Here is a 72,089-nt window from a genome sequence, read left to right on the forward strand (position 1 = left end):
ATGGTGAGAGCACTGGGCATGGAAGGAAGATGTCACAATGGCAAAAGGACTTTCTGGGCGGTGCTGAGTGACAGGGAAGCACACGAGGTTTCAGCGTGTTTCCAGGGGAAGCCTATGGTGCAAGAAGGACTCCGCTCCTCTTCATGAACTGAAGATTGAGTATTCTAAGGGGTGGTGCCGGACTGAGAGTTGGTGATTTGGGGGAATGTATTGCAGTGGGAAATTTGGTGGGGGGGAGGAGGAAAATGCTTTTGTAAGGTTTTCATTTTCCTTGTGGTTTCTTTTCCTTTTCTTGTAGTTTAGTTAATAAAGTTTTCTTTATTTCTAAGTAGGAACGTGCTTTGCTTATTTCTGGTCACATCTCACAGCAGACACCAGGGAGAGGGTATTCTCATGGGGACACTGGCATTGTGCCAGTGTCAAACCACGACACCATTAAAAGTAATAATTTATACTTAGAAGTAGATTCTGGTAAAACTCACTCTGCAACTTTACTCCTATGAGGAAATGTCTGTCCTTCACTGTGCAATTAATATCTAAGGTAAATGTAGTAGCTCTTTTCCATCTTGGCTGGTATTTCTTTGTTTTTCTTTTTGTTGGTGTTTTTTGATATGCCTAATTTTGCACAAGTTTAAAAGCACTGACTTTCTAGCTTCTTCAAGATTTTGTTGTTTGTGCTTTGGTATCCTTTTCTTTCTTCCTTTCTTTTTTTTTTTTTTTTTTTTTTTTTTTTTTGGCATTATCTTTGTTTGAGTTAAATTGTCAGGATCATTGAAAATACATATTGAAAACAACTCCTTTTTGCTTGACTCGCTTAATGACTAAAGGCATTACTGAGATTCCTGAAACCCAAGGAGATAAAATTGGTATGATTCAGTGTTTTCCACTTATATATGTCATTAAAAGTATCAATTTCATCCAGTTATAAAATGTTTGCATAATTCTTGGACCATGAACAAAACAGTTGCATGTAACTGAGGAGAAAATCTTTCTGGACATTTTATCACTCCTGACAGTGAGAGGAAGGGAGGACTTTCTTGAACCAGAAGAATAAAATTCTTCAAGTAATTTATCTGGATTTTCTTCACTAATTATTCCTTCTGGTAGATCTTGAGGAAAACAGGAGATAATTTTTTTAAGAAATTAAACAAAAGAAAACCATGCCATAGTTTCAGAGTGAGCAGTGCGAACACAGTACTGAATTAAGCTAAATTAGATCTAATTTGCTGTCTGACATAAATATAGTTTTACATTTATCATTAATGAGGACACCATCTGTTTAAACAGAAGATGGTGTGTTTAACACTGCTACATATATATTTGGGAGGCAGAAAATACCAGTGGGGAGAAAGGTTGCAGCTTACTGTTATCTGTCAGAATTTCTGTATGTGATATTTGAGGAAACCTTTAATATGGTTAACAAACCATATTAAAATTCAAATTCCGAACAGTTGTATAAATGAAGTAGATTATGGCAGACTGGTCTATGAGCATCTTTGCTCTTCATCTTCCTAATTGTACTCAGTAAGGCCTTTCATTTAGAACACATTAACAACAATTGTTTTGTTTTTATCTCTTTGTCTTGGTAAATGTCTGTGTTGCTCATAAATTATAAGAGTTGAATAGATCCTCAGTGTGTGTGGTGGGTTGACCTTAGCTGGCTGCTAGGTGCCCACTAAACTGCTTTCTCCCTCTTACACCCTTCAACAAGACACAGGGAGAAAATGTGATGGAAGAGCTCATGAGTTGAGATAAAGACAGGGAGACCATTTGCCTGTTACAGTAATGGGTAAAACAAACCAGACACAGGGAAAAAAGTTTAATTTACTGACAGCTCTTTGTAATAGGGTAAGACAGTGAGAAATGAAAACACCCTCCATCTCCCCTCCCATCTCTACTCCTGTTTTTTTCCAGATTCAGATTCACTCCTGACTATTCTACCTCCTGATCATGCAGCCAAGGTGGATAGAAAACATAGCTGCAGTCAGTTCATAATGCTTTCTCTCTGTCACTCCTTCCTTCTAACACCCTTCCCCTGCTCCAGCATAGGGTTTCTCCCACAGGATGCTGTCCTTCATGAACTGTTCAGATATGTGTCTTTTCCATGCAACACAGCTTCTGCCAGAAAATCTGCTTCTGCACAGGCTGCAATGGAGAAATAGTGATTTCAGTAAGCTGTCTTTGAAGAGGACGGTGTCAATGTTTTTGAGGGTTTTTCAATTCTTGAAGGGCAAGATGTTTGCCTTGTAATATTTGTTGCAGTAGATTGACTTATAGCTATTAATAAGGTTTAGAATTATCAGATTAACACAGTACATAGAGTATCAGGAAGCATTTCTGTTTTTAAAAATTGAAGGATTTAGATAATGTGTGTTCCCATGTCACTATTACTACAGATTCAAACCACTCAGATCTCTTGTGATTGTTCAATAGTGAATATAGAAAGCAAATAAAGAGCTACAAGACAAATGTAGTTTAGAATGCTGTACTGGTTTTGCTGGAATAGAGTTAATTTTCTTCATAGAAGTTGTTGCAGTGCTATTTTATATTTGTGACCAAAACAGTGCTGATAACACAAGGATATTTTAACAGCTATTGCACAGGATCAAGGTCTTTTCTGTTCCTCACATGATCCCAAAAGCAAGCAATTGGGGCTACACAAGAATTTGGGAGACAACGCATCTCGACAGGTGAGCCAAACTGACCAAAGGGGTATTCCATGTCATATAATGTCATACTTGGCAATAAAGGCTGGTCAAAAGAAGGAGGAAGTGTCGGAAGGAAGTGTCGGAAGGAAGTGTCGGAAGGAAGGAAGGAAGTGTCGGAAGGAAGGAAGTGTCGGAAGGAAGGAAGTGTCGGAAGTGTCGGAAGTGTCGGAAGTGTTGGAAAGAAGGAAGGAAGGAAGGAAGGAAGGAAGGAAGGAAGGAAGGAAGGAAGGAAGGAAGGAAGGAAGGAAGGAAGGAAGGAAGGAAGGAAGGAAGGAAGGAAGGAAGGAAGGAAGGAAGGAAGGAAGGAAGGAAGGAAGGAAGGAAGGAAGGAAGGAAGGAAGGAAGGAAGGAAGGAAGTGTCGGAAGGAAGTGTCGGAAGGAAGTGTCGGAAGGAAGTGTCGGAAGGAAGGAAGGAAGGAAGGAAGGAAGGAAGGAAGGAAGGAAGGAAGGAAGGAAGGAAGGAAGGAAGGAAGGAAGGAAGGAAGGAAGGAAGGAAGGAAGGAAGGAAGGAAGGAAGGAAGGAAGGAAGGAAGGAAGGAAGGAAGGAAGGAAGTGTCGGAAGGAAGGAAGGAAGGAAGTGTCGGAAGGAAGGAAGTGTCGGAAGGAAGTGTCGGAAGGAAGTGTCGGAAGGAAGTGTCGGAAGGAAGTGTCGGAAGGAAGGAAGTGTCGGAAGGAAGGAAGTGTCGGAAGGAAGGAAGTGTCGGAAGGAAGGAAGGAAGGAAGGAAGGAAGGAAGGAAGGAAGGAAGGAAGGAAGGAAGGAAGGAAGGAAGGAAGGAAGGAAGGAAGGAAGGAAGGAAGGAAGGAAGGAAGGAAGGAAGGAAGGAAGGAAGGAAGGAAGGAAGGAAGGAAGGAAGGAAGGAAGGAAGGAAGGAAGGAAGGAAGGAAGTGTCGGAAGGAAGGAAGGAAGGAAGGAAGGAAGGAAGGAAGGAAGGAAGGAAGGAAGGAAGGAAGGAAGGAAGGAAGGAAGGAAGTGTCGGAAGGAAGTGTCGGAAGGAAGTGTCGGAAGGAAGTGTCGGAAGGAAGTGTCGGAAGGAAGTGTCGGAAGGAAGTGTCGGAAGGAAGGAAGTGTCGGAAGGAAGGAAGTGTCGGAAGGAAGGAAGGAAGGAAGGAAGTGTCGGAAGGAAGGAAGTGTCGGAAGGAAGGAAGTGTCGGAAGGAAGGAAGTGTCGGAAGGAAGTGTCGGAAGGAAGTGTCGGAAGGAAGGAAGGAAGTGTCGGAAGGAAGGAAGGAAGTGTCGGAAGGAAGGAAGGAAGTGTCGGAAGGAAGTGTCGGAAGGAAGTGTCGGAAGGAAGGAAGGAAGGAAGTGTCGGAAGGAAGGAAGGAAGGAAGGAAGGAAGGAAGGAAGGAAGGAAGGAAGGAAGGAAGGAAGGAAGGAAGGAAGGAAGGAAGGAAGGAAGGAAGGAAGGAAGGAAGGAAGGAAGGAAGGAAGGAAGGAAGGAAGGAAGGAAGGAAGGAAGGAAGGAAGGAAGGAAGGAAGGAAGGAAGGAAGGAAGGAAGGAAGGAAGGAAGGAAGGAAGGAAGGAAGGAAGGAAGGAAGGAAGGACATTTGGAATGATGGTGCTTTTCTTCCCAAGTCACTGTTACACATGATGCAGCCCTGCTTTCCTGGGGATGGCTGAACACCTGATGGCCCATGGGAAGGAATGGATTAATTCCTTATTTGCCCTTGCTTACATGCATGACCTTTGCTTTCCTGATTAAACTGTATTTATATAAACTCAAAGGTTTTTGCACTCTTACCCTTCTGATTCTCTTCCCCATTTCCCCTGGGGATGGACATGAGAGAGTGGCTGAGCGGCACTTAGGTGCCTATGGGGCTATTCCACAACAGATGCCAACCCAAATATACACATGCACAGCCTATTCATATATAAATAGATATCTGTAAAAAACGGCCAGTTTCTGATTAACATTCTATAAGACTAAATATTTAAGTCATCAGAAGTTAAGCAGATTGTGTCTAGAATTCTCTTTCCTTAATGCTTGCTTTTCACTAAAATTCCAATCTTAGCTTTCAATGAAAACTTAATTATTTAGCAAGACATCATGTTTCAATGCATCCCTGCTCAAAAATTGTGGAAGTTATTATTTTATAAAAACTGCTGAAAGTATAATCCCATGCAAACAAGGATTGGTAAAGGACAAGTAATATTGAATCCCAAAATCTGTGCATTCCATGATAGATGGTTATGAAAAATTCAGGTGAACCAAACATTTACTTTAAAATTAATTATTTAATTCAAAGGATACTGGTACCACAACAATAAAAAAAGAAACCATAACAACCCCCAAAAACCCCCAAAACATTCATACTGAATGAATAGCTTTACTGACAGATGGTGTCTGAGAAAAGAACATGTCTCAAAGATTTAATTTTTTAGACTTCTGGTGCACTGAAATAGAGTATAACTTTCAGAATGTAAAGAAGATCTATAACAAATCTAATTTGGTAATAATATGAAATATCAGGTGTAAATATTTCCCCAGATATATACATTATAAGTGCTCTAAATCTAATTTGCTGTTTTAAAAAGAACACATCATAGAATATTTTTGTTTTGACTGAGATATTAGAAAACGTTATCTTATAGGTTGTAAAATAAGCTCAGATGAGTGATTATCACTGCCTAGTGAGTACCAGAGCTTATCAGTCACTTCTAATTTATGTAAATGTGACATAACTCAGCTTTATCCAACATTTTTAGCATTGCTTTTAAAAGTTTTGTCAAAGAAGCAATTTAGCAATTTAACTTGGTTCAAGCATATCCTGTTGGTTTTTCTTTTTTTCCTTTTCAGTGTGAAAAATGTTTTTGTGATTCGTGTCCGTTGGAAATGGAATCAGCAAATGCTTGTATCTGCTGTGTCGAAAGTTTGAAACTTTCTGACCGAATAGTCAAATAAAGCATCGAAATAAAAGAAGTATAATAGAGTAAAACAGATGAGGTTGCAAGATGACTGATGCTTAGAATACAATAGAGGAAGTTGTGGTAAAGCTAAGAGATATTGCAACAAAGCAACTAAATGCTTATATATAATAAATAGTTTGATGCACTTGACAAAATCATGTAGCAGACACCAGTGTAAGGCCTCCCTCCACATGACCATGAGAAGGACAGGAAGCCAATGACCACCCGGAAAGATTATGAAATTGCTGATCCCAGCTTATTGATATTTGCTGATTTGAACTAATCAAGAACATTGGAAAATGCTTTGTAGGCTTAAAAACAGTAAATATACTTTACTGAATCTGTAAGTGGTGTGTGCCATGAGTGGAGTGGTGACTCCTGGCCACTCAGCGCTGCTTGCTTGCTTGCTTTCTTAAAAATAAAAGATATAAAAATGAAATTTGGTTTGCCTATCAAAATTTTATATCTCAGTATGACTTTGGATGACATCAAAGCCTAACATATCTATATTTATAATCCCAAGTTTTCACATATCCAAGAACTACAGTATAATCTAATTTTGTTTAATAAATTTTAGTAAGGCTTTTCACATTAGAGACTGGACTGAAAACTAGCTTGGTCCAGAGGGTTGTGATTAATTGCACAAACTCCATCTGGAGGCCAGTCACCAGTGGTGTACTCCATGTGTTGATACTGGGTGAAATACTGTTTAACATCTTGCTGAATGACCTAGAAGTTTGGACTAACTGCACCCTCAGCAGGTTTGCAGATGATACAAAATTGGGAAATACAGTTGATGTACCAGACAGATTAGCCTGGACAGGCTGAGCAATTGGGCTGCCAGTAATCTCACAAAATTCAACAAAGGAAAATGCAAAGTTTTAATCCTGCAGAGGAATAACCCAAGGCACAAATACAGATTTGAGGTTAACTGTCTGGAAAGCAGCTCTGCAGAAAAGAACTTGTGAATCCTGGCAAACAACTAGCTGACCGTGAGCCAGCAATGTGCTTTTCATGGCAAAGGAGGTCAAGAGCATGCTGGGCTGCCTGAGGGTAAGCGGTGCCTGAAGGCTGAGAGATGTGATTCTCCTCCTCTGCTCGGCACTGTTGAGACACATCTGCAGGTCTTAGTCCATGCCTGGACTCCCCAGTGCAAAAAGCTCATGAATTGACTGGAATAAGTCCATCAAAAGGATATTAAAATTATGAAGGGACTGAAGCATTTTTCAGTTGAATATAGGCTGAGAAAGAATGATCTGCTCAGCCTGGAGAAGGTTTGAGGGGATCTCATGAATGAGCACAAATTAAAACACACAGAATTCAGTCTAAACACAGGAGAATATTTATTTATTTATTTATTTATTTATTTATTTATTTATTTATTTATTTGTGGTCAAACACTGGGAGAAACCACACAGAGAATTTGGGGAGTGTCTACACTTAGATACTAAAACTATGACTGGACACAGCCCTGGGTAACCTGCTGGAGCAAACTGTTTTTGGACTAGAGAATGTCTAGAGGTCCCTTTCAGTCACAGGGATTATATGATTCTGCAAGTGTGTGAAATAGATTTTATACAATACGTTGTTTAATGTTAAAAAATTATATTAAAACTGGAAATAGGCACCATCAGACAAAAGCAAATATAAATACGTGTATTAAAATTCTAGTTCTTTTTGAAAAATATAGCAGGCAAGTTAGTACTTTTGTTTACTATTTTAATAATTTCCTATTTTTATTTTTTTTTAATTAGGAATTATTGAACAGAAAAAGAACACTCAGCTTTGGTAATATCAAATATCTATGTATAGTACAGTCCACAGGTGGTTTTTCTGTCAAGTACATAGTAATAGTGGAATTTCAGTGATGCTTAGACAATGACATATTTTGACCAGTGGGAAAGGACTGAATAGGGTCTCTTGTGATTCTAGACTTTTAATTTTTGTTTTTTATACTGGTTTCTGAAGAGCATGTTAAAAAGTATTTTCAATGCCTCAAATAGATGCCCTGTGAGACATGACAAAATTAGTTCTTTATGATCTACAGTCCAGAAGTTATCCTCTGTATTTAGATACGAAGTGCTTAAAATGTTACTTTTTAAATGTAGTGCATTATTTTTTGAACATGTTATGATACTTTGGCTCACAACGAATAATCCTATATAATCAGAGTTGTCTGAATAAGTCAGCTCATTTGCAAAATGCTTTTCATCACAGTCTATTCCAGTCATTATAGTCCTCAGTCTTTCATTATCTTCTCCATATCTTTAATTTTAGAGCATGTCAGAATGCCTGAAGAGGTTCACTAGATTTAACAGTCACATTAATATTTGCTGTTTTCAAAGAGTTTAGCACATATTGGAAATCTCAGGCACTTAGTGTCTCAGACTTCATAAGTCTTTGTGTTTTCTTATGATAATAAATATACTGTTACAAGGGGCTGGTGGCCAAAGGAAAAAAAATTAAGAAGCAGGAAGAAGACCTTGAACAATCAATTGATGGACATGATTTATGTTACCAAGACTGCACTAGTAATATTTAAGAAAATGGGTTGAATTTTTGTTTCCCTGTTAATCTTGAAGGTAGCTCTCATGTCTTTGAGAAAGGTTATGTAACCTGGTTGAATGGTAAAAATGTACCACAAAGCCTTGGTTCATGAAAACTCTCAATATAAATAAACCATCAAGAATTATACTGATCAAAATCAAGTTTTACTGAGAATGATGATGCAACTAGTTGCTTCCTTAATGAGCAATAAAGTGACTGATAATTTGAAATAATTCAACCTTCTTATTGTAACCTAATTTAGGTTATAATGCAAAGTGGTTGTCATGCAGAAAATTTAAAGGCTACTGTCCTTTATGACTCACACCCACTGCATTTTTTCAGACATTCTGTTATTTGTCACAGACCGGTGCAGAGGTTTTCGCCTATTCCATTAATCCTTTTTCCTGTGCCTGTATTCAGGGCCTGGTTCTGGTCTCAAATGTAAAGTGAGGGTCTTTGAGGGGTTTAGCAAATAAATGTCCAATTTTTACTAAAAAGGAGGCCATGCAATAGCAACATTTTTGTTGATGTTCACTTTTCCTGCATATAGTTAATTTTCTTCCCAATAGCTGGTATGGGGCTAGGCTTTGTATCAGCACTAAACACAGGGCTGGTAATACAGAGATGTTTTGTTATTGCTGAGCAGGGCTTAGATAGAGTCAAAGCCTTTTCTGCTTCTCCAGCTGCCATGCTGATGAGGAGATTGGGGGTACACTGAAGTCTGGGAGGAGACACAGACAGGACACGTGACCAAAATGATCAATAGGATATTCCAGACCACATGAAATCATGCTCAGTGTATAAAGGGGGCGGGGAAGAAAGAGGAAGGGGGAGACATTTGGAATGCTGGTGTTTGTCTTCCCAAGTCACTGTTTTGTGTGATGGGGCCCTGCTCTCCTGGAGATGGCTGAACACCTGCCTGCCTCTGGGAAGCAGTGGCTAAATTCTTTGTTTCATTGTTGTGTGCATGGCTTTTGCTTTCCCCATTAAATGGGCTTTATCTCAATCCATGTGTTTTCCAGCTTCTACCCATCCAATTTTCTCCCAGAGCCCACTGGTGGGGGAGTGTGGCTGTGTTCATCTTGGTTGGTGGGTAGCTGGGGTTAAACAATGACATGACTAGGGAAGTTAGAAAAGGGAAGGGAAAGGGAAGGGAAAAGGAAAGTATGACACCAGTGAAAATCCAATTACAGAACTCATTTTGATGTAGGGATCAGATGAAGACAGGAAATACTAAGGCAATTTTGAAGAGTATATATTGTTGCTAATTATTGAGGACTGGAACATCAAAAAAGCAAACCATGCCCTTGTGTTAGACTTTTGGGGTGCAAATAGTGGTACATGTAATGAAATTGAGGACCTTATCAATAAACTGACTTATAAAATTCACATTATGCACAGCGAGGTTTTCATTTTCTTTAATTATAAATTATATTGTGGCCTGAAACTGTTGCTAAAAAAGTTGTAAATTGAATCAGTCAGTATCATCTACACCTGAAACTGACTCAGAAGGATCACTGAGTCCAAATCTACACTCCTAAAATGAGTACCTAAAATGAAACCACATTACTAAGAGCACTGTCCATATCCTCCTTGAACTGTCACCATTGGGACCCTGTTCCAGTGACTGACTATCCTCACAGTGGGGAACCTTTTCCTAATGTCCAATCACCACTTCCCCTGGGGCAGCTTCATTTAATTTCCCCATGTACTTCTGCTGGTCACTAGGGAGAGGAGACCACCACCTCCCCCTCTGTTTTTCCCCTGGGGGAAGCTGTAATCTGCAATGAAGTCCCCCCTCAGCTTTCCCTTCTCCAAGCTAGAAAAAAACAAGTGAATTCAGCTGCTCCTCATAAATCTTGCCTTTGAGGCCTTTCATCTTCCTGGTCTCTCTCTGGACACACTCTCATAGTTTGATTTCCTTCCTATTTTGAGGTACTACAAATCTGCACTCACTTTGTGAGGAAAGGCTGCATCAGCACAGAGCAGAGTGGGACAATCAACTCCCTTAGTTGGCTGGAGATGCTGTGCTTTATGCATTCCTGGATATGGGTGGCCTTTTTGGGGCATAGAGGGCATAGAGCTGACTACTACTGAATTTGCCATCCATTGAAAACCCCAGATTTTTTTTCTGCAGGACTGTTCTTCAGCTTCTAATTCTAAAATTTGTACATATAATTAGAATTACCTTATCCCAGGTGAAAACTGCAGTGCTTGCTCTTGGTAAATTTCATATGTTTGGTGGTGGTTTAGCTCTCTAGTCTACCCAGATCTCTCTCTAAGACCTCACTATCCATGAGGGATTCTACAGCTCCCCCAGACATAGTATCATCAGCAGATTTATGTACTGTACATTCAATTCTTGTGTCCAGGTCACTTACAAAAACTTTAAAAAGCACTGGCCCTAAATCTTAACCCTGGGGAACCACTTTGGTAGCTGGCTGCCTGCCTGATGCAGCATCATTTACTATAACCCTTTGAGCCTGACCCGTCAGCCAATTGCTCACCCAAAATGCTACAGACTTGTCAAGTTGTGAGCTGGATATTTTGCCCAGAAGTATATTGTGAGAGACAGCATCAAAAGCTTTGTTAAAACAAACAAAACCCCCAGAACACATCTACTGGCTTCCCTTGGTCAACTAAATGGGTGACTTTGTCCTAAGAGAAAACTGAGTAGGTTACTTTGATGCAGTCTGTGACTGACTGCTGTGTTTTTTATCAAGTGGATTTTAATTCTCAGAATAAACTTCTCCACAATTTTACCAGACACTGAAGTGAGACTGATGGGCCTGTAAATACCATAGTCTTCCTTCTTAAAACTGGGACACCATTTCCCAGCTTCCAGTCAATTGGGACCTCTTCAGAGTCTCAAGACTATTGAAAAATAAAGACAAGAGGTCCCATGATGACATGAGTCAGTACTTTTGGTACTCTGGGATGAATCCCATTGGGCCCCACAGATCTATACACATCCAGCTGGAGCAGCAAATCTCAAACAATTTCAGAATTGACTGAGAGTTCATTGTCCTCTCAGTCATGGTGTTTCAACACCAGGCTCCAGAGTCTCAGGGCCAATCACTGGTGTTAAAACAGAGGTGAAGAAGAAATGTAACTTCTCTACTTTGTCTGTGTTCTTTTTTTGTGAGGTAATGGACCTCCTGAAATAACAGATCAATTTAATTTGTGATCTTTTGCTGTTAACAAATTTTTTAAAAATCCTTTTTGTTGTTCTTTGCACTGCTGGCTTGCTTGAACTCTAATCAAGCTCTGGCCACACAAATTTTCTTCCTACAGTGGTGAAATATGTTGAAAAATCTTTGATAATTTGATGAATTACATTTTTCTTATAAAGTATTAAGAATTATGGTGTCCTGCAGCATACATTTTTGGCATTAATCTGAAAGTAATATTTCAATTATCTCCTTTCTTGTAAAGTATATTAAATAAATCCCCTATCTACCTACTGTTTGTTTGGTTAGCCACTTATTGCACAGAATGGACTTATGAAACCATAAGGTAAGGAATTCCCATATTAGTCTTGCCTTTTCCTCCCTGCCCCATCCCAAATGAAAGACTTAAGCAAATTGATTCAGCAACTTCAGTCCAATCTGAAGAATTACTGAAGTGAAAAACAGTCAAGTCCCATGAAAAATTCCTAATGAAAATGCACCAATTCTTAGTCTTGGAAACAGTGCATCAACAACTTTACACAGCATTAAAACATCTATATTACATTATAACATATTTTTATGTCATTTTTACACTGATTCTCTAAAAATCACATGTAACCTTATTTGTTGAAAAAAATTAACATGTTTTAACTAACAAACCACCTCAACATTTTCTGAAGTAATATGCCCTTGAAAAACCTTGGGATTTTCCAAGAGATTTTAATTTTGTTAGAGCAAATTTGAAAAGAGCAATTGAATAATCTGCCTACGTGAAATGTATGTCTTATTATTATTTGAGTGATTGGTTGTTTTGGTTTTTTTTTTTTGTAATTTCTCTGGCTTATACAAAGACCAATGAAGAAAATAGAATTACATTATATGTAAGCTAAGTGCATTTGCTACATTTATAATTCTATAAGTATAAATTTGAATTGTAGAACTATAGCAACATGCTTTTAAGAGGCAAATACGACATGTGGTGAAGAAAAGTTACTTTATAAGATTATGCTTAATGGTTACCTATAGAAATGTGGAAGATTAGCAAGATTGCAGAAACTGGAAAAGATATTTGTAACATATACCATTAAAAGGAAATATTTTTTAAACAAGGAGTGGGAGAGCTGTCATATTGGAAGTATCTTAGTGAAAAATATACCTGGAAACTGCATATTTAGTTAGAATATATTAAGTTAAAATGTCAAGATATATAATTATATTTATTATGAGAATAATGTTGTTCATTGTATTGTACCTGTGACTGCAAATCCCAAATAATCACAATTTTTAATCATTCCAAAAATGATGAGGCGAATGAGCAGCCACCAACTTTCTTTCATCAAAAACTATTCACACTCTGGCTATTTTATAAGATAAAAAATGTAGCAATTGCAGGTGAGAAGTAGGAGACACCATAAAGCTTGATTTTTGCAGTTGTCTTTTGATACGGCCTACAATATTTTCCCCATAGGATTACTCTCAGATGAACAAAAACTTGATTGTAAAGCTGTTCACAAAGAACAGTTATTAAAGGTTTACTGTGAAACTTGAGGGGGGGACTGAGCAGAATTCTAAGGGAGCCTGTGGTGACTCTAGTAACGTTCAGCAATTTTAACAGCCTGGCTGATAGAATGGCATGTACACTGATTAAATTTACAGATGACATCAACCTTTTGGAATCTGCAAGCACAATGAAGCTGGATCCAGAATAATTTTGAGAAAATGGGAAAACTTTCAGAAAAAGAGATTAAATTCTATAAGGACATTTGCAAGGTGGAAATAATCAGCCGCATGAAATGAGGACAGAGAATAATTGGCTAAGTTATTGAATAAATCAGGTTATTTTATGTAGAAAAAAAGGAGAAAGAAAGATCAAATAATAGCCATTACATATAGAATATACCTTCCTAGAGTAAGGTAATAAGCTGTTTTCTCCAAGTCACCTGTAAATAGGTTAAAAAGTGAGCATTACTAATGTCAGGATATTTTATTTTTTTTAGCTATAAAAATAGTTAAGCATTAGAACATACTTGCTAGAGAACTGCATGACCTCTATCACTGCAAGCATTGTGGCCTTGTGCAGCTGCTTGCCCCTCTCCTCACTTGGGCCATACCACCCGTGGGAGCTGAGATGCTGCGTCCAGGTTACTCCGGACTTCGGAAGACGAATTAACAACATAGTTTGGGCAATGAATGGCAATGTGGTAGCCAAGAGCTGCATGGAGTGGGGAACCCAAACATCTTTCTGGTAGTTAAATATGGCTATAATTCAATCACAGAACCATATAATCAAAGAATGGTTAAAGTTGGAAAGGACCTTAAAGTTCATCCAGTTCCAATCCCCTGTCATGGGCAGCGACACCTCCCACTAGACCAGGTTTCTCAATGCCCCATCCAGTCTGGCCGTAAACACATCCAGGAATGGGGCATTCACAGCTTCTCTGGGCAGTCTAGTCCAGTACCTAAAAGTACTGCAACAGTACTGGACTTTACTAAAAATAAAGCAGGCATTATCATTTTTATAAGCAGTGGACAGCACAGAGTTCATTGAGCTTTCCTGCACGCCAGGATCTCGTCTTGAGCAAAGACACCTCTCAGGGCTGCTCCTCAAGATGCAGAGATTTCTTGCTGAAAGAGTAAGTGATTAATAGCACGCTAAACTTTGAAGGTTAGGTGACTGATGTGAGAGATTGATTGTGAATGTGCTCTTTTAGAAATAAATGTTGACCATGTCTGGGACTAAGCTGCATGTAAACTCTTCTCTGAGATGGAATTTAGAATACAAAGTGATATTTCTGAATCCCATGACTCAGTGTATGTGGGATGTTTCTCTGACAGTTTTGTCTTACCCTCTCCTCTATAAGGTAAATAATCAAGTGTACCTTGCCATTGAATCTTGATAAATCACTGTTTAATTTCCTATAAAATTTTGTTAAATCACTTTTTTATATCAATTAACATATTTTTACTTGTCTCCTACAAGGAAAGTGAGTCACTCCATCAACTACAATATATTTCCAAAGAAACTAGGAAAAGATTTGCTAGTCTTTCCATATTAATGGGGTGAACTAGCTGATCTATTACTGATGCTTTTGGAAAAACCTCTTTTGTAGGATTATATGTATGTGCATATATATATATATATATATATATATATATATATGCCTGTTTGAAGCTCCATGCTTCATTGCAGTGAAGTGTTACTTAACAAATTAATTTATTATATTAGAAAATACCATGCACTATTGTAACATAAGTGTTGCTTGTCAGCTCCACTACACTGGGTGCAGGATCTTAGGGAAAAAGATATTGGTAGTTGCTCTTATTTTTCTTTCAATTTATGTTCCTCTCCGTCTCAACTTATGTCACTCCAGAATATCCTGTTGGGGTGAAAAAAATAGATCTGAGTCATGTGCAGGACATATTAGCACACTCTTGAAACTGCTTAATTAGAAGCACATCCTTAGGTTTTTTGCAGAGTTTCTATAATCTGCAATCTACTGTAAAGTTTGTAAAGGAAGGAGGAGGCTAATGTTTCATTCAGAGATGTATACCATATATAAAATATTTTGGTTGGAGTGTTTTGCTATTTACCCCTAACATCTACGGAGAAAAAGATGCTGCTGAGAAAGAGCTGCCAGTGAAAAGGGGTAATCTTTTTCAGTGTCTGCAAATGTGATCCCTTCCATTGCTTAGAAAATTTTTGCAGCTAAAAATAGTTCAGATAAATAGACTGTCCAGTCAGTGTGACCAGATTCTATTTTTCATCCTTTTATCCTAGTAAGTTTGTGACAGACATTTTCTTTGCAATGAATTATAGATGACAGATATGCAGAAATTTCAGTTATTAGTGTAATGGCATTCTGGAATATAATATGAGATTATATACGTATGTAATACAAAACTACACTGATCTGATATATCAATAGATTGGTTATAATGCTTTGATATTCATATATATCACTGTTTCACTTTGGTTCTCTAAAATGAACTCAGAGGAAAGGAGAAAATGTGTTTTAGCTACCTTTGTGCCTGTATAGAAAGAAAGGGTTGGCAGCTTGGCGCAAACACAGCAGTTCAAAGCAGCTGCAAAGTATTCTCAGAAGATATTTGGAGCTGAATGGAAGTAGTCACTGGGAATGGATCAGCCATAAAATTATGTACTCTCAACACTAAGAGAAGAATTTGACACAGACAAAAGTGAATCTATGCTGTGGGCAGGACACAGTGCCTCTGCCTCTTTCTGTGGATTGACATTTTACCAGGGATTGAAGAGGTAACGGTTCCCAAAAGACTGAAATATTATTTTCAATATTTCACATAGGCAAAAACCCTTTGTGATTTCTGCAATCACTCATAAGTTATCAATAAAGACAGAGTCTTGATATTCTCTATCATTATCGGGAGAAATTCTGAAGGTGTATAAGTAAAATGGTGAGTAAATAACAAATAAGTAAATAAATAGGGTTTTTTCCTCTCAGTAGAAGAATTTTTGGCTTATTTAATAAGTATTGTTTTGGGAATTGTGAATAGTTTTCTGTATATAGCTAGACTGAACTAATAAATTATAATCTAGCTTTTTTTTCTTTTAATCTGTCAAAATAAATCCCTATTGCATTATGGCAACAATTTCAAATATAATATTGCAAGATGCATAGAAACCATATTTTCCCCCATAATTTTTAATTTTGATTCAGTACCCTGAGTACACCAAAACGTAGTATTCACGTCTGTATCTTTATCAATTTTTTCGCTATGAGTGTATCACCCAATTATTTTTCCTCAGTCTGAGACAAACAACCATCTATTCTACAACTTTGCTCCTTTTATTGCATAATCTGCTTGTGAAATGTCTACTGATGGTAATTAGTGGCTTGTGCTATATCTCATGCAAGTCTCATCTTTTCCAGCCTCTCAAATAGAAGTTGCAGAATTTACCAGAACAGAAGTAGGCCTCTCCACCCTCCTGAAATTACAGGAAATTCTCTTTTTTTAAACATTTGACATTATTTGATGGGCTACATTTTCCTACAAATCAAAATCTGGTCATGAAATACAATAATAACATCTCTGAGCTCAGAAAGTGCCACTCATGGAATGATTTGGAGAATAGTATAGTACGAATTGCTTGTGATAAGAATACTTTGGTGTGGATAGCAAGCATATAATCCTTTAGTCCACTTTCATATTCTAATGCAGGCTAGGATTTCAGATAATAGCAAGAAATCTGTCCCTTGGCTGCTGGCATGGTAATCAAAAGCCCTAATTCTTACTGTTTCAAGCACCTGAGGATTATACTTAGGATGTATTAAATACCCAGCTCATTCTGATCACAGGTATCTTGATAATTTTATGACACTGTGCTAATTATGCCTCACTAATCATGAATAAAGAGTGTCAGAAAAAATATTACTATGGCCTTTGCCATATCTTTTCTTTTCATGGTGTTGTTCAGAATTTTACAAAACAAAGAGCTTATGGAACCCAGAGAAGGAAACCCAGGACACAATATTTTACATGTTAGAAACAGAAGGAAATCATTAGAGTAGGAATCTGGGTCTGGGACAAAGAATAACCTTATAGCAAAGAGGTAATAGAAAAGGTATGAACTAGGTCACAGGTATATAAAAAAGGAAATTAAAACAGACTTGGGGTGAGGCTACAAAGTTCACTTATTTTGTGCTGGTTATATGATTGCATGGGCTAGCCCTATTCTGAGTCAAACAAGCTCAGATGTGGTAAAAAGAGGTCTTGGTTCAACAGTACAAAAAGCTTTTTTTTACAGAACATGACCAGTGAGAGAAGGCAGGATAAAAACTGTTGACAAGGAAGTAGACCAAAGGGAATTAAACAATGAGAAGTGAAAAATTTAAGGAACCTGAATAATGAATCCAAAATAATTAACATAAATACGTTTCAAGTATTATTACTAAATTTAAAAAAAAATTCTCAGTGTTATATTTATGCATTTCAGAAAGCACAATAAAGAAAATAAAGAAATTTACAGTTAATAATATTAGTGGATAGCAGAAAAGTGGAAGGTGGAATGGAAAAACAAATTTGACCTCCAAATCAGTTAGGGTGACCAAATGAACATTTTTATAACTGGAAATTATTCAAAAGATGATGATGCAGGGTGATTCACCTTTGGAAATAAAACCTTAAAATTACAAATTTGAAAGGTTATCTTTTTTAACCTTTGATAAGAGTTTCCCTTAGAACTGTTAGATAGTAAATCAGTCACAAGTTTCAACGGGAAAGTCAATCAGAAAAAATGGTAATAGTGTCAGTATACTAAACATGGACATTATATTTTTTTTAAGATAAGCCATCTGGCACAGTCTGAGACCATTAGTGATTTTAAAGGTCATATGTATGAACTTACTATGTTTCAGAGTAAAAATAACTAATAAATACCATGTTTAAATGAAATAACAACAGGTATTGCTAATGAAGTTATGATATAATGAACATTTATTGGAAATGCACTTAAACCAAGACAATTGACTTTGCATTGTGTTTACTTCATAAATTTGGAAAATATACAACTATAATGGGACAGGCAACACTTTGCCATCCTAAACTTGTCTTCAGTTTATCTCAAACACTTGTTCAGTCTCCCCTTAAACTTACATAGTTCTTTTATCCACAGCATTCTCTGTCAGGAAGTAACGTCGATCTGTTTGCTACGATGTGGAGAATCACTTGTACTTTATTAGTCCGAATCTGTATTCTAGTACCTTCAAATGAAGGTCACAAGTCAGAGCAATGGAACAGAGAATAAACAGCTGAACAGTTCCTCCATGTGCACTATGCCCTTAAGGTTTGTAGACTTTTGCTATATTCCCTTCATATCACCATTTCCTTTTAGTTCTGTATACAGATAGTTAAGTCTGCTTGACAAGCTCCTAGTGACAGGTATTTTCTGTTTACCCCCAGAGTTCAATCTTACAGAAGACAAAAAGGAAAAATCACCAAGTAACAGATCCTTTATGCTGATGTTATAAAAAGTCCAAGAATATACCATGTTTTATGTCTGTCATTTTCACAGTTGAAAAGGGAGTTAATTACTTTCTATGCTTTAAAAAGCAAGTTGAGATTTACACACAATGATAAGAAAAATGCAGTCAGGATTGGCTCTTGAATTTTATATTTTAATCCAATTTGAGCAAAAATCAACAAGGATGATAGATAATCTATCAGGCAAATAACTGGTGACAGGTTTTAACTTGAACTGCTTTTGCCTATCTGACTCATAAGTGTTGCAAAGAATTTTGGCTTAGGACAGCATCATGATAAACGGGAAATGGCAGCACTAATGGATACCAAAGTGATAAAGATAGCATTCTGTGGAGATGAATTCCTTAGAAGAAAACTTTAAAACCCGGTAATTAGCAGAGTGTGATGTATTGCAATATGCCCAATTTTACACTGGGAAGTACTATATAAAGCACATCTATTGATTAACATAAATCTCAACTAAGGGTTTGACTTATGGATAACAATGATTTGTATTACACATGTACATTTTACATTGTTTCTATCACTGCATCTTATAATTAATAGTAATTCTCTCATTGGGATATTAAAAAGAATAGTAAGTGGGAGGACAATTTGATTTCTGTACTGAGAAAAAAGAATAACCTTAAAGACCTTATCTCCCACAAGCCTTGTCTTTAAAGATCACTTTGGCTGTTGGCAATAGGCCTGTTTTCATAATTGGATGTAATGTAAAAATGCAGTCAGGCTAATTCGTAGTTTAGAAAAATGGTAGATGGTAAATATTTTTAAATGGAATAATTATTGGAGGGAAAATACTGTGCAAAAATAATGTAGGGAGAAGAACATAAGGTCTTGGTTCTGTTAAAAAAGGTATCCATCAATGCATGGGACTTTGTGTTATTTCAGCACTACAGTACTCCTGGCAGGACTAGGGTCTAGGCATGTTTCATAGTTTCCTAACATGCTGCTTGGAATCTTGGAAAAGCAACAACGAAGATAGTTTCTCCATGATCATCTGTGTGTTCTGTCTTTGTCCCCAGAATCTCAATCCATGATGGCTGTCTCTCAGTCAAAGGGAGTTATATACACCCTTTCATCTTGGACAACTAGTTCTCATATTGAGTCTGTATTAAAGTGCTGAGAACATGAGCTGTAGTATAGGGAGAAGAACAGTGAACACACAGCAAGCAGAAACAATACGTTGAGAGAAAGTGAGGATTTTGTGAGCTATTTCATACAGTCATAAAATGGTTTGGCTTAGAAAGGGTTTTTAAATTTTATCTAGTCTTAATTCCCCTGCAATGAACAGGAACATCTTCAAGTCAGCCAAGCTGCTCAGAGACCTGTCCAGTCTGACCTTGAATATTTCTAGGGATGTGGCATCTACCACCTCTCTAAGAAACTTGTTCCACTATCTCATCATCCTTACTAAAAAATAAAAAAATTCACCATCCAGTAAAGATACGAGAATAGAAAACTGCCCAAAGTGCAGCTATTCTAGTATACTAATAAAAATTAAGATGTTCAGCTCTAAATACTGAAAGAAAATGCAAAACATCAGCTTCCTAAGGAAAGTGCCACCCTCACCAATCTTATGAGCTATTCTTCTGGTCTTTCTGAAGACAATCTTTCCCCTTGTAGCTTGAACCACCCAGGTCCTCAGAGATATAACACGGAAGACTTATTTATGATAGGAATAGTTCATAAAAGAGATGTGGACAATGGTTATATTCTTCACAACGAAATTCAGATTTCTTTTACTTTTAGCAGTGAAGACAGAAGGTTTAAGGTGGGCAGCAAAGTGCTGTACTTTGTCTGTGTCACTGGTATACTTATACATGAATATGGAATGTTTATGTTGTCACTACTTCTGGTAACACCCTTCTTCCAGCTGCTCAGAATTCAGTTAGTAACTGGTGATATACTAGCAGTGCTTCCTGTTGTCATTATTTCCTGTATCCTGTTAGTATGTTATTGAACCTGAAGACTTTTTCACAGTCTATGTAAAAAATACTGGGGCTCCATAAATGTTTTTGTGCAGTCTAGTTGCTGTTGTTAATGAGAAGCTGGATCTCAGTAAACTTTATTTGTGTTTTGGATCACTTCATCATGTAAAGACTTATTAGATTGGTTCATTTACTTCTATTCTTTATCATTAATAAGAATAATTCTAGCAATATAAGTAACCAATGAAAGATACTTTCTCCCCAGTCAGAGTACCATTTGCTTTGTGTTTTATAGCTGAATCTGTTTCAGTAAGGGTGATAATAGAATTTTTTTCACATCTGCTTGCTAAATGATAGCTGCTCTAAAATAAAGTTTTACTCTGTGGTGTGTTGGCACTGGCTGGCAGCCAAAGGCCCATCCAGCTGCTTGCTTACTTCCCCCTAATCAGGACAGGGGGAGAAATAAAGAAAAATGAGGGCAAATTAAAGAAGGGGAGATTTGGGAGATTACAGTTACTGTTGCAGGCAAACCAGATCTGACTTAGAGCAATTTACTTAATTTATTGCCAATTAAAATAAGTATTTAATTACTGATTCAGGTAGTGGGAAACAAAACAAAATTTAAAAAAATAAAGCCACAATCAAACATTTACAAGCTAAGGGTAAACGGTTTTTCCTCCTCCTTTCCCAGGCTCAGCTTCATTCCAGACATCACCCTCTCCTGGCTTGTTCATGCTGCAAGTTGCATTCAGTGCTTTCAGTAAGACAGCAGGCAGTGACATTGCAGTCAGAGCATAAAGATTTCCTTCTGGTGTTCCATTCTTCATGTTCTGTTCTTCTTCTCTTGTGTGGGTTCTTCATGGGCTGCAGCCCTTTCAAGGGGAAGGGACTTGATCCACCATAGAACATGTCCTCCTTTTTCCAGGCTCTACTTCACTCCTCCATTCACTCTTCTACCTCTTCCCACCCCTGGAGTAGCACATGGGGATGGGGAATGGGGCTAAAGGTTAGTCCATGAAAGCTGTAGCTTTTGTCATTGTAGGCCTCACACTCGTCCATCTCACCTTCCTCCATGAAACAGGTTCAAATAACCCACTAGGCATCCCCTCAGACTGCGACAAAATCCCCTTCCACCCATAATATACATTAAAGACATTTTAGGATTTGTACTAATACTTTCCCTACTCGACTCCTTAGCTCTATTCTCACCCAACACCTTAGCTGATCCAGAAAACTTCACACCAGCTAACCCACAGATCTGTCATGTGCCCTCTTACATTCTATTTAAGTGTCTACAAGTTTCTATCTACTTCTGCAAGAATTGCAGAACTACAGAGCTATAGCTAAGGGCTTTGTGTGTCTCACAGGAAAACCCAGATGTTGCAACGGAAAAGATGAACAATTATATAATTGAGGAGGCAGCTGCTTTCATTTTAAGCCTTTTGAATAAAATAAATAATTATTCCTAAAGGTTTGGTATTTTTCAAGAACCATAGAAACTGGTTTTTTTCTGGCAGAATTTTTTACAATAAGTAATGTTGTCAAGGTATATAGTATTTTAATCAAATGCTTGCCAGGACTGGGAAGAAATTGGAATTTTCTTGAACTGCCTTAAGTCACTTCAAGCTGAATATATTTTCCTACTGTTCTTCTGAAAACAAGCAGTGGGTACCTGAGGTATTTGCTCTTGCTGGCCAGGAGAAACTTATGCCATTTAAGTGTCTGTAACCACTATCCTTGCTTAGTATGCCCTCACTGCTATAGAGACTTTATGCTTCCTAATGATTTTTGGAATACTGTGAGAAGTTATAATAGTTTTTCACAATTTCATACCTGTTAGGACTAAAAGCAGGCATCGAGTACTCTGCAGACATCGAGTAGAGGTGGAAGAAAGACTATGTTGGAAGGTAAACATATAATTTAAGCAACTGTAACTGCATGGTTTTCTCTTTCTGTTAGAGCATACTGGAACTACATAAACTCCTTATATCAACAAGCTTGAATGTATTAACACATTGACTATTACACGAATAGATTAGATTTCAAGAATTTAGTTTTACCATTCTGTAGCTTTCCTGGACAGTTGTATGAAGTGATTCAAAGGAATAGTATTCTCTCCTCCCAACATCAATGTGTCTTTGTTTTTGAGGATTTACTTTGGGTTGCCTTTTTTATTTTAGTGCATCCATCACTAAAGAATTCACTACATTGAATAATTTATGTCAGGAATGACCATACCCTTCATCACTGAAAATAATTATGATATGATTCTGACTTAATGTGACTTCAGAAATCTCCTGCTTCCACTGCAAGAGTGCTAGAAACACTAGTGAAACAATATGTTATTTCAGAAGCAAATATGCATGGCAGGCTTGAGTTATACCGGTGGACATCAAACCCAAGAGTATACTTCATGCATAAATATTTACAGATGCTGCTAAAGGTCTCTTTTGTAGCAACTACTAGGCTACAACCGCTAAATAAACTGCCTGCTATTATTAATATAAATGGTAATTTAGATTCATAAATATGAAACATTATGAAGACATTTTTCGTTTTTCTGCATCTGCTGTGCAAAATAAGTGGAGGCTGCTGCTGTTCTAGTCTAGCACCATATATATAATCCACATCACATTCTAATTTTATTGATGGAAATAACTACAGGATGTTTAGAATTTTGAGATCAACTTAAAATTTTTACTTATAGGAAAAATAATTTAAGAAAAAGCAATTTTCTCCATATACTTTCTGGCTATTTCTGAAGAAAAAATAATCTATATTAACTAAAAGTGCTTGGTATTAAGATGCAAATGTTGCAGCATCTCTTTCAAAGTTTAATGCATAAAAATTCTTTGGAATTGGAATATGGGAGTGACTGGCCTCTGGATGCCAGGGCTGTCTAGTGGCTGAGTCCTGTGTAGTATAAGGTCACAAGGCTCACAGATCCACTCCCATTTCAGACTCCTCTCAACCCCTCACATAAACAGCTACTCACAGGAACATTATAGATCCTCCAAAGGAATTTTCCTAACTTACCTGAAGCATTTAGGTTGTGGGTTTTTTTGTATAATATTAAAGTGGAATTTCTGTTTTAGGGACAGGAAAAGGAATATTGCAAAGAGCATGAGAAAAACTCAGTTAAAAAAGAAAATTTTGAGAAGTGAAGAAAAGACATTAAACAAAGTGAGTTGCTCAGGGTATGTGGAAGTGAAGTATACCACTGAGGACTTTGCCATGATCTTTATATAAAGTCATTAAATAGAAGCATTTTCTCTGATTTTTATAGTCCTTATTGATACACATGTATTTCTACCTGGGAAAATAAGTAGGCAGAACCTGCTGAATCATTTTATTTCAATACAAAATTAATTATAATTGCAATTCCAAATTTTCCCTCATATGCATATGTATATTCATTAAATAACCATTTGGGTCGAATTGGCACACAGATGCAACAGTGATTCACTAGATAAGTATTCTGCTCCAAGACACATGCTGAAGCTTCTGTTTGGCCCTTTTTTGCTGATTTAATTCCATTGATTTCAATGCCATTACATAAGCAGAAATATGACTCACTGACTTCAACAGAACTAACATTCCTGAACACTAAAATCTAAGTTTTGAGCTTACAGTTTGGGAAGGGTTGAAAACAACATGAGAAGCTACCATATTTTAGATTCCCTTTCCTCTCCTTTGTATTCTTGTGAAGAATATGTTATGTTGAAAAAGACTTACCTAGGCTAAGGATCTGTCCTAGTTTAATGAAATTAAAAATATAGATAAAAGATAGCTGTGATGGAGTTGATAATCAAGATGGCTGATAATTTCTGTAGATAGTCTAGTACATTAGCTTGTATTTTTCCCTCAGTAGCTGAATAATGAATCTTAATGTCAAACCACCCTTGTAAATAAAGTTAGAATCAAACACTTTGAGACATGATTGTTATTGACACACTACAGAAGCATTTAGTGTTCTTAAATTATGTTCTCTAGCAATGACTTAATAAAAGACTATTAACATTTTTAGGAGATACATGTATGCATCAAGGAGAGAGAGAGACAATATTCTTTGAGAAGACATTGAGTTTTGAAGAAAGTAATTTTTAAACTTATTGCTGAATGATGTGTCAGCTACCAAAGCAACAACCATGGGATTAGAACTATTAAATGACAAACTACAAGACAACAATTTTTAGGTAAGATAATGTTGGCAAAATATATTGCCCACAAAAATGTGAGATAACTTAGAGTTTATAAGCAAAGCTGACAACTGCTTTTAATATATTGTTATTATTAATAACAGCATTTGCCGTATTGACATTGCCACAGTTCTACAGTATTGGCATTTTATTTACGTAGATATATTTTTTCCCTCTGAAATTTTCAAATGCTGTATAAATATGCAGACAGTATTTAAACAGAATATGAGACTACGAAGACTAAATTTTTGCTTGCCAGTCGGCCCAACAGGTATAAGAAGTGCAATGAAAACAGAAATTATGTGAAATTAGTCTAGTCTGTATTTGAGGCTATCACAATTTCATAGGATGTCAGAAAACTGCAGAAGTCTGGTGACTGCGTTTTGGGAACACATCCAAAGCATTATTGTTTCCAAAATGAACTTTTCAAACTTCTTTCCTCTATTCTTCATGGAAAGATATGGTGCTATGTATGCCTTTCCCAGCTGTTTTTCATTCAACATATTTTTAAAAAATGGCTCCAGCTTGTCTGGCTATTTCTTGAATGCACAAAAGGGTTCCCTTTATTTCATTGTTTCCCTCATAACTGAACATTGGTGTGCCCATTTGCCTAGTTCAAAGATGCTCATTAGCAAAAGCAACAGTAAATCTCCGATCTTCTGGAAACTGTGAGGTTATTTAATGAGACTTTATGGAGCAATTATCAGTCCAGTTTGGCTTCCAAAGAAAGTAGTAATTGCAGATTAAGAGTAAAAATCTGATTTCTCAGTAATCTTGCCACTTCAAATAAAGTATGAAGTATATGCAAATATTTTTGCTTCCTTTTGTATGAAGGACAAGAAAGATGAGATTGAAAAGTGTGCATGAAGCCATTTATGTTAATATTTTTAAAAAGAGACAAAGATGATGATGATGATGATGATGATGATGGTGGTGATGTATACTCCACAGCAATGAATTGTGTTTTGTGTAAAAAACTGTGTGACACATAAAACTGTGTCACAAAGGGAAAGAGGCAGTGACTCACTACTAATTGTCTGGAGCCCGTTTACATAAGTTTTCTAGGGTGATACTCCACAGCTAAGAAACACATCATGCGCAAGAATGTTTCCTATTTTTCTATTGTTTTGTAAAGAAAGTCTTCTTTTGAAATAAAGTAGAAGAATTAGCAGCAGTGCTTTATGGATATTAGCTTTATAAGCAACTTTGAGAAACCGATCTTTCAAAAATGAAATAACCCATGCAATGCAAAAAAAATTATCTGAAAACTCAAAATATTGTTCTAAACAATTGAAACCACAGGTTTTAATATGATTGATTCAGAGGAAAGGGCACCATCATTCACAAATCAGTAGTGTAAATTTTGTTATTACTTCTTTACTTAAACCATCACATACACACTGAGATTAAATAGTGCTTCTCTGACTAAAAGCAGTTCACACCGCCAACAGGAAAGTTTATTTAAAATGCTCATATTCTCAAGATAGAGTTTTTTTCCCTCCATGTTTGGCAAAAAATTAATGTCTTCCCTTTCAAAAACTTTTTAAAAAAAGTTTGTGCTTTTGACAATATATGAAAAATGTAACTTTGGTGTTCTCATTTTCAGTTAAGTTCCAATATTTGAATATTTCAATTCAATTCCTAAGCACAGTATTTGAATTTAAATGGCAAACTCTTTCAAGTTCTAGAATTTCATAAGTTTTTTTTTCAAATTTCACAGCTTACAGTACATGGGCATAATCACAGCCAAAGTCTGTGAATGACCTTGTTGTTGATTCTTGTCAGCTCTGGGGAAAAAAATCGAGAAGTACTCAAAAGGCATACTAGAAATCTAGATTCTTAGTTCAAAAATTTAAGTTACAATGGATGCAGATACTGACAGCTGAAGCTGATAACCTGTGCCATTTGTAACCAGTGGAGCAAAAGCAGAATTGCTGAGGTAGAATTCAACACATCCAAATGCAGGTATTAGATGTGTTGCTGTACTTGACATTGTCTTAAGTTTTAATGCAAAATTAGATGACTGTGGAATTTAAATTATGTAATATTGATAATGTCTCTCCTACATTTTCGTAAGTGTTTCAATTTCTCATTATGCAGGGCAGATGATCTGACCTAAGGGGAGGACACAAATATTGAGAAAATAGGATAGAATTTATTTTAAGAGTCTCATTGAACTCCCACTGGAGTTGATGGGAAAATGTTTCAGTGGGAGTAGTACTAGACCTGTGATAAAGCAGGTTGTATTTTGTAATTTACAGTATATAGTGGTCTTACAAAGTAAGATTCAGAAAATAATTGACCTTCAGGTTGCTTCATCTTGTAGAAAGCAAGAATTTTTGCAGCAGGTACCTATAGGTTTTCATAACCTTAGAAGAACTGGAGCATATTTTTAAGAAGAATTAATGCGTTATGAAGTTTATGGTCGCTTATGTCACAAAAAATTACAGACAGGAGAAAAAGAAACAAAAGTTTTGAGTTTAGTTACGTGATTAAACTGCACATACCTCTTAAAATATATCCTAAACTGGTTAGATAACCCAACACCTACCCTGAGTGTTTTGGAGTAATCCTGTAACTAAAATAAAATCAATCTATTGTTTTGTTTCCTGTCTTTTTTTCTTCCTCAAGATACCTCTTTTTATAGGATTAAAAGGTAAAGCTTTAATTGTCATTGGCTTGTCATATACTTCTTATTTCTTTCGCTCTAAATAAGCATAAGTATTTGAGAATGGAGAAACAGTATCTTTGGACATTATTGTATAAAATTAAAAATGCTAGCTACTTCAATATTAATTTTCTAATGCTCACACCTCTAGGATTATTATAATTTCATTCCTTGGTACTGTGAAGTCAGGATTTTAATAAAAGCTGTTGAGAGAACCAAATGAATTTAAGTAAACAGCTTTGGTGATTGCCATTAACATTGCTGTAATTACATATCAGTAATAAGGAGTTGAGAAAGGGCTACAGTTGTATATACAAGTAAGCTTAGAAATTCCCAGAGTGTAGAATGGAACTAGAATCTGACTCCAGGATAAGAGTGCATGTGAAAGTGAACCATCTCAAGGTTGCAGTGGAGGAGCCAGCATGTAAAATAGCAGAGGCATTGCAAGTACACAGGCACAGGATGGTGTCAGAGGTCTAAGGACTACACATAAAAGAGTTGTTTCTTGATATAGAATGGTGCAACAACTCAGTGAAGCTGCCTATAGCTGACAGCATAATTGAAAATATTTAAGAAAACAAAATCAACAATTAATTGTACAGGGATAGCTACTCCAGAACTGGTTATGTGAAATTAATGACCCTGGTATCCCACAATGTTATGTATTTAATTACCATTAAAGCAAAATAATGTCTGTGTTTATTTTAATATTCTACTCCTGAGGTTTGACTGCATTGAAAATGCAGCACAGAGTGTCATAAATATATTAAATAAATAATATTTGGTAATGCTTTTTTTATATTATTGATGCAAGCTGAGGTAAACAGGTTATAGGACTGAAGTGAATGTTGTCCTCTTACAAGTAAATTTATGTTTGGATGTTTTCTGTTTTCAAGATGAAAAGCAAAATATTTGCCAAATAATTTGTTATGAAGACCGTTTACAGAAAATGTCAAACTTTATTACTCAGAGCTATTTCCATACACTTTTAATATATCGTGATACTGAAACTGCATAAATCAGAGCACACCATGTTTTTTAGGAACGTCTCACTCCTGTGCAATCTAGCTCAAAGGAAAAAAAAAGGTGTGCTCTTCAGAGGTATTTTTATTTGATGCATTTTTTAGCAGCTAACAGATGAATTCATTTCATCCAGCAAGGAAGAACTTCATATGATCAGGGAAAGAAGCTTCAATGCTCCTGTAAAATTCATGATGATGCCTAAATAAAGTGTTACTTTTTGACTTGTAAAACATATTGCTGCCTAGATTCTTTATTCCCAAATTTTCTGTTGCTCTGACTGAATTTATTTTTGTAAGGGATTTTAAAACATTCTGCAATCACCCCTTTTGGTTTTTTTCAGCATCAGATTTTGTATGTTGTTTTGTCCTGGTCTTCTAGGCAAAATGCCGACAAATAAGAGAGGGATTGAATTTGACCTTTTGCAGCTTTGAATCTACAGATGTTTATGCAGATGCTTGGCTTCCTAAAAGAATGGTCCTACTGACATCAGAAGTGTGGCCACTTCTGTTAAACTTAGAAATTCTTGCAGGGTCAGGATTTTTGCAGAAATCCAAATGCAAACAGAATCGGAGAGGACTCAGCAAGTTTCTCTCATTGGTATTAATAAGGATTCAAATGCAAATAACCTAGATCTACAAGTATTTGGCAGGTCCTAGGAACATTCAGTCTTTATTTGCAAAGGAGGACTTAAATGTGAAATCATTCTCCTATTTTAATTAAATTTTCTCTTACTGTCAGTACTATCCTTTGCATGCATTGGTGGAATTTCTATATTTCTGAGTTACTGGTGATTTATTATTAAATTGTTAATCATTTAACCAGACAATACATCTGATAGTTTAAAAACTAGAATGATATTATACTTACATTATTTGCAAAGAATATTAGTGGTTAGAATTACCATTAACAATTGAAGATATAAATAAAATGCAATTGTATGTAGCATTGCTTATTCTACTACTTTTAGTTTTAAATCTCTTTCAAGCTTCTGAAACAGCAAAGTTGTGCATCTTAATGACTTGTATCTTAAAGAGCTGACCGTTGAATTTAACCACAGTCTCTATAACTATGATTTAAAATTCTTACTATTTTAATTCCTGGTTTACTTTTTACTTGTGGTTAAGTAAATCAATCTTCCTATCAAGTTTCAAGCTATGACAAAATAAGTTGAAACAGAAAATTAATTGGTTAGAATTTAAAGTATTTATACAAACTGTGCAGATAAAAAGAAATTACAAAATTCTAAGGTCATTCATGTAAATTTCATCTTAAATAAAGGTCAAGCTATTAGATCACATTGAAGAAAAAGTGAATTTACTACTCCTGCTTGGGAAGTCTCATGTGGAATTGTAATATGTAATATTACTGATTTTTGCTTTCTATGAGGCAATAAACTCCTATCCAAATGACCATGGATAAAGCTGTTCTTTAGGGAGTAAGATGGCACCTATTTTCTTATCCTGTACATCAGCATATTTACTGTAATTGAGTTAAAGACATTTTTACAACCTGTTTGGCACAGGTGTTGGGTGTTAATCAATGTGACAATGGAAACACTTTATCTGGATTCCTTGCAAGAGTACTTCTATCCAGTTTGCTCATATTAGTTCAATTTGTACAGAACATCATTTTCTTTTTGTAGCTGCTTTGCATAAAAATAAGAAATAACAAAGACTCTTTATTTTCATTAACTTCTCGTATAGAAAGGATGGGCTATAACATTTGATCTTTCCTGTAGATAACATGATTTTCTTTGGTCATTTTAAGGCACAACTTTTCAATATGCTGATACTTTCTGGTATCAAATTAATATTGCAGCAGTGTGGTGTATGGCTGCCAAGGAAGAATGTGGCCATTCTCATTAAAGGAAAAAGTTTGCTTTGTGGAAAAAAAACAACTTATTTCTAGTGAATGGTGTTGTTTTTTCTTCAGTCTTGTAGCTACACTTCATTAGATATTATTTCCATCACTAGAAATTATGGTGTACACTGGCTCTTATTTCTTGAGTTCACATGGGTAAGAAAGAGACCAGCTGAATGGGCACCACGACTCTGGCTGACAACAATTGCCTTGCCCATGTCAGCAGTTGTCAGAATCAAACCTGCAGATAAACAAATAGGATAAATTCTTTCCTATTTATGACTTGTTGCTGCAGCACAATATGTAGAAGTCTATCACCATCATGGCACAAAAATCTGTCTTTTTCTAATGCTTGTTGTAACTAAAGTGGGGTTTGTTGTTTTGTTTGGTTTTGTTTGGTTTGGTTTTCCTCCCATTAGTTCTGTAGGTCGGCAGGACATTAGAAAGATTAATAGTTTATTTTCATTGGGTTAGTGGCAAATAGCACAGGATTTTTTAAATATACTGTTTAAGTACTTAGATTGAGACTGCAATGAAAAGTAGATATTCTGGTACATTTCTTATATTGATCAATCTCACTCAGCACTGTGAGGTTCTCATGACATGTACTTTTAATGACAGAATATTTCTTAATTTGAGGTGAAATTAATTTATTTGGAAAGCCCTAAGATATACATGGAAATATGATGTTCAGTGCAAGGATGAAAGACTCCTATCAGTTTTCTGATCCATGCTGAAATATAAGTTTCTGTAACCAAGCCAATAATAGTGCTTATATTAGATAAAGATTGATATGGTTTTGGGCAATGAATTTGTACTGCTAACTGTAATGCAGGTGTACATAGACTACAGAAGACAGTGCTGTGTTTGTTATGGTTTGTTTCCTTGTGATTGGTTCTGCTTTGTTTCATTTCAAAGTGAAGAGGTGTCATTACAGGGTAAGACAAAAGAGTCAGTAAAAATTCCGATGGCTCTGCACCTTGATGTTAGAAATGTGTCATTGAATCAGGTCCATACACATGAGAATAGAATTTTCCATTGCTAATTTTTCTAAGTAACAGAAGGTGGATTATTGTACGTATAATTTATAGTTTGTATGTATTGTAATGCTTTTGTTTCAGAAAATGTAGTCTAATAAGTTATATTCAAAAGTATCTGCATTTAGGTCTTTTTTATTATGATTTTTATGAAACATCTCTCTGAAAACAGAAAATGCTGCTCATAGAGTACATGTGTAGTCACCATCCGTGAGCTTTTCCATTACTCCATTTTTGGAGAAGAGTGTTTCAGAAAGAATGTTTTGTTAAAAGGCTGTGAATTTCCTCTTTGAATTTTTTAATTTTTTTTAAATCTGTGTAAGGATGAAGCTTAGGGAAAATATTACATTTTTAATATATGTATAAATTTGATAATCTAGCTAGGTTTAAAATAACAAAATAACTGCTATGATCCTACTTGAGTATTGCTTATCCTGGACCTACAATTTTGCTTGTCATTTTTGCAAATTTTTTCTTGTATGCTAAAGATGATAAGCCTCTTGGAGCTTTTGACTCTGATTCAAATCTTCATGCCTTTTAAGTAATAGTAAAGACTACTGCCTTCATGTTGTGGCTCTGATTCAAAATTGTATGTTTTCAGTATGCTATTAGCATACTTTGAGTGGGTGTGCAGGACTGCAAGTATATGACATTGAATGTATATTACTACAATTTTTGAGTAACTTATAACACAATATATATTTATTTTAATAAAGAAATGTGTATTTGTTTATTTAGCAGTCATTTGTGAAATGTTACAAAGAAAGTGATATGAAGTGGAAGCATTTTACTGTCTCCTGAACTAATGGTCCAAGTCTTATCACCTGGCAACTCCAGCTCAGCTGTGATTCATGATATATAGATAAAATATAAGGCTACAGGCAGTAATCATAAAGAGTAACTGGCCTCATGAGACTAATTTCCCGTGACTTCCTCAGTAATCCATGCACAAGGATAGGTCCTTGGAAGAGTGATTCAGAGGAGGTGTCTAAATCAACCACTATGAATTGTCCTCTAGAAAATATATCTTTTTCCTTGGCTAACTGAAGAAATCCAGGGAGATTTGCCTTAAGAGGTCAGTATTTGCTTCTGTGAATACTTTTCAGAGATGAGGGTCTGCAGGATTCTACTATACAAAAATATCATTTGGCACAGAGGCCTTCTAAGAACAAAATTACCATCAATTTAAAGCCCTGCATTCTGAAAGGGAATTTTATAAAAAAGGTCAAGAAGCTGCATGTCCCCTGTTTGCTCTGCTGGGAAGCATTACTGTGCAGTGAGTAACTGAACACTTAGACAAACAGAAAAAACCTCATCTTCATGATAATTCAAAAAGAAAAATTTTGATTTGCCTTACAGCACAATGGTCTGTCACTGGAATTCACTGTTAAATGTGAAACTGCTGAAATTTCTCTACTGAGCCACAGAACTTGAGGTTTTGGTCCAATAAAGCACCTAGAGACAAGCCTAGATGACATGCTAACATCTGTAGCTCTATTTGTGCTTACACCCAGAACATACTAAATACTTTAAATCTGTTGTCAGTCCAGCACTTTAAATCAAAAAAAGGTAAAAAACAATTTCTCAACCTATTCACACTAGATAAAACTGATGAACTCATGTAGTTTGGACTCAGTACTACATATGCTTTTTTTTTTTTTTAATAGTAAAATGCAGCATCTGTTTGTTTATTTGTTCTGGAATATTTGCACATTTTAATTGTTTTTTTTTTTTATTTTTCTCTTCTTGCATCAGTCACTCTCTATTCATGATTTTTTCAACAGGGTAAAGTGAAGGCTTTTGTTTTCTTTTGTTTTCTTTCAGGAATATCTCAGCTGCCATAAAATTCTCAAACATTTCTGTTGTGCCTGTTGTTCTTGTGCCATGGCAGTGCAATACTGTCCGATGAGGTGATTTTGAACTGTTGCCTGCTGTTAAATGTCATATGGTCTGGAAACCACGGCACTGCAGCCAGAGCCAACGCCCTTTCAGAGAGAGGGAGACAAATGGGGTATGTAGAGAGCAGATGTCCCCAGATCTACAGAGATGTAGAACTTGTTCCACATTAATCTCCAAGCACCAGAGGTTAAGAGGTTAGGTTTTCCAATCTTTTCTCCGTGTCGCTTGATATCTGTATGAAGCAAATTTCAATGGTATTATCATTTCTTCCTCCTACACATTCATACACCTTGACTATTCTTCTTTTCCTTTTTTTTTTTTCTGCTGTATTTGCATATGGTGATACAGCTGGCATGTTAATTTGTTAAAAAGAATGAGAAAGCTTCTGCATTACTAAGGGACAAAGAGGATGAGCTAAGGACAGTAGTAACTCTTGCTTTCATAGAACTATTTTATGGGTTTATATTAGACATAGTGACATTGTAAAACATATTTTCCAAAGCATATTTCTGATAACAATATTCCAAAAATTTCTTAAGTAACATCCTATTACAAGTCAATGCACTTTACATCTTTGAAACATTAATTATATATGGAGCAATGTAAATTAGGATCTACATTGTTGAGGTCTTCATTAAAATAAAATGGAAACAAAGATCAACTATGAGAAGTTGATAAAATTGTTAATCAAGAAATAGGATTTTATACAAAGTAAAAGATAAGTCTACTTTTCATCCATGAAAAATGCATTTTCAATAAGGTAAAATGATTATCTCATTTCCCCTTTTAGCAAATGTATAATGGCAATAAGAGTGAACACTGACACAATCAGGATGTAAAACCAATTTTATAGGTGTCCTCTGTGTTTGTTAATAGAGATACTGCCATTTCTAACTTCCCCATTGTTGTTGCTTTCAAGTAGCTTCTCAGTACACTGGTTTGCTGAATGGTATTAAAAACACTGCCTGGTTATAATTGCAGTGGTAGATTTCAGTATTTAAAATTTATTAGGGCAGAATCATTCATGTTATCACTCTGGAGGTCAGACACTGGCTAAGACAACCTCCAAGGCTTAGGAATAATGAGTAGGTCATTCATTAAAAATACCTAAGTATTAGCCTTAGAAACACACATGTCCGTTTTTTCATCTAGTTCTCTATTGTTTCTTTGATTTGTACCTAAGGATATTTTTTTACTGAAAAATATAATTTGTGCCAATAACAGGATTGCTTACTAGAATTTATTTTACTTTTCACCCTTCTCCTTAGCTTAGGATACTGATGTAATTAAGAAAAAAACATTGAAGCTAGATTATAAAAAATTTTCACTCGTGAATGAAGATATATAAACATGATCAATCATACCAAATTCAACAGTATGAACACTGGAATAAAGTTTCTTGTGTGTATAGGAATTTTCTATGATGAACTATAAGTCCAGGTTTATATCAGAAAAAAGTTGCTTGCACAGATATGATTTTACAATTAAATTAAGAATCCTTGGCCTTTATGAATACTGAGTTTATGCCAGAGGTGTTTTTCCTGCTTGTGCAGAACTTACACAAAATAACTTACACCAGTGTCTTGAAATAATTATTTTTTCCATTTGTTATTTTGCGTTCCGAATGACAACACATGATAAATATTTGTTTAGGGAATTTTGCCATTATAAAATTATAAGTTTAAAAGGTCTTGAACTAGTTTAGATGTTTCACGTTCTCATGTCAGTGACTTCCACTGAAATTACAAACAATAAAAGAAAAATATGTATTGTATCATAGCTTGAAGAGGCATATAAATCCTTCAGTCTTTCAGAAGACTTCTATTCATATGAACTTAAATGAACAAGAGATATCTCTTCCAACTTATACAGAGAGATATTAATAATCGTGCATATAAAAAGAGCTATTAAAATTGGTCAAGCATACAAGCAAGAATAGCTTAATAATTTCCATATATTCATTTAGAAAGGACAAATTTTCAAGTGTTAGATCATCTCCTGGCAATCTTGATTCTGCTTCATTTAATGATTTGTGAACTATGAGAACAAATCTATTGAGCAGCACAGATAAGATTATTCTCAGAAGTGAGATGCTCAATATTTACCACAATGCCAGAGGAGTTGGCTGTAGGATCACCCACAGCAGTTAATATTAAATGTGTGTACAAGCCCATTGGCAGAAAATTTCCTGTCTGTACAGCATCATTCTTTGTCTGGTGGCTTCATGCCAATTTCACAGTGTGCCATACAATAAGCAGATGTAGCAAAAGTGTAAAAGAGGAGGTTAAGGGATGCAAACACCACCATGATCATGTCACACAATGGAGAAACATCTCTATCCTCTTCCAGAAGTGCACATGGTTGTGGATGCAGATGGTTGGAAAGGAGATCAAGCATCTCTGCCATGTCCACTTGAAGTGCCAAAGAGTAGCCATGGAGATCCACAGAACATAAATATGTTGTTGTGTCTACAGCTAAAAAATGGGAAACGGCAATTATTTTTTGTAAATCTAAATTTTCAACACCAGGATTCTTATTTATATATTTGTATTTGCTTGTTTGATGTGCTTGTTTGGTTGGTTTTGTTTCTGAGTAAATGGAAAGGAGAGAGCTTGTTTTCTCACTAATGAAGCTTAAAAATATATTAAAATATGCATTTACTCCCAAAAGGAATCAAAATTACCATGAGTACATCAGGAGGTACTTTACTTTGATTTGATTGCCCTTTATATTTTTGTGCTATTCCAGATTTTTTTTTTATTCAATAGAATTGCTTCAGTAATTGTGTTTATCTTTCCATATTTTCCTGGAAGCTATTCTAGTTTGAAGTGTGGAGAGGCATTCCAGCACTTTATTTGAAAGGGTATATTTCAAATGACCAATCAAAATATGGGTTTGATATAATACAAAAATTATGTACTTTAAAAAAGGCTGCCTAAATTCATTCTTACCCTCCAAACATTATGTTCATCCCCTAAAAATCATAGGTCAGACTGTAAGATTTGTATCTAAGCAAGCTGATAAACCTATAAACATCAGCAAATTAGTTTATAAAGTATTATCTGATTGAAGTGTTTGATTTAAAATTGACTGTGGGGCTAGTCAGAAATAGCAGGGTACTACTATTATTGGGTAGTTTTGTGCCTTGTAAGTCATTATCAAAATATAAGTAAAGATGCATATGTAGCCTCACATTAAAATGTAAGCTTTTTTTTCTGGGAAAATTTTAATTAGATTCATATCATCATGCAGGTACATATCTCCTCTTTTCTTCCTCTCTCTCACCATTCACCACTTCATAAGAAGAATTGTGGGTTTGCCTGGCACTTATTTGGTTGCTTTACTCTTCCTGAATAACTGACTTTACCCCAAACAGGACTGCAGCATAACATCACACATCTCAGTGTATCCAGGTATGCACACTCCCTGCCCCTCCCCTTCTATGCATCTCAAGTTCAATTTTAAAAGCTGTATGTGTATTACAGTATGTGTATTACAGCACTTAAGGGCCTGCAGGCTGTCTGTGAGCTACAAGATGTACAATTTAGATTATTTGATTTGGGGTGGGAGTGTACCTACCATTAGACCACTGTTTTCTCTAACATGAGGGCTCAGACATATCAATCTTCCAGTTTAGGCTTTAAAATGGAAACTTAATTTTTTTCCTCTACCAAAACAAATAGTAGTAATATCCCATTGGAGCCCAGTGGCACTTTCATTTAAGCGTGAATTAAAAAGTGTAAGAAAAACATTGAAACAGTACTTCCCTTTCAGTTTTCTCAGTTTTTGCGATCTGCTTTTTCTGGTCTTGCTGCAAAAGATGATAAATAAGACTCAAAACCAAAATTTATATACATTAAGAGGAGACATTTTGATTCTTAGTTAATTTTTAACACAAAGGCAAAGCTGGGGTTGTTATTAAAAAAATCAGAAAAATAGTTAATTAATTCTTTGTCACATTTTTTTTACAAATATAAGCAAATTCTTAAAAATGTTTTGCATTTCTCACAGAAAAAGTCACCCATTTCACAAATGAACAATGTTCATGCAGGGGAGGGATTTAATTGACCTTATAACCTATATATCTTAAATGCTATTTAGAAACTTATATTTTTACATGTGAAGAGTTTATTTGATAAGTGACTGCTGAGTAACTGTTAACTGTTATATACTGTACCTTTCTTCCTGTATGGAGATCTTCTCTTGTGCAGTCATAAAAGCACCTTAAAAAATCTTTTAACATGTTAAACTTCCTTGAATTTAACTGCTCAACTTTAAATATTATTATTCTGAAATGAACTTGATAAGTTTTTGAAACACTTTTTTGCTTAATTGCTATAATTCTGAAATGACCAAGCTAATACATCATGGCTCTATGTTATCTGAATTATTTTTTTCTGGCCTGGAGCATCGTTTGGCTGCATACAACAAACCTGTCCAAAGCTACAGCCTGAGAGCCAGAGCAGCACATGTAAACACTGTGCTGGCTTTCCACTGACTCCCAGCAAAAGGGAGCTCTTCTAGATGCGCTTAGCTACAAAGCTTTGATAGAGGAGTCATTTGTGAATAGCGTATTTTTCCACCATGAAATTCGTTTTCAGGTCTTTTGATATCACCGGTTCATGAACTGAAGCAACAGAATATTAATTTTCTGTAACAAAATATTTCAAAACAGCCAAGGAATGCAACATGCAACAGCCAAGCAAATGCAACAAAATATCAGAGGACTTACATAGAATAGCAAGAAAAAAATTAAAAAGCTGTGGATGTAAATCTGATATTATAATACATAAATTTAATACTTCAAAATAAACCTTCACCTTCTCATCTTTTGACAGAGACCAGATAACTAAGGAGCAAGCTCTCATTATACTTAAAGTCATTTTAATGTGACAAAATTCTTGCCATTATCAAGGAAGTTTGAAGAATTTAAAACCTCACTGAGACCTCTTTGACAAATATGTGCTGGCAAATGACTACGGTTCACAATCAGCTACAGGCACAGTATTAAAACATTCACAGAGGGAAAAAGACTGTTTCACCAGTTGATGATCTTAACCCATTCTGTTTGCTTCAGAAGATATGTTTTCAGTAAAAGTTTCCTCAGAATGCTGTTTTGACTGAGATGCTGTATACATATCCATTTTATACTCTCTGTGCTTTCTTTTCTGAAAATTCAAAAGGAAAATTATGTTTTGTTCTGATGCAGAATGAAAGCAAGCTACAAACTCAGTCAGGAAATGAGACTTCTGTTTTCCATGTAGCCTTAGGTCTCAGGAATCAATACATTGTAAGCTATATTATGTGTCTTAAAGTCAAGTGGAAAGCATATGTGCTAGAAAAGGAGATGAAGATGATCCGCTGGAGTCTCCTCCCATTTTATTACTGCGAAACTAAATTCCTTTAAAATTAAACTTTTTCTTAAATACTATCAGCAGAAGAGAAAAGACAATCAGTACCTACTGTTATAGAGGCTGAAGAATCTATAATTACTTACTCCATAAAGCTTTTCATATTTGCTAGTGTCTGGAATGTTTTAGATATCATTTGGCAGATTTTCAATTTAATGAGTCTTTCACCTACTCATAGCCCAAAATTTCATAAAGCAAAAATGGTAGCTGCTTAGGTGTCAGGACATTGATAACACATTGTCGATGTGTTGGAATATAAATAACAATAAAGAATAAAGAATAAAGAATAAAGAATAAAGAATAAAGAATAAAGAATAAAGAATAAAGAATAAAGAATAAAGAATAAAGAATAGAGAATTTTAATTGTGATGCAATAGTGCTGATGCACAACAACATTAAAACAATTTATGCTACCTTCTTTAGGTGATATTTGTCCATCAAGTGGAAAGCAAAGCACATCAGTGAGTCACCAAACTCAATACCTACTTACTTGATGTATTAATTAAAGTATCAAAAAGCACTGTAGTGGTGTATCTTAAAGAGGTCTGGCTCTACAGGTAGATAAAAAGAAATCACAAGATTTTGCTAGTAAAAAGTGTGTCAATGGTAGTTGTTCACATATAGAATCTCTTTTTCTTTTTTATGTTAATGGCTGGATAGTCACTAGTGCAAAGTTAAACGTGTGATTGCCATTTGATAGTGGGGACAATTGACAAATGCTGAAATCAATCCAGCAGTAATACTTCTGGACCTTGGACTGATATAGCTCCATTGCAGTCCCTACTCTAATATGGTCTTCTCTTAACACAGTGTTGCAAGGATGTGGCTGGAATATCTCAAATCTGAGGGTATATTAAAATTATTAAGTTTTTTGAGGTGCTCCTATAAAATGGTGATGGATCACAGAAGTATTATTCATCTCTTGATGAATACTCTTGAGCATCCATTCTCTGTATATCTATATAGTCATAGTGTCAATATGTGTTTTTCCATGGTTGGACTTAGATATTCTTAAATTTCTTGCAGAACAATGATCTCTCATGACAAAACATTGAAAATGCAGAATTATTTCCTCAAAAAAAAAAAAAAAAAGGCATAATTTCATTAATATAAAGCATTCAAATATTAGTGTAAAAAAATTGTATACTGTGTATTTATTAATAAAATTTTTTCTTCGTCCAAGCAACTGTAGGTTTTTGGGCTTTGCTTTTTTGTTTGTTTTATTTTTAATATATAACTAAAAAGTATAGGTGAATGCATATTACAACATAGTATTTTATCTTCCAATAAATTACCTGCAAATGTGTTGATATATGGGTCAAACTATGCGTTTAGCATAATATTCCCTTGCATTTGAAGTTGTTATGCAAAATTAGTCATTATTTCTTCCCCTGTATAGTAATAGTTTCAAATGTTCTCAAGATCGCATATTAGCATCTGTTAACTGAGACTTGAATTACCCCTATGGATTGGATAAAGAATACTTAATTTTCACTTAGCTTGCAGTTGAAGTCTAGATAAGTGTAGGTGAAGTGTGACAGACTTCTGCTGAAATTAATCAGAAGACATATAATCAAGAAGATATGTGATGTTTCTTACTCTGATTGAGAACATTCTTAGAACAGATGAAAAATTTGTTCTCCTTGGCAAAACACCAAGGCATACCAAAACATCAAGGCACACCAAAACACTAAACTTCTCTGAGATTATTCTAAAGCAAATTGTCTGCAGGGTGATAGTTGCTAATAACACAAAGCTGTGATGTTGTACAAATCAGTGTTGCTTCAGATCATGGCATAGGTACTTATAACTTTTGCATACTAGCTCTGCTTTCCAAAGTAATACCCAAAGTCCACTGCTCTCTTTAGTCACTGAACCAGTCTGGGAGTTTGTTTTGAAAGTTATAACAAAATAAGAGAAGAGATGACCTCTGAGATTTTACTCTTGTAGGCTGACATAAGCAAAACTCTGTATTTCAGCTTTGTACTTTAGGACATTCTTATTAAACTCTGCATTGGCACAGCCTCGCCTTGAGTCCTGCATGCAGTTTTGGGGTGTCACAAGATAAAAAAGACATTAAGCGTCAAAAGAAGGGCCACAAGGATGGTGAACTTTCTGGAGGGGAAGGTGTATGAGGAGTGACTCCGGGCACTTGGTCTGTTCAGCCTGGAGAAGAGGAAACTGAGGGGAGACCTCAGTGCAGGTACAACTTCCCTGTGAGGGTAAGATGAGGGTCCAGCACCGATCTCTTCACTTTTTCACCAGTGACAGACCTCAAAGAAATTACATGAAGCTAAATCAGGGGAGGTTTAGGTTAGATATCAGGAAAAGGTATTTTATCCAGAGAGTATTTGGGCACTGGAACAGGCTCCCCAGGGAAGTGGTCACAGCATCAAGCCTGGCTGACTTCAGTAAGCATTTGGCCGGTCCTCTTAGGCACAGGGTGTGACTCTTGGAGTGTCCTGTGCAGAGCCAGGAGTTGGACTTGATGATCCTGATGGGCTCCTTCCAATTCAGCATATTCTATGATTAGTTTCAAATCAGCAGTGCTTAACTCTGAATTAAATAGTTGGCTTTGTATATGCTTGGCTTCAAAACACAGTAGCCTTTTGTAAGTATGGAGGTACACAATGTGCAATAGAAATTAGGTGTAATTTTTGATTTCATACTGCATCCTCCATACCCCTGCATAACTCATCATTTCCAAGCTTTTCTGGAAAATTTCCTAGTGTATGATAGGCATGCAAATAAACAGCTTTTAGCTCTGAATTGGTTTGTTTTATATTCACATTATGTGTGTGCGTGCACATTTATAGTATGTATTTTATGATTATGGTTTTATTTATATATATTTACATTTATACTCATATTATTTATAAAAATACATCACTACATTTGTGGCTTAAATGATCTAAATATGAAAGGGAAAGATAGAAGAAATTAATTCTTATTTTTACCACTAAGATGTGATATTGGATATACAAATCAATTAAATGGTTAGAACTATTTCAGGAGGTTAGTTTACCTCAAGTGATCACCCTGCAGTTAAGGTGTGCTCATTGGCATTGTGAATATTGCTATTTTCAGTATTTTAGTTTTGTGAGAGTTAGAGTTAAATCATATGACTTGTAGTGAAAGATAAGTGTGGTTGACGAAAATCCTCTCTTCTCAAAAGACAGAGTGGGGGGACAGTAAGTTTTTGAAGTAAAAAACTTGTGTCTACCTAAGCAAACTCTAATTCTCTGTCCACCACGTTCCCTACATGAAACATGGAGATATTAATCTAGTTTAAAGGATTGACAGGAGAATTAATTACTTAGTGTCTGAATGCCTGAAGGTGGAGGGACCTGCAATAATGTTGCAAATAATCCCTACTGCGATACTTTGACTAGAATTGTTAATTATCACTGGCTTGGCCAAGACATTTTTCATCTCCTAATCTGGGAAGTCTTATTTGCAGACTTGAGAGAACTTTTACCATGATCTCAATTGCTATGTTAACTGCAGCAGCATGTGTCACAGACATGCTTTTGTGAAAATCCTTTTCCTTAGGATTTTTCCTGCTGAAGCTGAGAAGTTTCAGCAACAGGATGTAAACGATGGTTATCTGCTGCTGTGGAATGCAACAGGTCCACCTGTGATCGGGCTGTCTTGAATATTTATAATTAATGGCCAGTCAAAACAGAGCTATCTCGGACAGAGTCTGAGAGAGCTCCTTTGTTATTATTCTTTTCTATTCTGAACTTAGCTAACATCTGAGGAAACCTTTTTCCTTCTATTTCTTTTTAGTGTATTTATAATGCAATATATACATAATAAAATAATAAATCAAGCCTTCTGAACATGGAGTCAACGTTGTCATCTCTTGCCTCACCTGAAAACCCCTGTGACCATGGTCACAAGCATGTGTAATAGAACCAGTTTTTCTCAGCATAAACAAAATTCATTATCTTTGTGTATTATCTCAGCCTTTTGCTTCCACTCTAATAGTCTTAAAATTTAGGATCCAACTCAGCAGGTCAGTGCGCAACAGGGGCAGGCAGACTTTCCTTCCAAGACTCTTAAATACAGGAAAGGACCAGACTCATGAGCTGGCTGGTAGCTGTTGATAAAATTAGCAGAGGATGGAAAATCACTTGCTTGTAGCTGTTTGTAGGAATGATGGATTTATTCATAGTATCAGCTTCTGCTCCCTTGCTGTTTTGCTTGTGCCTTGCTTAAATAAGCATAGGGCTACTTAAGTGAGATCACACAGACTAACTTTGGAAGATGTAGCAAGATTTCCTTCAGTTAGCATTTCCTTATAATGCCTTAGCTAGCTGTCCCTTTGCAAAAAGCAGAGGTTTAAAATCTCACCCACATGCACTTTTGGAGAATTATATAATATTTCCCGGAGAATGGTCCCTGCAGTTCATTTACAAATGCTACTGAACATAGTTGATGACACTTTTTGTCTTTTTCATGGTTCCTGAACATTCATCTTCTGAGAGAAAGTTAATATAAGATACTGGACATCAGTACTTAGAGCTAAAACACTGCCCAGCAGGAAATACATGTGCAGGAGACAAAGAAATCAGCACAAATTTTACAGGGCGATGATTAGGATTCTGCAAGATTATTTCTTTCAGGATATCTTAGAAAATTAAAAAAAATCCCTTTCAGGAAGTGATTACATAGGCAATTTTTGAATGATCTCTTTCATTTATTCTTGACTGTGCCACCAGAGTAAGCAATGTTGTTATATTATTATTATTACTTATTATTACTTTACCTTGCTTTATACAGCCACTATATACCAGTTTTTATTAGTATGTGTGTTGTTAAGCCAATTAAATCTTATAATAGTGGAAATAAATAATGTATGGACTTCTGTTTTTCTGAAGGATCTCAGATATTTTTGCATTAATATAATATTTTGACTCTCTCTACTAACAAATAAAATTGTGAAACCTGACAAAACTTTTTTTTTCAGTTATAGTTGTTATTTAACAGTATTTTGGTGATTGAGGACTTGGAGGCACTCAGTAGGGGCTCACATTTTGAGGGGATTTTTGACACTGATCAAATTCAGCAACACACCAGAATCATGTTTATAAAATATGTTTCAGCTAATAAAATATGAGCACAATGAAAAATATTTTTTCTTTAAAGTGATATGATAAAATGGATTACAGAAATTCTACTTAGGGAAAAAAGCAATTTCCAGAGAAACAATCAACAGTTTAGCTCTATGTAAATAGTATGAAAGAAGTTTTATATTAATGGATGGGAATATGCAGTTCTTTTTTTGAAAGCTAGTAAGAAAGGATTTCACAATATAAGACACATTTTCAAAGCACTGTCTTAAAAAAGTTACATATCCTCCTCCATATAATTTCTGTCTCATTTTTCTTCTGTGTTCATCTTCCTTTTCTGTTCCTTGGTAATTTTCTTCTCCTTGTTCTGACATAACCTTGTTTTTCTCAATTTTGTTTTTTAGCATTCCTTTTTTCCCCACCTCATTGTTATTTATCCTTTAATTTGCAGTATTTCCTAGAACAGAGGTTCTCAAACTCCAGGAGTCATGATCCCTCTTAGGCTAATTAGTATAGCCATGTAAACCAAAATGTGGTTGCAAGTCTGGAAATGACCCCAGAAATGAGAATGGAAATGGGGATTATAAACCCTGAAGTGAAGCCAGAAGCAGAAGAGTTTTTAGACCGTTAGCCAAAGGGCAAAGTAATATGTATCCAACCCTATTCTGCAGAGTGCTGAGGATTCTACAGGGGAATAATTATCAGAACAAGACAAAACTGAGAGATGATACAAACAAACAGTAAAAAAAGGAGGCAATTTGGAGTACAAAAATAATAAAAAGTGAGAGATACTTGGCCAGTTAAGTAAAGATTTTTTTTTCTGCCTCCACTTTCTTCTTGAACTCTTGCTCCCTCTTAAAATTGTCACTAAGTACTTCAAGCTTTCAAATGTTCTTCTCTCTGCCCTCTCAGGTTGCAGCTTTTCTCCATGCCTTTGTGAAGAAAAACAAGGTTGGATGGTGTGGGAGGGAGCTTGCCTTTCAAACAGTCCAGTGTCTTCTGCTGATGCACTGGCAGCTATTAAAGTGCCTACCTGCTTCTCTACTGAGCCATGTTTTCATAGGGCACTGCAGGCCATCCCAGGTCAGGCACCACACTGCCCTGCAGTAACAAAACTCACTTCAAAGAAAGAGAAAAGGGATGCTGACAGCTGACACTCTGGCTCTTTTATGGGAAAAGGCAAGATAAGGGATCTTGGAGTTCTATAAGAAATGGCAGAAACTTTGGATCCACCACTGAGTTAAATCTAAGAGGTTAGCCTTCTTTTGCCAGAGCATTTGACATTTTTTTTTCTAGTAGGCATGACACAGAACGTTCATGACAGTAATCTTCATTTCTTTCCCACCCAGAATTTGCAGCATCACCTGGACAAATTACTGAGAATATTGTTTACAGTTCAGTGACTATTTCAAGATAAAATTTGCTAATCAGTTCTTTAAAGGTAAATCAGAAGAGACATGAGGCAAGGTTTAGAGTTTTGATCATAAATTCTTTATCTGTTTCACATTTGAAATGTGCATCTTAGGGAATATCAGAGAATCATATAAAAATAAGAGATTTCCAGCAGAGAGTAGTGCATGTATTTTTATGTTATGTATTATGTATACGGTTTCTCTATTTGTCTTTGTTAAATTTTGATCAGGTTAATATTATTGGAATCAGTAAAACTGACACATCTAAGAGCAAAATGGGATGAGAGAAGTGTTTTTCCCTGAAGAAAGCTCAGAGTGGTTTGCTCAGGCTCATATAGCTGTGCTGTTGATTTTTCTCTCTTCAGTTTCACTTGCTTTCCCTCACATTATTTATTTATATAATTCAAAAAAAAAAAAAAGAAAAAGCTTAATTTGGGAGAAATCAGTACAAGCTTTCAAATCAATACACTGAGATGAAAGACACAGCAGCAAGCATGTCATGTAGTTTACTTCCATTTGGTGTGGCTGTCTGGAATGAAATGAATTATTTCCCAAGAAATGCAACAGCTTCGAGGATAGAAACACACTGGGTCTGAGTGACTTACTGAAATGTATGTGCTGTGGAAAAATTAATGGAGCACCATACAAATTAGCTGGGTAAAAGCAGGTTTTTTAGACTGCAGCTATACCTTCCTTGCAGGAGGAGATGAGCACACCCAACCTCACCCACTGTCCTGCTTGAAGTGAACTGTGAACACTGGAAAGGAAAAAGTCTTGTGTAAACAGGAGAGAATGACTGTGAGGACTATTTTATTGGACCTTCTAGGACTTCACACTCTGTTAGCAAATGTAGTTTGAGAGCATTTAATCTGGGAACTGCTCCAGTGCTTTAATAAATCCCTTGCAAGGCTGTGAGAGATTCATTGTTGTATCCTGACGTATGACGTACGGCTTCAATAACTGTACAGGACACACAGGGTGATGATCTCTCACCTTTCTGAGCAATGACACTGCTATACTAGTATTTCTCTTCAAGGAAAGCTCATAAGTAAAATTCCCAGTGGTACATGAAGTTACATTAATCACAGATTTGCAAACGGAGTCACAGTGGTAGCTCATCACAAACATGGTATTTCCCCTCTCTATTTTCATTTTGGTCTTGACATCTATCACTGAAATTAGTCTGACTACCCAGTTTTTATTGCTGTTCATTCCATGCCTTATCAAGGAGCCACTTCCAAGTTCTGGAAATACTAACTCTCCCAATATGATAAACAGTGCTGTGTTTATACATGTTAAATGGCATTTTGTTTAAGATTTATGTGCAGTAAACTAGTAAAACTTGTGGATTTTGCCTGCTAGTGCCTAGCCCTGGTGCTTTTTACCATGAACTAGAAGAGTCTGGAGTAGCTCACTGGGTCAGGGAGTCAGGAATTACTGTGTTGAAACCAAAACACTGAAGTCATCAACAGGAGTAACACGGCAGCTCCATATCCCTGGGAGCTGTGGCCACTTCCCCACTCACTGATGTCTGTCCAGCAGGTGAAGCTCACTGAGCACCATGCCAGAGTGAGGCACCACTGATTATTAGATACTATTTCTATTTATGTGCATTAGCCAACAGCTCCAAATGCTTTATAATAACAGACTGTATATATCCTACTTGAAGAGCATATTTATACCTGCCTAGAGATGCCCAAGCAAACTGGCCCAGGAGAAGAGTGGAAGCTAAGGGAAGAGAGCAGCAATAAAAAGTCAGACATGCAGTGAAACAAGAGACAAACACATACAGTTGCTCACATGTTCCAAGTTATTGATTTTAAGACAGTAAAGCATTTCAAACTATGTTAAGATTGTTTATGTAGATGTCTAGAAACAGGATAGGTGCATGAGTTTTTACAGTTTCACATTGAAGTTGCTTAGGTTCCAGAAATAGTTTCTACATATATAAATACCTTGGTCTTGACACTAGAGAGCAACTTGACTATAACAAAAGTAAGTTCTGCCAGACTCTTTTAAACTAGACATTTCTCTTTCTTTCCTTAAGGAAAGAGCAAATACTTTCCCTTGTGATTGAAGATTAAATTTGTCTTTTTAAAGGAAGGGTAGAGATTTCCTTTTTACTCTGGCCCTGTGATCAGATAAGAAACATAAGATAAATTTATATCTGTGGATAGGAGTTCAAATCTTCATGTTCCACATCTCCAAATGTCTTATTCTAAGGCGGTAGTACTATAAAGTCAACATAAAAAAATTGCTCACTTTATGTGATAAGAAAGAGTATATTGAAGGCAAAGGTGTTGTATAAAAGCCTGGACATCAGTCTAATGAATGTTCACCATGTTCATCTGAGGACTGGCGGGTTCCAGTTTGTTACATGTGTTTGGTATTTTATCAGTGCCTTTGTAAGATAAAATGGATAAGCCGCCCTTAAAATCATCACCAAAAATTAAGCCCCTCTTGCAATTGATTTAGGCATATTCCAAAGGAAGTTCAAAGAAGTACAGCAGTCAAAGAGTTATTGGGATTGAATCTAATAAGATAAAGATAGGTATTAAGTTCATGTATTTTCATGGTCTGACTTTTCAGCTGCTGTGTGGAGAAAATGTCAGCTCCACCTACCACTCTACTTCTGTAGTAAATCCTGGTTGGTTTTCATTTGAAATAAATGTTAAAAGCACCTCATAGGACATGGCTCTACTCTATGAAATGCAAGTGCTGGGAAATGCTCAGACTCTGGAAACTATCTAGATTAACTCCCTGCTGAGTCTTCAACTCTTCCATTTTTTTCAGATGGGTACTGTAAATCTGTGATTATGTAATCAAATTCCTGTTCAGGGATTTTTTCCCAGTTTTGTGAAAACATTTTTGTGAGAGATGAAAAAATTATATATGTCCATATTCCTCAGGAACCCAAACTTTCTCGAAACTTTTCTAAAAAGGTTGTCAAGTCTTATTCTACAGTGGGGTCTTGCTCAGTCAGCAACCCATAGGCACTTATAAGGATGAATTTTGGCCAAGGAAGTGATTTATCAACATCAGCAGTGCTGACTGATTCATTAATTGCATCAACATCATGATTAGAAATGAAGGAAAATGTCCCAAAGTAAATATTTTTTCTGATTCAGTATTTAGTAGTGACCTCATTTTTTTACCTGTGAAAAGTAATTCCAGGTATTACATTTATCCAATATCATCTTCTCTCTAATGCTCCTGTGTTTTCCTTACTAATTTTTCTACCTCATAGCCTAAGTGAATAGTAAATTTCTTGAAAGTCTGTTAGTTGAACATAGCATCAATTTTATTAGAAATAATAAAATATTTGGTTCTTTTTAAATTAATTTTGTGTGTGATTCACATCAGCTAAGTTTAAATGTCTGCAGTCTTGACATCTACATCTGATCTGATCACTTTTGACTCAGTAAATAGCTAGACCACCTGAGGTACTTTACATATGTGGGGTAATCATAAAATGAAAATTACTTGAAAGTACCAATTTTCTTCTCACTCACTACAAATAGAATATAAGGTGACTACCTCAAATACAAGAATCTACTTTTGCCCAGAAATATTTCACATTCTGTGCCCTAGACAAGAGGGTCCATTGTTTAGGAACAGTGTAGCCCTAAATTGATCATGTGTCTTACAACTCACCACCATTTCCATATTCTCTCGTTTAGTTAAGGGGATGAAGTAATTTAGCAAGTGAATTTAGAAAAAGCACAGAATAGTGACATGAGCAGTTACCATAATGTTCTACATACATTCTTACATACATTGCTGATTAAACCCCTGGTTATTGTACAGAAAAACAAGCAATCTAGTTTCCTTGCTAGTTTCTACCATTTCTTTTCTCATAAATTAATTTATTAGGAATATCATTCCATAGGGGTTCATATTAATGATAAAGAAAAATATTTATTACCTGTCTGACCCATTCTACTCCTGCATAACTTCCTGTTTACTGTCCAAGGTGCAAAATTAATGTTTAATTTTATTCTTGAGTTCTTAATTATCACAGTAGGGAGCTTAGGTACTTGACTCAAGGCTGTGGATTTCAGTGTCGTAGGAAGAGAGATGAATATGCATTCCCCAACTGTAAACTGGGCTAATTGTATTTACTTTCCCCAGAAACTGGGTAGGTAAACTTTTTCTGAGGTTGAGGGAGACCCATGTACTGTTGTGGAGACTACGTAAGTACTTTAGGTAGAACAAAATCTTTTATAATACTGTCAATAAAGGACTTTCATATCATATTACAAATGCCTCAGTGGACTAGGATACTGTGACACCAGACAGTCATAAATCACCTTTTGAATAAAAGGGTTACCTTTGCATCAATTTTATGAGAAATAAACACTATGCATTGCTGTTGATCATCCTTGTCCAAGACATGAATGACATTAATGAGATCTGGAAGAAGTTACCTCTGGCTCTAGCTAATTATCTCTGCTAGTCTGTAGTTTTGTAAAAGAGATTATGCAGTAAAAAGAAGTATGTTGTGTTTTATCCACCTCTACCATGCCAACAGGACCAATGAATACAATTTGGGAAAGGAATTTTCTTTGTATTAAGAAAAGATCATTTTTTGTTTCTGCTTACCCTAATTTTTGTGCCTTTGTTTGTTTGTTTGTTTGCTTGGGGTGGGGAGGAGTTTAGGTTTGTTTGCTTTTTTTTCTGTAGTGAGTGGCACAGTATGAGTTCCCGCAGAGAGAATACCAGCATAAATAGTTCACACACTGCAGAAAAGGAAAGATGGGAATTCAAACTACTTTGAATGCTCCTAGATATCACTGGATTAAAAATCACAAAGTCTGTTAGGAGCAAGGAAATGGACTCCCAAGTGGCCCCTAAAAGCTTTTTAATCTTTAGGCTACGGGATGCTCATCTGCTTTCCTCTCTGGTTGTATGAAGCATTTCTGGAAACCCCTTTGTCCCACTCTGAAAAAAATTCACTCAGAATCTTCAGCAGCATCTTGGTTAAGGCCACAGGGAAACATGCAGCTGAAGCATTTTAGTGCTTCAGTGTCAGCACAGACTGGAGCACTTAGTTCCAAGTGCAAAACAAATAATGTAATAGCTAGGCTAATATGCAAAGAGACACAGAATATACTCAATGTATATTTTTATAAAGAAAACAGTAGGAAAGTTCTTCCCAGTCCAAGGGCAGACTTACCTCTCTATGTGTGAAAAGGCCACCAGACCCCTATTTAACACTTTGGACTGGCTGAGCCAAGTGCTGACTCCAGCCATTACATGCTATGTTTTGATGAGATAATAAATGTGGATTTAGAGTGCCGACTCACACTGGATCAAAACACTTTGGCCACATGATCATTTTGTCAAGCTGGTTTACAAGCCTTTGAAGGAAGAACTTTTTTCTTTGCTGGCCTTATGCTGGATAAAATATCACCTGTCTGTACCACTCTATTTTTATGCTGCTTCAGGTGTCATCTACCAACTTACAGCAAGCATAAACCTTGGTTAAAAGTATGAAGTCAGCATAAAATTCCCATCATCTGCTCTGATTACTTGAACAGAAATACATTCCTGTGCTCCAAGATGATCTGCAGTGCTTTGTGATCCAGCAATAGATGTAGTATGAAATTATTATGAAATGCCATAACACAGATGACTACCAGACTACACCTTCATAGATCTGCCTGTTTTAAATCACATTCTCAGGTATGGGTTCAGGAACATATTTTGTCTAGCAGGTCAGAAAGTAAAAATACTATGCATCCTGACAACACAGTTCACTGCCACATCAGATGAGGTAGGGTTTGTTGGGCTGTATTATAAATGGGATCACTAAAGTGACCTGAATGAGGTTTAAAAAAAAAAGAAATCTAGAAATCCTCTTTACTGTTGCTGTTGTTGTAAAGCTCTTTTTTTTTTTTTTTTTTTTTTTTTTTCTTTAATCCAGTGAACCCATTTAGAATGCTCTCTGCACACAGCTGCATCAGAACAGACTGAGAAAACTTCATACTGCTGTGTAGGCTGAAAATAAATAACTGGGAGAGAGGAGGGAGCAGAAAGTTGTTAAAGGTTTTACTGCTAGAGGAAAGCATCAATGAACACCACCCTTAGGCTCTTAATTCAGCTTTATGGATTTCTCTTTCTAGTCTGGATGTCTAACTTTCAGAGTTTACAGCACTTAACATGATATATGTTAAAGTCACTTACCTTTTGTATTGTCTCTAACCCTTGTTTCCTGTATCTGTAGCATAATTTTTAATTGTTGACCTACCTGTGGTTAATGTCGTATCTATGGAGAGAGGAAGATTAGAAGGAAATGGCTTTGATATCCGCTTATGATAACAAAGGTTTCAAAAGTGCAAGAACATGCTCTATATTTTTACATTCCTCTACTACCATTATTTATGTACTGAAGCTGAAAATAATGTCCTAATACATGTTACCTCAGGCTCAAATATAATATTTTTGAAGGGGTTTCTTTAGTAAATTGCTTAGGTACCCAGTGTACGCCAACTCTGCAAGAGTGATTGAGCAACTGCTCATGCTTCAGATACAGACATACTTTAGTATGCTGCATATTTTTTATTACAGATAAATTCAGAACCTTAGGCAAGATATCTAATATTCTATTATTGATATTTATTATAATAAATCATGTGCTCATAATTTGTATTAAGGTACAAATACAGGCAATTTTTCAAAATCTACATAATCCATTTTTTCATAGTATACCTATTGAAATGGCACCTGATATGTTGACATCTGAAAAGGTGCTAATTCCAGTCCCACTAAACAATGGCATTTTCCTTGTATTTTCTGCATGGCAAAAAATGTTTGGCAGGAAGTATTGAGATTACCTCTTCATCACAGCAGTCTAACCAATTTTATGAATATTTACAGTATTTTCATTGGAGAAAAAAGTGCTGGGTTTGAATTCTTTCAGACACAGGACGGGCTTGAGCTCTTGTGCAGTGCATCCTAAAGAGGCACTTTGACCTCTGAGAAAACACGGTACTGTGGCCAATATCACGTTAAAAGGATGGGTGTAAATAGCTTTTGAAAAATTATGAACTTCACTTAGGTGATTATAGACCTTTGTCAAGGACAAGATCATTCTTGTCACTTGAACAGACTGAGGCGCCTAAATGCTGAAAAGAAGTGGTCTTTAAGCTTTTTCTTCTGGCAACTTCTAACAAGCCTTCTCTTCTTAATGCCAACTGGGTTACAGTGCATCATGCCCTCCTACTTCTGATGCACTTGTTTTACAAATTTCTATCTACATCTGAAATTTAACAAAAGGGGAGACTTTAGGGAATTATAATAGGCCCCAGATGGTAACACAGGAGACAGCAATCTCTTCTGGCATCCACAGGTTCTAAATTAACTCTAGTAGGTTTTACCCTTGCTCAGTGTTTTTAAGCTCATAGTTTCTTCATTTTCAAGCCTATGAGACAACATATCTGTTCTAATTGTTATTTTTTTTTTTGTTTTAGTTATAGATTGGGTTGGAAGGTATGAATACTTGAAGAGATGTATATTACTCAGCTGTATGTGGCAAATTCATATCTACAGTATGAGGATTAAGTTAGACACTTTTTTTCAGCTATTGTTTTACTAAGTTATATGTTTAATGAAGTATTTTCATTAAGGCTTAGAGGCTTAGGATAACCTGTACCCATATTTTCTCCACAATATAAAGAAAAAACATCTCATCTAAAAATAAAATTGATAAATTCTTTTTTAGTTTTTTTTAAAACTCCCTCTAATGTCACACCTACCTGCTCCTACAGGTAAAACAGAACCAGAGACAGCAAGCTGCGATTATTCCTCCCATTTCATGTTTGTTCTCTATATTTGTTCATTGACTTCCATAGTCCTTCCATTCCTGTATTTGACCTCTACTCCTATTAGAAGAAAAAAATGAACAAGAAAGCGTTCAGTTACCAAAGCTCTGTTAATCACCATTGTTATAATTTTCTCAGAAGCTATATCTCCATTGCCCCCCTCAAACTCTTTGTGCCTTTCAGATCATAAGCTGTGCTGGGTGAGCTATTTATCTGTGTTTGTACAGCATGCAGCACTATCCCCACTGAGGCCTTTGGGTGCTACCATCCTACAGTAATCTCATGTTCATTAAGAAGAACAAAGACAAGTTTGTCTTGGAAAAATTAAAGGAATGCATGATGCAGGTCAGGTTTGGGCCTCTGAGCCATCCTGTCTGTTAAAGATTGTTAGTTTTTACTGTATAGATTTTGAATAGTTTTTTGAGCTTTTTGATGTTAAAGGGGCTTACATCAGTAATCTAAACACCTTTGCTTTTCAACACAGATTTGTTGTGATTTTTAAACAGCAATAATCTATCTAAAAAGAAAAGCAATATTTCATCATCTCTCTTTAACTGGGGCTTGCTATACTCAGCTGACAGTGATCTGGAGTGCCATGCTCAGACTCAGGTAGTTTAAGGGATGAAGAAGGCTGACTTGGTCTCAGCTACATCAAGGTGTGATATGGTTAGGGAATAAATTCTAAAGCAATACAGAAGCCTCAAGAGAAAATCATATTAAAACAGTAAAACTTAAAAGTTGTTCAGTAGGTGGTCCACTAATTACTCCAAGCAGGAGGGAAATGTGTTTAGGCAGGAGGCCAGGAGGAAGCACTACTATTTTCACACTGAAAATACACAGAGAACTAGTTCTGGTCTCTGTCTACCAGAGATATTTATGCATAACATATGAGATATTTGTACTTAAAAAAAAAAAAAAAAAAAAAAAAGAAAAAAAAAAAAGCAGCAACAAAACCGGCCAGCAGAGCACCTGCTCAGCTCAGCACAAGTTTCCCACATTCTGGGTACTACTCTTCTTGTTAGAATAGTGAACTCAGACACACAGCAGTACTCTCTACAACAGACTAATGATCATTTAAGTGGACATGTTCAGTACAGGTTCTGATTCTCTGAACCTGAACTGAATGGAACATCTTGCAGTTTGCCAAGACGCTGACAAGCACTTCTGTGTTTTCTGTTGACTTCTTCCAAGTGGTTCCTCTCAGTATTGGGAAATATTTCATATCAGTACCGCTTTGACTCAGTCCTACAACATGCTACATGTTCATGTTAAATATCACATTGGTTCAGGAGGATAACACATGAAGGCTTGTGTCAACTCCATGAAATCGTATCTAGAGCTGTAATATTTCTGCTCTTATGTTCTTTATAGAAAGATCAATCAGTTGTCTGCATGATGCAGACACCTTTACCAAATTGAAAACTAATGGAGGCAGCCTGAATTGGGCCCTCAATTATATATTTTTTTTAAATGCTCAATGATGGAAAATCTTCTGCTTCTGGTGTTAATTATTATCACTGTTAAGAAGACCATGTGTCTTCTCATGTATCTGAATTTGTCTGGCATCAGTTTCCAGCCCTTGGTTTGTGTAAAGTTTTCCCTGTTTCATTAACAAAAGCTTTAGTGCTTTCTACTCATGAAAATAGTTATGCCCTGAGAGAAACTGTTTACTTATCTCACAAAAGCTTTTGTCATTTTGAAAAATTCAGGAGAATAATTCAGTTGAAGTGACTGAAATATAGATCAAGCCAAAATGCAACTGAATTTCACAATACAAGAAGTAATATTGAAATATTGCGCGTAGATTTTTGACAGATGGAATTTTTAGATTTTTTTATTAATGTAATTACAATACTTCTGTTCATAAACAAAAATGTTCAGCCACTTTTCATTCTCTCAACCTTAATTCTTTTTCCTCCACTCCCTGAAATGTATCTGTAATGCTTTTCACTCATTGATTTAGTTGGTGAGGCACAAGTTTTTCAAACTCTTGCTATTAATTTTTAAAGGACCTTTAAAAGTGCTGGACAAAAAAACCCCCAAAACACACTTTCTAAACACTTCTTTCTTGCCAACACATAAAAGAGTTAATCCTGCCCCTCTATTTAGCCCAAGTGAGGTAGTGTAGGGAGCACTGTGTCCAGTTCTGAACAACTCTCTGTGCTGGTTTAGGCAAATTTGGTAGAGAATCTCCAAAGGAGGGCCCCTCCAGAAAGCAAACGGCCCCTTCCCCCAACCAGTTTGGGAAGAATTCCTCAGAGAGAAGTGGAAAGAACCTGTTTATTAACAGGCACAGCACCCCCCAGCACACAAAATGAACAGGAACAGTACCGGATGAGACCGCTCTGAAAAAGGTGACAAATTGAGAAAGTCTCTCCTGGGGGTGGTCGTTCTGTTCTCTGTCCCTCCCACGCTGGGGCAGCTGCTGCAGCCACAAGGTGCAAACTCTTGGTGTTCCCAGGTCCCAGTCCGGAGCAGGTTCGGGATGGTCAAAAAAAGGAGAGGAGAAACGGTCCAAGAAGAAATTTGGACTGTTTAGCTAAACTAGCTAATGAGCAGAAGCAAAAGCAAGCAGGAGCAAGAGCGAGCAAGAGGGAGAGAGAGAAAGCAAAGCGAAAAGCAAAAGCAGCAAAAGCAAAAGCCACAGTCTCTGTGTCCCAGCCAGGCTGATAAGAAACCCAAACAAAACTTTCACTGTACAGAGCCAGTCTTAAAGGAACAGAACATAATGTCCAACATTAACAGAACACATGAATGGGGATACAAGCATCATTACATCACCCTAGGATACTCTCTTATGAAGAAAGATTGAGAAGGCTTGGCCTGTTCAGCTTTGAAAAGAGATGAATGAGAGAGGACCTCATCAATGCCGATCATTATCCGAAGGGAGGGTGTTAAGAGGATATTTCCAGGCTCTTCCCAGTGGTGCCAAGCAATAGGACAAGAAGCAATGGGCAGAAACTGATGCACAGGAAATTCCATCCGAATGAGGAAGAACTTCAGTGTGCGAGTGACTAAGCAATGGCACAGATTGGCCAGAGAGGTTTTTGAGTCTCCCTCACTGGAGCTATTCAAGAACTGCCTGAACACAATTCTGTGCTCATCTGCCAGCAGGGAGATCGGACACACCGTGGTCCGTTTCAACCTTACCATTCTGTGATTCTGTGATTTTCCTCATAGCAGGAGGTTTGGAGTATTAAAATACTTTGTGTAATATGTCCAATAATCTTTACCCTTTCAACATGGTTTTCCATCATTTGAAATGATGGAAATTCTGACATCACAACTTGAACTGTTATCAGGAGATTTCTTAAAAGAAGAAGGAAGACATAGAAAGGATGGTGAAGCCACTTATTTAGATTTTTTTTCATTCTGCTCCTGTATTCAATCTACCTCCTGTTACCAAATTTAACTGTAAATAACAATCTTGTGGATCCATAATCTCACATAAGAAGCAATTAGATATATTTATTAAAGCAAAAGGCAACATAATTTACAACTTAAGAATAAAGTCTGAAGAAAGTCATGAAGATGACTGAAGTCCCTGAGTGATAGTAAGAAAAGAGTTACAGGTTTTCATATTTCCCTTAGGTTTCTCCTTTCTGTCCTGTCTCTACTATATAGATATGTCCAGTTTCCCTTACTAATGCAGCCATACTAGAAAACTTCCATTATTTATATCTTGTAGTATTATCTAAGAGTTTCCATGCAAATGTTCAACCCAAATAATTTTTGTATGTTCAGAGTCACATCAAATTATTAATCTGGTTGCAAAATGTATATTTTAATGCAATACATGTTTTAAAATGTTAAGCCTCTGCTCACAAAAAAATGTAATTTTCTTGCCCAGTACATGACTATAGATGAATTTAACTGTACAATGGAAGACTTCCAAGAAAACAGGGTGAGAAAATGATATTTTCACCCATATTTTGCTGCTAAGAAGCTATTAAAACATCTCACAAAGAGATTTTATGAGTGGTTAGATGCAAGGAAGCCCCCACCAGCATAAAATGTAAGAGCACAAGTCATAGCAAAACAAAAATTATATCAATAAGAAAAAATGACAATAAATTGAATGCAGAGCAAGAGGAACTAATCAGAAACATCTACATGACAATAGAAGTGACAACACTAAAGCTGCCAGCCCAAATGCTTAAGAATTCCTCTAGAGAGCCTGAAGCATTTGCTGAGGTAAAAATATCTGCAGTCTGACATCTCTGCTGCAAAAATGAGGAGGATGAGCACTATAATGAGCTGAGAATAGTGTATGGCCTATCCCCAAAAAAGGAATATATTTTTTCCTTTATTTCCAAATGATAGAAAGGACTTGTGGGAAAATCCTGAAAAAAATGACACCATTCAACTTCCCATCTTGAATAATACATTGAACTGCCTCAGAATTGTTTTTTATTCTAGTAGTCACTCACCAAGAACACAGGTATGTTTTGGGCAAGAAAGCATCATATATAAAATAAGAGAAGTGCTGAGTGGTTTTCTTTGTTTCACTCTAAATCATGCTCAATTTTACTTTCCAGGGTAACATTTATTATTCCATTTTTTAGTCTTAATGATACCAAAGCATGAAACACACAGATTCATAAAAACACTGTTTTAGAAAAAAGCTTTTGAAGTGATAATGTTCATATGTCAATTCAAAAACTACTTTCTTTTACTCTTAGCATAATGGCCCCCCTTCAACAAAATGTCAATATGGTGTTCCCTCATTGTCTGAAAAATTGACAAGTCAGTATAATTATTTTTTGTACATCTAGATGTATAATGGCAATTTAAAGTGAAAGCACACTTTTTCCATTTGGATTTAGAATGAGCCAGGGATATTAGAATAATCAAATGTCAATGGAATTATTTCAGTCCCATTCTGATTTATTATAGCCATTAAAGCAGAAGGTAAAGCATAATAAAGGTATATGCTTGGTACGCCCAGGAGCTATTTTTCTATGGTAAATAACAACTGTCTTTATTCTTTTCACCAGTAAAAATGACAGGTTCTGAAGAAATTATTGAAATACAAAAAGAATCTTTTCTTTATAGATATGTGAAACCATTAGGAAAGGGTTTTTAGTGTCTTTTGCCTATGGAATTATTTCACTGATTAACACCTACTTTTGAAGGCAGCTGACACTGTGAGAAATCAGGGGAAATAAGCTGGGTCATAAACTAAAGAAAAAATGGCATCAAGATAAGAACAGATAACTGACCTTTCATAGCAGCACTAATGAGAATCACTCTAATAATTACTGTAACTAGACCTTGGAAAACACATTCTTTCTGGCAATACATGTTTTAGAATATTTAGATGCATTAATGTCCAACATAATTCAAGATCCTTAATGTTTTAGTGGGTTGATTAGGATTTTCAATATCCCCAAATTGATTCTCTGTGAAATTACTAAAATAGTTAGTTGAGGGTTTGTAATCTGGAAAGGAAATAAGACCATGAGTAAACCAACACTTGAACGTTTTTCATACAGGAGAATCATATAAAGTATTTTAGCTCTGGGACTCAATAATACATACAGCTAGATATTTTCAAAGTTGTGCAAAAATTATTTCATCATATCAAATGGACACTTCAAGAAACATAAGGAGTATTAAACCATCGCTCTGTTTTTATTCTTCATTCTACTTGGTAACAATTGCTCATGCTGTACTGTTTGAAGTAATTGTACTATTATGGAAACCATAGAAATCCAAAGAAGTTTCCACAGCTGCAAACATCTTGCAAATAAGGCAGCAAGCCTTGAGGAGTCCATTCATTAGATATTTTGGCAGGAAAGTTACATTAAAGAAATTATGACAAAATAGACACAGCAATAACACAGAATTAGTTGCTGTACAGTGCTTCCAGAACCATATAGAAAATAAGTAGGACCATGAGTAGTAGCACCAGCAAAGTTCAGTGTCCTGTAGATTTGTGTTTTACTGGGAGGATTCTCTGATGTCAAATAAGATTTGAAAGAACACAAAATTATTTTCTTCTTTCAGCCAACTGACTATTTTTTCCTAATTCTTCAAGAATTTAATATCTAGACTATCAAAACAACCTAAGCAGGTTAAAATCTTAATAGGATGATGTCTGAAAGACAGATACATGCATGAGGCAGGTTTTAATTCTGTGTAAGAGTTTACAGATGCTATATAATGATAAAAATGATCAAAATTACAGGTTATTTTATCTTTTACACACTTCTAGAGCAGAAGTCTGACCACCCCACAGAGAAATTTTTAGTATGAATACTCCCATGAGTTTTTTCAATGACTACAATCAATCTTTAAGAAGAAACAACCTGGTAATCCTAGGTCTGAATGCATAAAATACCACAATTTCTTGATTGTGCTGGTCAGATTATTACTATTGTCTGCTGTGAAACAAGGATATGGTAATTTTTGCCAAATATCACACCTACTGACTGTAAGTCTTAGAGAGAAACACAAGTAGGGTTTAAGTAATAAGACGTGACAAGAACCAACAAAAGACAAAGAACTCTAATTACTGCAGGAATTTGAATGTTACTGCATTACATAAAGGCAATAGTTCACAAATTTTTTTTTCTGGGCAGAATAGGAATATGTGAAGAACTAAAAATGTAGAAGACTGAACAGTCCAAAGTGCAGAAATTAGTAAGTAGAGCAACACAAGCCAGTAAATGCAAGAAAATCAATACAAACTCAGAGTATCACATTTATTCAATCACTGCCACCTCATAATGATTCATCATCCTTTCCACCAAAGCTCAAACTTTTTCCAGTTGTCACAAGTTTGATGGGAGAAAGTTAATCGAGCGACATGAATAAATCACTGTATCATTTTTAGTATTATTCTGATTCTCGTGTTTGAAGATATAGAAGTCCAAAGGCATCTATAGCTGATGACACACACACCATTCAAGCATATTCCAGAAGTCCTGCATTGATTTAAAAGGTAACACTGAGAATTATTCTTCTTGAGAAGGTGATCTAGGTATTGATGGTGACACTAATGAAACAAAACACCAGAACACTGCCATCCAGTTCAATGAAACAGAAAACTGGGAAAAAAGCCAACCAAAAGTGATCCCTTTATATGTTTTCAGAGTATTTTGGATTCTGTACCACACTCTTTTGCATCCACATATTAATCCAAATTATGACACCTTAAGATGTTACTTTTTATTTTCTGCCTATCACCAGCATATAGGTGCTGCTCAGTAACTTTGTCACTATACTCTTAACATAAGAATAAAACTAGAAATAGAAGAGACAATTTCTGCATTGTGTCACTCTTATTCAAGTATATTAGTTACTTGTGCAAGCTATGGAAGAAAAGAGAAATACTATGAAGATTGAAAATCATTACTTTTATTTTTACAATATCTTGTGTTATTTACTGAAAATTTAATAAATGTCTTACTGTACTTAGTACTGCTTCTCCTTTTCTCTAAACACAGTACTCAAAAAATCTATGTGTGAATGAACGTGAGAAGAGATGCTGGTATAACTATGACAAAGATGATATTGGTGACATATGTTTGGAAACAGTATATAATGGGGGATAAATCAAATGGAGGGAACAGAGGACTTTAAAATAGAAACACTAAGACTTAAAGAGGAGGAATTTCAGGTAGTACAAGACATCTGGTGACAACCTATCTTCACTTCAAGTGGTTAAAAATAGATGCTTGAGATGGAAAAAAGTAATTTTCTGTTCCTTTATGGTCCTTTATGTATTTCAAAATTACTCAGTTCAATGCAAACAATGAGGCAGGATTCACCCAGGCCTTTGCAATCAAAATAATTTGATGTTGAAATATTAAAACTTAAATTGTTGAATTTTGACTGACAGAATGTGGAGGGATAGAATGGAAGAAAATAAAGATAGTGCAGAAGGTAGTCTCACCCCTGAGGAGTTGCAGCTGTACTAATCCCCAAAGATTAGGAACAGGCCTGCCCTTAACAGGCCACAGCTGTGTCCAATAAGACAACAAGTGCTACAAAAGAGTGGGTTAGCTGGGTGGGGAGAGAGATGGAGTTGGCTGTGTTGTGAGGATGGAGGAGTTAGTTCTGTGAGGAGATGACCATGAGAACATACTGAGAAGGTATGGAAAAGTTACAATAAGGTGACAACAATAGAAACGTTTGCTGATGCCTTTCCTGAAAAAGGCCCTGCTAGATTTGAAAACACGCATCTATTTGAAATTACCATCTATTTAAATTCAATACATATTTAAAATAAATGCTATATGAGCACTAGTTAATGAAGACATCTGCAGCTTTATTTTTTTTTTTTTTTTTTTTACTTATTGCAGTATTCTTTATGTCCTCATGGAAAATGAAAATGCCATTCCCAAGAACTCCATGATTATTTCCTGCTGCAACCAAAAGTAATGCCAGAATTGCCAAATTCTTCTCTGAAGGAACATCCTGGAAAAATATACAAATAAATAGGCAATAAAATACCCATCAGCAGCTCCAGTGTGTTAATGTGTATCTCATTGTCCAGGTACAGCACATATTAAGAGGCAAAAAAAATATTTAAATAGTTCTATTTCAGCCAAACCAGTATTAAGTCCGTAGTAATGCCATTAATGGACCACCTGCCTCCAATGTTAAATCATTTTACAGGATTTATGAACCAAAATAAGCTTTCTGACCTCCTATTCTTATTTCCAAAAGAATGATAACACAGAAATAGAAATTTAATCAAAAACTTTGTAGCTGCCTAATTTTCTGATATTTTGTTCAAAACACTATATAACCTCTTATACAAAGGTTTTTTTTTTTGTTTTTTTTGTTTTTTTTTTAATGTGGTTTAGAATTCTGTATTTTTGAATTAGAAAGTAGTCAATGCTCATTTTGGATGGACAGAACCACAAATTGTTGCTTTAAATACCATCCTCTTCAAAGTTCATTTTACTGTTAAAGGAATTAAATTGGCCTTTGGTAATGCTGATCAGATGGTTTCCATGACCTTTCAACATATCCTGTTTGGAATTAGGATGAAAAAAGAAAAATTCAAGACTGTAATGAGAACTGGCATATTACAACATTTAATAACCAACTAGAGACCAATGTAAAAAGTTTGATGATAATTAAAATCAAAGTTTTGTTAATTTGCCTGAATTCAACGGATTTTTAAGTCAATGTTAAAAATTCTTTGCAAAACGTATTTCCCATTAGACCAAGAGTATTCATATTAAACATAATCATATTTATATCTTTGAATAACATCACAGAATTAGATGTTGTAGTCAGAAATTTGTGCTTGTCATCCTCAGTTCTGGAAAATACCTGCTCCTTTCTTAATTACAAACATCAAAGAAACAAGTACTTGCCTTTCCCAGGCCAATAAACAACTATTATTTATTTAAATTGTTTAATTTACCGTTATGTAGCTGAAGTGAGGCAAAATAGATATTTTATAATCAATGCACATGAAAACATAAATAAATGGCATAATATTAAAATGTAAATACTCATCTTTCTAGTTTTAAATAGATTATCAGTTGCTCTTCAAAAATTAATCAATGACTTGGAACTTACATTTAGAGAAAGTGAACTGATGTGAAAGGGACTCAAGTGCAGCTGAAATTAATGTTTTGCTCTACTTCATGAGTATTCAGAAATGTTGACAGTGTTCAGTGAATTCTATTAATTAAAAAAATGCATATGGAGGATCCTTGGGGACCTTCCTAATGCAGACCATCAGATGAATTAATTCAAGATGGGCCACAGGAACTTGAAGCTTGAAAATCATAGAAACACTGGATCATGAAATGGCGTGCATTGGAAAGGACACCAAAGATCATCTACATCCAACACCCCTGCAGGGACACCTTTCACTGGACCAGTTGTGAGAGACTAAGATGTTATGGTAATGGTTCAAACATCGTTATGTAGGATGTTTTCCTGTTATGGCAAAACTGTGTTAAGAAGCTGTGACCACCAAAGCCTACCTGTCCCTGATTACGCCTACTTTGGACTGTGAGTTTAGTCACCTAAAGGAACTTCAGATAAGATAAAGGTTTCCCAGTTTTCTCAGGTCTAGGATGAAGTGAACAAGGCTGAGGGTAAAGACTGTATCCACAAAGAGAGTCAAACCTAGAAGCTGTCCTGAAAATTAGCTCTGGCTGGGATTAAGATGGGGAGGACGAGGAGAGTTTTTGGGCGCAACCTCTGGTCTGAGGCAGTGAACAGCCATCCTCCCTTACACAAACTGGCTCAGCTGTAAAACCCCCACCCTGGGAAGGCCACATACACGTGGCATATTCATCTGAGAGGCAGCTGAGAAGGCTCATAAAGCATCAAAGACCCCAAAGTGCCCCCAACTGATTCCTGAGGCCTTGCACCAGCCCTGCACATGACATAAAGTGATGCAATGGATCCAGAGTCTGCTGCAAGGGACTGTGAAAATTGTCTCCTTCAGGGGAGGTACCTGGGTATTCCTACCTGACCCAAACATATATTAGTCCATTGAATTCATTTAATGTTTTGCAGGACCCTCACCACCAAGGACATCACAAGAGGATCAAGAGGATGCGCTTGGGATCCATGAAGTGGTGATATTTTCTCTTAATTTGTTTATTTCTTCCCACCCTCTTTTCCTATTTCTTTCCTTTTTTCTCTCTCTCTCTCACTACCTCAACATTTACTGTTACATAAAATCCACTTTATTGACTTTGGCATATGGTCTCCTTGCACCTTAATTCAGGCAGAGGCATCTCTCTAAGAATTTTAATAACCAGGTCTGAACACCAGGTTACTCAGAGCCCCATCCAACCTGGTCTTCCACACTTCCAGGGATGGAGTATCCACAGCTTTTCTGGGCAACCTGTTCCATTGATTCACCATCTTCACAATAAAGAATTCCTTCTTAATATCTAATCTAAACCTACCCTCTTTCAGTTTGAAGCCACTACCCATTTTCCTGACACTATGTGCTCTTGTAAATAGTCTCACTCTGTATTTCCTGTAGGCTCCCTTCAGGAACTGGAAGGCCACAATTAGGTCGCCTCAAAGACTGAGGCTGAATCCCAGTCCCAATTCTCCCAGCCCTTCCTCATACAGAGCTGCTCCACCCCTCTAACCAACTTGGTGCCCTCCTTGGGATTCACTCCAACAGGTCCATGTCCTTTCTGTGCTGGGGATCCCAGAGCTTCACACAGTGCTTCAGCTGGATTCTCATAAGACCAGAGTGGAATCACCTCCCTACCCTTCTTGCTCTTAGAAGGAGCTCAGGATACAATTGGCTTTCTGGGCTGCAGGTGCACACTATTGGATCATGTCCATTCTCTTACCCACCAGTGCCCCCAAGTCCCTCTTGACAGGACTATTCTTTACTTGTTCAGCTCCCATTTGTACTGATACCAAAACATCCTAACCTAAAAGTCTATGAAGATAGCATTAAGATATGAGGGAAGTGTATTATGACTATGAATGTCAATATCGAAGTCAATTGAGAAATAGAAGCCCCAGAAATCATACAAACCTAAGTACAAAACATTAAAAACCAAAAAGGATTAGAACAAGGTAAGCTGTTACACACATCATGCTCTTCCCACTTCCCTGAGAAAATGTTGTGGTTTTGGAATGGAACTCCCCAACTGAGTTCTCCACCAAGACACCAAACCACACTGATGTTCACCAGGTTCCCTTTTCCCCCCTCTCCCACTCCCTCACGCACATCCTTCCCCCAAGAGCACAACTGGAGGCTCTTGTAGATCATGGGCTAAGATAAAAAAAACTTTACAAACAGCAACAACATTATAACAAAAATGTACAAAAGAGAAGGTGTTTTACACGCAGATGCTCACCAAGCCTGACCCAAAGCACTGTGACTGCTGGCACCCTACCCCAACAGCTCATCCTCCACACTCTCTACTGACCCGAAGCCGTCGCTTTCTTCTGGAAGCCAGAGCTCCTTCCCCCTCCGCACCCCCTTGCAATGAGGTAAGTTAATATCCAGGAACATCTTGGTCCTGGCCAGGTCCCCTCAGCCACACAGCCTCTCAGCTACTGCAAAAAATTAACCCTGTCCTTGGCTGAAACCAGCACACAAAATAATATGGAAATAGGGCTCTGAAACAGTCCACAGAAATTCATCTGATCTCTCTTTATGAAGTTTCTGATATGAAAAATCAAAATATTGGTTATTTTGGGATGATTTTATGATGAAATCAGCTACATCGCTACATCAGAGCATCACTAAAGATATTTTTTAAGCAAAAGGGGAACTGCAGGTATAAAATGTAAGTGTATATAGAAGGTATGCAAGAAACTTCTGAGAAGCTAGGACATTAGCTCCATTAACATAATCTCTTTGTGAAGACGCAAATAATTTCAGCTCAAAGAAAAGAGGCTGCTTGCCAGTATCAGGTGTGTTTTGATAACAAGAAAGGGAGTGCAGATATTTTTTTTTTACCCATTTTCACAGATCTCTTTGAATATCCGTTTTTTTTATTACTAGTGTAGTAGCTTTCCCTACAGTTAAAGGAAAATGGATTTTTAGCACCCAATAAACCTTTCTCTCATAAATAAATAAATATATGAAAATAATTAAAAATTTGATATTTCACATAGCATTCTTTCAAAATCTTGGCATCCTTAGTTTTTGTCCCAACTGATAAAAGCAAGTGTGAACCATAGTAATGGTTGGGATACCCTGAATATCTTACTATTATTGAAGAAATGTGATATAAACAAGAAAAGAAATCAAAAGACAGTATAGATATTTCTAGGTTGTTTACCTGATATATACTGGATGTAAATTTCCAAGCCTACCACCCCACTGCCCTGACAAGAACAATATGAGATTTGCCCAGGATTCTTTGACTCTTTCCTATATCAAAATGGGTCAGAAATGTGTCAGGGAAAAGATGCAATACCAGGAAACAGAAAGAGGGGGCAAAAGATAACTATAACACACTAAATTTGTCATGATTTTTGGAAGCTTGCCCTGTTCCCCTGCTGCAAGTTACAGCTATCAATGTTTTCCTTTAGTCACTCACATTTAAAGGATAAATCTTACGAAGTTTCCAAAGATGAAAACACTTCTGGCCTAATTTTCTAATGTGCTGACACCCAGAGCTGCCTGTGAAATCAGTGCAGGTTTTGAGTGCTCAGATTTTTGAAAATCAGGCCACTTATTTTTAATTAAAAGACACATAAAGGAAAGTGGAGAAAGAAGACATGTATAACTCTGTCTAGGCAGTTGGAGTTTTTTGACCTCTGCTTCTTACACTCCTCATAATTGTCATGCTGTTACCCTGTGCTGTCCTTTTCTGTTTCTTGTGTCCACCCAGTTTTGCAGTTTTAGTTCATAACTTTTTGAGGAAAGATAAATATTTTAATGGCAAGGGAATACAGGTTGTAGCACAAACAGGCTTTGAAGTCTTGCTAAATACTTTAATTATTTCCATAACATTAATTAGTGACAGTAATAATCAGACAAAGACTCCACCACTTCAAAATGTGAAGCAATTTCCACAGGTACTGAACAAAAAAAAGAGTTAATCTCCACAGATTTAACAGAAAAAACGTTTATCTGTGACAATACACAGCACAGACTGTCATCCAGTGACCTTTGTGTCCCAACAGTTGAACTGTATGACTCGGTATAAGTTGCCATTGCTGGAATGAACTTTTTAAAAGCAGTACGCTTCACAGGTATGATTCTAGACTGTCTCTGTTTACAATCATCTTTTTTATTTATTGCACATCTTTTTTATTTATTTATTACACAGCTACTATTTATATATATGTACATACATACTTGCTTTGTGAAAAAAATTGCTGCATATAATTTTCAAATTGCCTCTCTCACTTTCATTGATTGCCTCTTGACACAATTTCATTTTATTATTCCTTAGATAGGTATGACAAACATGGAAGTATTTTTTTGTTATTTATCTTCCATTTCACATTCACCGGCGAAATATCCTGTAAACAGAAAATCGTGTTGTGAAATCCTTCCCTCAGGTTTTGGAACCTACTTTCTAAATTTTGCGTATTTGGCTCGCACATTTCTCATTCTGTATCTAGAAGTCACTCACTATATATAGGGCCTTAGATCTTACTGCAATTTTTTCTGTTTGTGAAGTTAATAAAAACTGTTGGGTTGACAGGTATATCTGACATTACATTATAATTTACAATGAAGTAGTGTAGTTGTATACACTCACAGAGTCTTTCCAGGTAAAACAGACTGAAAGGCCTGAAGTAATGTAATTACAGTCAACAGATAATTTGAAAGTCATGAAAAATTTAGAAGGGAGAGAAATATAAATGAAGTGAAAAAAGGGGGTTGAAAGCAGTCTAAGAAAAGCCTGAGGCATCTGAAGACAGCCATTACTGATGCAAGACAAGGGATATACTAAAGATAGGTAATGTCAAGAGGGAACTATAATGAGCCACAGTTAAAGCATGGCTGCCTGCCTACTGACAGACAAATAAACTACTGTAGACCTGCTCAAGCCTTTTATTTTGCTGATGGTTATCTTCTGCAGAAACAAAAGATTACTCCTATATATAAAGTTGATAAAGTGGTCTGTTCTATGGAAAAATTCTAGGAGCAAACATCATTAGTTCTAAATGGCTCTTTTAGGAAATGAGAAGAAAAAGAGAAGTTGAAGAAAAAAATTCCCAATGCATAATGATTTTTAATAAGCACAGATATTTCTTCCATCTGGAATTATCAGCACAGGGAGTTAAAAAATATCAGTCAGCCTAAACATTAATTTTTAAACAAAGAACCCATGGATGAACGAGTAAGAGGAATTAATTGTGTTACTTGTTCATTAGAATATTCCTAGTATGCCTCTTGATCCCAAACCCAGCTTAGAAAAAGTGTTTGGCACTAGGAATGATCTAGAGATGGATCTGTCATGGCACACATACAGTTCTGCTTTACTTGTACGAAACCATTTCAGATTTTTTATACAGTTGAATTTTCTAGTGAGACCTGATGCAGACAGAAATAAAGTTACGGCTGTAGGCAGTAGATGCAATGTTTCTTCCCACTAAGAACCTAAACAGTCAAGCCAAGGACACGGCTCTTTCTTTATAACTGAGTTACCATCAGATTCTCTTCTACTATTCACAATGGAGACTTTTAGAGACAAGGAGGATACCTTGAAATTGATGGACACAGATGGCAATGCTAGCTGTGCATTGTTTTGTGTTTTTTTTTTTTTTGGTCATGCAAGAAATGTCAGTCTTTTTAAGTTCATCCAATTATGTAAGAAGATGGGAAGGGGAGAAATAGTGGTTCATTTTAATTACAATATTTTATTATACAATTTGTTACCTAAACATAAAGTTCAGAAATGCTGAATTAAATCCTTTCAAATAGTAAAAACGACAATACAGGTGCTCCAATGAGGCATTGACCTTGTGTTTACATGGTGACTTCATTGTGCATGAATTGCTCAACATTGCTGAGAACACTTCTTGTGCAGCTGCTCATTCTTATTTTTAAAATAAAAACCCATAATCCTTCCACTTTAATCAACCAAAGCTCTTTTACTCCATTCTGTGCAATAACTGAAGCAGAAATTTCTCCCATGATTTCAAAATAACTTACATTTATCTGAAAATTCAGATTCAGTCTAATATTTGACTTCTTGCTCAAGTTATACTTTTCAGTTTTATTAAAGACATTATTTTTTTCTATTATCCCACTCATTATTACACCTTGAAAAAATTTAGTGCTTATTTTTAAGCTGTTTCACTGTGACTCTCTGAGAATCTCCTTGATACACAAAGCTGCTAATTGAGCTCTAGAGCAGTGATTGGTGAAATCTGTACCTATAAATGCCATGTGTCTTAATTTCATTTAAAAGATTTCTGAATACAATAGCAACAGGTTGTGAAGGAGAAACAACAACATAACAAACTTAATAACAAAGATTAAAAAAATTAATATTATATGCATTCATTTTGGTATTCATCTGCATGAAAAGAGTTTGCATATACACAAGATTATGGGTTTTTTTTATTTTTCAATACATAAAATCAATTAGTGTGATTAGATTTCACATTTTCATAGATGAGAAAAATTAATTTAGAATCTAAAACTAGAAAAGTAAGTATACAAACATTCTTATTAGTCAGGAATTTAAGAGTCTAAATTTCTTTTTTGCACATTCTAATTCTTAACTGATTAGTTTTGACCTCAAAATTCTCCCTGGTAGGTTCCTTTCAAAATAGATAGATAGATAGACAGATACATATACATACATACATACATACATAAATACATACATACATACAAAATACATAGGTACGTATTCGATTTTCTTACCTACATAAACATGGAATATGTATAGATTAGTCATTTATGTCTGTTTCCAAGGTAAAATGACAGAAACACTAAAACACTAAATTGAGACTTTATTTTTAGACATGTTGCCCACGATCATAAGAGGTAGATGGAAGGAAAAAGGAGCAGGCAAATATTCACATTTTTAGGGTTACTAATCCATGTATTTCCTGGAAGGGACCCTCCTGTGTCATGTAAGCTTCTTGGTTTGCAGGTCAGACCTATGCAAAAGCAAAAAGTCCAGATATATTAAAACTTATATTTGTATTACAATTACTGAGAAAGCTATTCATTGCTGTTTTAATTGTTGTTTGCTCTGACAAGGCCAGTAAAGATGGCACTGATTGTGTTAAATCTACAAAAGGGTAAACTGCTATTTTTCCAGCAGCAGAATGTAATTCAGAATGTAGCTTCATATAAAGAATTAACTTACATTTTTTTTTTCAAATATCTGTAGTGAATTATACTATTTAAACAATTTCAGGCTGCTCCAGCCATCCATCTGCCGAGAGTACTTAACTAAAGTCAACAAAATGAACTGTCTTACTGATACTGTTTGTTGAAACATTAATTCAAATTTCAGATGGAAAAATAAGATCTTTAGAAAGTAGCCCTGTTGTCTATCGAAGTTTACATAGTACTGTACTCCAGTGCAAACTGGAGCACGCAGATATAAAATAAATAAAGATTAAAAAACAATCAAGCTAGAAATAACACTTGAAATTTCTCAGTTTTCATGTCTTAAGTAGCTTTGTTTAAACTGAAATTTCTTTTGAATATAGTTTTTCCCTTTTTTAAAAAAATATTTTAATTTTTTTTATTTGCACATGTCCATTCGTTAACTCAAAAGAAGCCAAGCAGATATAAGTGTGACAAAAAGACTGAAAATGTTAAACTTTGCTGTGCTCAGCTTGGATTATGGAACCAGTGGGCACTAAGTGCTTGGCAGGGAAATACTGTGCCATTCCCTGTATGTCTGCTGATAATCAAAGCTTTGTATGAAGTGAATGCCACTTCAGTTTTATGAGCTTTTTATGTGACGTGGCATATCAAATCTGCCAAGCAGAGGACCATCTGGAAACAGGTCATCAGAATGGATTCTGACACCCTCTGACAGGCAAGGGTGAAGGCGAAGAACAGAATGGTGGGGGGGAACCACCCCACCCCCAAGATCCCTGGCCCTAGACAAATAGAGATTAAGTAAATTGAATTCAGTATCGCTCTGGAATATTACTTAATATGAGAACAGATTTGCCCAACTGAATTTTAAAGCGTGTTTTTAAAATTTACGTGTTTATGGTAAAGCTGTTCTTTTCCTTCCTTTTTTTCTTTCAGTTACAAAAGCACAAATCTTCCTGGGCATAACTGAAGTGTTATTCTTTTTTCCTCTTCTTTTTATCCATCTAGGGAATAAAAATGCTTTTCAAAGCTTCACCGCCTGATGTTCAACACACATTGTAGAAAGCCTCACAGGCAGATTTTTGATAAGGGTTCTGAAGCCATTAGGCTACTGTAGTTCAGCTGAGAAGATATTACACAATCATGTATCACTGCACAAGGAAACCGGTGCTCTAAATGTCATTCAGTTATTAAAATACCACAGGCCCTGAGAGTTTGACCAAAATGAAGACCTATGAAGAGTGGTATTTTCCCTTGTTTCCTGGACTCTTAAGGCAAATTTATCACTCATATAGACATTCTTATCAGGAGTGGATTATAGAGGAAAAGTCTTGCTGAAAGAACTGAAGGGTTAAAATACTCCTTTGGTTTCAAGCCTTTAGGAACTGAAAACATGCTTTGCACTTTATATGGCAGACAAATGTACACAGAACCTCACTGAAGACAGTCACAGTCTCAAAACCTGAGCAAAACAGACCACATAGTGGTTTAATGTTACACCACAATTCTTCAAATAAATCAATTTAAGAAAACATTTCCACCACTTCTTTGTTGAACTGAAATCACTCAGGTGGACGTGATTATAGTTCCACTCTCAAGACTCAGTCTCAGAGACTATTATAAATCTCATTCTCTTTCTCTCTCTCTCTCTCTCTTTTTCTGTCTCTCATTTGTTTTCTTCCTGCTTATTTTTTGAACACTGCTTGGAAAACAAGTGCTTCTGAGCTCTAGAGACCCTTGAGTGAGTTTCAAGGTAGAAATGTTGGAGAGTGGCAAGAGAAGAAGTAAGGATTGCTGCTGATTGGCCTAGCAATAAATGGAAAACAAGTACTTCTAATTTTCTGAAACTAGTTATTGTGGAAAGGAAAAGCTCTAGACCCAGGTTTTTTTTTTGTTTGTTTGTTTTTTTGTTTTTTTGGGTTTTTTTATTTTCCTATTAAAAAGTTGATATTTTAAAATTAAAATGATATCTCTAGGAAATCCAAGACCACCTTTTTTTTCTAATGTAATTCAGGTTTCTTCTTGAAGCTGTTGGTGTTAGTGTGATTTATGTGGATATACTAGTGCTGAAAAGTAGCGAGAGTGTTATGATATACGCTGGTAACTCCAGGAATGTTTTCTTTCATCCAATAGCATACTGAATGCATTTCATTGGCTTTCCTTACAGACTTTGTTGAATGTTATAACTAATAATTTGAATTTTTGAAAAGGGTGACTAAATTCACTCATCTTTAATGATGACTAAGGACAGGAGGAAGTAGAAATTTTACTTCAGTCCTTCTATACAGGCAGACTGTAAAGGCCAAGTGTCAGAATAATTATATAAAACATTGAGGTGAAAAATCCAGAGGAAATAACTTATTCAGGCATTTTTCTCAGGTATCCTTGGAGAAAAACTATTCTAAAGTACAAAAGAGCAAGTGCTGAGAAGCTCCTTGGTAAGGATAAGAAGACAGAAACAAGAAGACAGAAACTCCACTACACAGACAGAATAGAATTCAAAAAAAATTAACAGATCTATTCCTTTCTCTATTCCTTTAACTCAATCCAGTCCAAAAAACCTGTTAGAACAGTTCATTAGGATATAAGAGACTGAGATTTCCTCTCTGGTTTAATTAATAAATGAATGGTTAATTCAGGGTGATCCAAATGATCTCTAAAGGGCCATTTGCTAATTTGTTAATTAGTT

This window comes from Melospiza melodia, chromosome 3 (genome assembly GCF_035770615.1).
Source record: "Melospiza melodia melodia isolate bMelMel2 chromosome 3, bMelMel2.pri, whole genome shotgun sequence".
Taxonomy (NCBI): domain Eukaryota; kingdom Metazoa; phylum Chordata; class Aves; order Passeriformes; family Passerellidae; genus Melospiza; species Melospiza melodia.